Below are 60,769 nucleotides of genomic sequence, written 5' to 3' on the forward strand. Positions count from 1 at the left end.
GAATGGCCTTGGAACAGAATCGTATATCAAAATGGGATAGTTCAAATTGGGCGCTAAAGCAGTGTTGGAATCAACATAATCAGATATATGTGATGGATGCAATGGATGAGACATTAATAGAGACAAATGGAGGTCCTGAATCCATCGTTGGACATTTTCTAGAATCAAGAAAGGGTTAGGCTAAGCATTGCAGGCAACTATTTGATTTCTATGAGACCAAAGAAAATAAACAGTGATAACCATAACAGAAAAAAACCAGGAAGGGTTCACACACGGCAGATCCGAAAACCCAAATGAGAGGACAAAGTAATGATAAAAAAGAGTCAGAAAGACATTTAGTTCTCAAACCCAAAAAACTTGCAGCTCAAATTCTTTAAGAAAACTCACAGGAGATAAACGAATGCCAAATAGATTCAGTAATAAAAAGGAATTCTAAGTCTCCAAAAAAATCTAAAAAAATGTCATTCTATCAAACAAGTCACCAGGAGTTCAAATTTTTTTTTTTTTTCTAAATAATCTTTTCAGATAATTTAGTAAAGAAGGAATGGATCGTGATCCTCTGTTGCCGCCTGCCCGTGAGGCCGGCAAAATGATCGCCTTACCCCACCTGGGCAGGTTGCTCGGGCAGTGGATAGAGTGATCATTTCGCTCCTGCCTGTGTAAGGCTGTACGCTATCCGCGTGGGCAACGGCAGCAGAAGATCCAAATTGGAACAGGAACCATGATTAGATAACACAAGTCACCAACAATAATCATTAGGAGACACAGAAACTTCAAGAATCTGACAAATCACAGCAACAGGCAAACAAGATGAGAGTAATCCAACATTCCAATCATATGAAAAAGTAATGAATCCCACTGATTATGAATCGGTTGGATTGGCCGACATGATACCAATTCCTTAAACCATGGGTATGAGAGGATGAGTATCTAGGTAGGTCCAATTTTCTGTTGACTTTAAACTAATTCGTTATTTTAAAAAAGACAATTAAAGAATGGAGACAATTTTCCTTCAGCCACGATCAAGGGAGAATTCCTTAACGATATACCCTTGTAATGTAGGAAGCAGACATTTATAGTCATCTAAGTTTTCAAGAAATATGTCAATCACATAACAGTTCAGACACCTTTCCATTTCATCCATCTTATTTTAATTCTTTGTGAAACATCATTCTCTATATCACATTTTTATTTATTGATTGAGCTTAGATGCCTAAGATAATCATTTTGTGAAATCTCCCTCGCATCATTTTTCTCCACCTCATTAGTCGTCCTAGTGTAAGTAAAATTACACACTATATACTCCGTTTTCATTCTACTTATCTTAAAACCTTTTGATTTCAATGTTGAGCTCCATAACTCCAACTTTGTGTTAATCCTTGCTTTTTTCTAATCCATTAAAACAATATTATTAACAAAAAACATACACTAAGGAATCTCATCTTGAATGTCTCTAGTTAAATAAAGCATAAGACGAAGTATTTTACAGAACATACAAATATTTTTTCTTTCCTTTCTAATAAAAAATAGAAACTTACCCCTTTACCCCTTACTATAAGTAACTGAAATTATTTTTGAAAACTCTCTAAATCCCTGAACATAGTTAATAGTTTTTTTTTGTGGTAAAATGTAGATTTATTCAGAAGAACGTGTGGAGCTCATGGAAGCCAAACATTGATCTTGGATCCATGGATCGGATAAAAGCCAAACTGTCCTACATGTTACGGACAAGGCCCTCCTAGCCAAGGAGTCAGCTATGCTGTTAAGCTCCCTTGGAACAAACTGAAAATTACAATACTCAAAGTAAGACTGGATATGGAGAATATCTTCCAAAATAGGCGTGATTGGAAGCGGTGCACCCTTGATTGCTTGTTGCAGATAAGAGAACGTCCATATTATCTGTTTCAATTACTAGGTGTCTGAGATCCTCAGAGAGGGCTTCCAATAAAGCACTACGAATTGCCATGGCCTCTCCTATTGTGGGAGTAGTGAAGGTACTTGGAATCGAGACTGCAAAGTGGGGCATTCCTTGATGATCGCGACAAATAAATCCCAGACCCCCATTCCTCGAGTTTGAAGATTGACTGGCATCACAGTTGATCTTGAAGGAACCTGAAGGAGGGGGAACCCATAGATAATGAGCAAAGGCACCAACCCGGTTGTTATTTCAAGAAACCAGTTTGGGAAGAGGGTAGTTCACTTGATAAAATTCATGGAAATGTCTCTCAGCCGAAGTAATTACTTCAAGTGGTGATCATTGACGACGCCCAAATATAAAATCGTTGCGAGCCAGCCAAAGATACCAACATATAAAAGAGCAATGCGACATCAGTTCCTTACTCATAGTCTTACCACTTGAGTTGAAAAGACTTCAACCGTCGATCCAATCATGAAGGGTGACCTCCATACCTTTTGGGACTTTGTAGGAGAGACTACAACCCAGCCAAACTGATCGAGCAAAAGGGCAGGTTAGTAGTATGTGAGAAATGGATTCCTTGATGTTGCCATATCGGGTACAAGTAGAATCAATTGGAATATCTCTGCGACATAGATTCTCCCCTGTGGCTAATCCAGCTGCACACCCTCTCCATAATTTTTATTTTTTATTTTTGGAAGAGAGTTACAATTCCAAATTCGCCTCCAAACTCGGTCTGGAACTAGATCCCTTGGTTTTTGTGACGATGACGATGCTTGAGATGATTCCTTCTCGTGCTCAATATTGGATAACATGTGATATGCTGATTTGGCAGAAAAGATACCATTCTTTGAAGCGCCCCAAACTTGTTGGTCCCCTCTTGGAAATAAAGCTAGTTGGATTTTCATAATCTCCTCCACCTCAAAAGGTTGGAAAAGAGTATAGAGAAGCTCACAATCTCACATACTATTTTCATGGTCAATAAGCTGGGAGACTTTATGAATATCACAATTTGGCGGGGAGGGGGTAGACTGAATATGTTGACCTAGAAGGGTTGGAACCCATGAGTGATGCCATATATCAATACTATCACCAGTGCCAATTCGCCATATTAAGCCAGTTCTCAAGACCTCACGTCCTTCCAAAATGCTTCGCCAAGCCCAACTTGGATTATTCCCCAATGATACTGAGAGAAAATCACAATGAGGAAAATAGATTGATTTGAGAAACCGGGACCACATTGCATCTGGTTCAGTCCATAGACGCCAATGCATTCTAGATAAAAGTGCTTTGTTGTGAAGACTAGGATCCCGGAAGCCAAGGCCACCTTTCTCTTTGGAACGACACAATCATTTCCAAGATATCCAGTGGAGTTTTGGTTTGCCATTAGTGTCACCCCAATAGAAATTTGATGCCGCACGCCGAGGATGTTGGTGATGAGATGCTGGAAGTTTGAAATGGGAGCAAGCATAATTGGACAAAGAAAAAGCCACATACCTAAGCATCACCTCTTTGCCAACATGAGATAGCAACTTGGTCTTCCAACCCTCTAATTTCTTTGTAACCTTCTCTGAAATATCCTTGAAAATATCAGCTTTAGAAACACCAAAGCTGTCTTGAGCATGCGAAGAAAGCACTCATGGAAAACATATGCGAATTCTCTCTTTGGTCTCTTCTAAGCTCAACTTAGCCATTCGATATTACATTTATGCGGGGGTCAACCGATTCGATTCGAATTTTTTGAGCCTTCAAATGTCCTACCCGAGCTTACCGCTTGGGCTTCAGTGATATGGGAGAAACAAAGAATGATCGGAGAGAAAGGGGTAGGCAAACCCAGGTATTTTTTCGGTCCCACACCATAAGGGACTTTTAAAATACAGGAAAACCACCTCTTCAACTTTGAGGGTGTATTAGGGCTAAATGTCATGGTGGACTTTTTAAGATTGATGGCTTGGCCTGAAGCACGACAATAAATATCGAGGGTGTCTTTCAAATTAAAGATTTCTGCAACACGAACTTCAGAGAAAAGAAGTAAATCATCTGCAAATAGAAGAAGAGTTACCGGCTGGGATCAGTTGCGAACACAGACACCATGGATGGATCCACTCGATTCTGCTTGTGTCAAAATGCTACTTAGGGCTTGGGAACATATAATAAATAGGGCCGGAGATAGAGGGTCACCCTGGCGGATTCCTCTAGTAGGTTGGATTGCACCCCGAGTAGCACCATTGATTAGGAATTTGTAGTTCACTGAGCTAACACTTGCCATGATTAGATTGATCCATTTGTCCTTGAAACCCAATTTCAACATTAGCTTTTCAATAAAGTGCCACTCCACCCGGTCATAAGCCTTTTTCATATCAAGTTTGACTGCAACCAGCTTCTTTCGACCTTTCTTCCTTTTGCCAATATAGTTGAAAAGCTCATGAGCTATGAAGGAATTGTCTGAAATTGATCGATTCGGAATAAATGCCGATTGTGTAGGAGCAATAATGTCTTCAAGAACCAGCTTCAGACGATTCACTAAGATCTTAGTGATGACCTTTAACACCATTGTAAATAGTGCAATTGGCCTGTATTGGTCAGTAGACCCTGGTTGTTGAACCTTTGGCAATAAACATATTAGAGTAGCATTGAGGGAGGGAGAGAGATAACCAAAATGGAAGAAATTTAATACAAAGGAGAAGAGATCATCCTTTACAATTTCCCAATATTTTTGAAAAAAAGCTGGTGGAAAACCATCAGGATCTGGGGCCTTAAGGGGACTCATGGCGAAGAGAGCATCGTGAACCTCCTCCATTATTGGCATACGACATAATTGATCATTGGTTTCACTTGAAATTCTTGGAATAACTGTGTTGAGAACCTAGTTCAATGCAGCATCATCCACGCCTTCAGAGGTGAAGGCCGTATTAACGTGATCAAGAATTTCTTGATAAACTTCATGCTCAGATTCTGTCCAAACACCAGAGGCGCGCTTCAGCTTCAAGATACGGTTCATTTGGTGACGTTGGATGGTTGATGCATGGAAAAAATTGGTGTTTCTATCTCCACTTGTAAGCCATAGTTATCTTGACTTTTGGCGCCAGAGTTCCTCTTCATTTGCAAGTTCTACCTCTAGGTTTGCAGTAACCTCCACCACTTGGGCATGAACGGACTCCGGAAAGGAGAGGTTATTGAGATGCTCAAGCTCCTGCAAATAGAATCTGATTTTGGTTTGAACATGGCCAAAAACTTCTTTGTTCCATTTCCTATATGCCTTTTGACAAGCATTTAGCTTATGAAGCATGATTTTTGATGGCACACCATGGCTTGGAGAATTTCAGGCCGAAGATGCAATTGCTTTATAATCACTGTGGTTAAACCACATGGATTCGACGCGAAAGGGACATTGACCACGAAAAGCACCACCTTCAGTATCGATAACAAGAGCCAAGTGATCGGAGCCCACTGTTTGGTTGACAAAAACTGTAGGATTACAGTAAGTCGTCCTCCAATTATGATTTGAAAGAGCATGATCCAGCCTTATCCGGATCAGAGCTGAGCCTTTTCGATTGTTACTCCATGCGAAAGTAGGACCCTGAAATCCCAGGTCCATTAGATGACAAGAGTTAAGCATTTCCCGAAAAGGCCGTGTGTCTTTGTCGGTTGGAGAGTTTCCACTCTTTTTCTCATGCCAAGAGATATAAGAATTGAAATCACCGAAAACAATCCATTCAGAGGTGCGACCAACACTTAAATCAATAAGGCGGTTCCAAACCTGTTGTCGTTGACTTGCCGCTGGATCACCATAGCACAACTCATAAAGAAAGTGCCGGTATTGGTAGTAACCTTTGTATCAATGATTCTAGAATCCGCTGAGAGGACCTCCACCTGGATATTACACTTCCAAAGTAAAACCAATCCACCGGACAAACTGATAGGATCAACTGTGAAGAGTGAGTGCATTCAAAGAGAGCGACATAGGGTTTTCAATCTCTGCTTCTTTCCTTTGGTTTCCATCAAAAAAATTAGATCAGGGCAGTCCATCCGGGAGATTTGCTTTAAGAAACGAACTGTCAAGGGTCTCCCGATACCCTGACAGTTCCAACTGAGGCACTTCATTGGCGCCCGTGACGCTGCAAATCCCCAGGCGCCACGGGGTGTAACTCTAAAAAATGCTCATCTTTGCCACTTGACACAGATGATGATTCCACTGGTGCGGATTGTCTGGGTAACTTCATGCTTAAGTTGGTCGACTTCTTCACAAGGTTGATTCAGTGGTGTCCATCAACTCTGTTGTACCGGGTGGTTGTTTAAATTCGTGGTTGGTAAGGGTCGGGTCAGGTGTACTGGTAGTGTTAGGAGTTGGGGTTTGAAGGTTTGGATTTTGAAGATTAACGACATTGAGGTGTGTTTACACCCAGTTTGCGCTCACCCCATCATGGTCAAGGAGGGCCTTGGTCGAAGGGCAGCTCGGCCAGGAGAGGGACCGATCGTGTTCTGTTATCTTCGGTCAAGGAGCGTTTCATCGGCCAGGATGGAAGGCAGTTATCGTTACAGGTAGTTTCTTTGCAGTTTATGTTGGGAAGGAATGATGGCTTGAATGTGGCCGGACTTTGGCCGATAATCAAGGGAACCATCCCTGACGGTTACACTTACTATAAATAAGTAGGAAGCTTGGAGAGATGCATCAATCAAACCTACAACAAACCTGCAGTTTATCTATCTTTCCTTTTCTTGCATTTTTGCTTTCCTTTACTTTTAAGATGGTGTGAACCTAAGGTTTTTCGTTTTCTTTATGCTCCCTTTTGATTTGCACTTTAGATTGTTCACGTCAAGTAATCTACTCCCAGTATTTGGGTCACCTGTTTGTTCTGCTATCGCTGAGAAGTCCTCGGATTATCGGGGCACGAGTATAACCCTAGATAGCCACGCTCGGTCAGTGTCTCGATATAGATTCGACCATACTACACCGATTGCAAGAAATTCAGCTTAACATTTTTGGCACGCCTAGTGGGACACTCGATAAGCAATGGTAATGGAAACCAAAGCGAGTCTACGTAATAGGAATGGCAATTCAGATGAGTCTGACGGTGGAAATGCTGGTCAAGTGGTCGTGCAGGGCGAGCAACAGCTGGATGCTACTATGCCTCCTTACGTGGCCGCATTGTTGCAAAGGTAGGCCCGCACAGCTGCAAAGACACAAAGGTGCCTGCAATCAAGAATTGAGGACATGAAGGCTATTGTGGCGTCCATGGCCTAGGCTTATAACGGCACCCATGCCAGTTTTGAAGAATTAGTCACGATGTTCTTGGCCCAATAGCGGCCTCAGGTTGCCTAGCTTCGTATTAGCCAAACTCCGATCGGTCAATTTGGTAGCACGGTTGGGCCAGGAACCGGAATGCTGGCGGTCCAAGGATCTTATCCTGGGGTTTTTGGTCAAGCAAGAAGTTCGTCCAGCAAGCGGGAAGTTCGTCCAGCTAGTCGGCACGACCAAATAGTGCAGTTGTCAAGACTTCACTTCCCTAGAATGGAGCTTCGGCGGTGTAGGTTGGGAACCCAGCTGTGCTGGCCACCACGACCTGCCCAACGGCAGGACTTCAGATCAGAGGGGAGCGCGCTGGTCGCACGAGTACAAGATTTTATCAGAGGCCGGCGGTGCCCAAGATGAACCTACCAGAGCCAGAGTGGCCATACGCCGGTCATTTTCCTCCATCGCCCAACGAGGGCCAGGCAGAGGTCCAGCCGAGGATGAGGGTGGCAGAGCCGACCAATCAGGTACTTATTAACCAGGAGGATTTGACATGATTAATCCAAGAGCAGATCAATCCCTTGTTCCGACCTATTACCCGACCGGTGTACAAGAAGCCCTACCCAGAGTATTACGACCAATTAGACCTTGGGTACACCCAGAAAATCCCACAGTTTGCTAAGTTCTCGGGAGAAGCCAATACGTCTACTGTCGAGCACATAGCGAGGTTTGTCGCCCAGTGTGGGACCCTAGGAGCTAACGAGATCATGAAACTGAGGCTGTTCCCAAATTCTTTGACTGGTTCAGCATTTACATGGTACATTAATTTACCAGCTGACTCGATTCAGACTTGGCGTGAAATGGAGGATCAATTCCATGCCTAGTTCTATAGGATTGACCCCCTCGTCTCTATAGCAGACTTGGCACGTATGTGTCAGTTGCCTGACGAGTCAGCTGTGAAATTTGTTAATATATCCAAACTAGCACGATATAAGTGTCCAACTGTCTTGCAAGAGCCAGAGTATGCTAAGATGGCCTTGGGCGGAATATCTTTCGAGCCACGAAAGCGCTTTGTCAGTCAGCTTGTTGCCCAGGCGACCAGTTATGAGTTGGTTCGCAAGGAGGAGGTAGACCGAAAGGCTTCGTCCTCAGGGACTTATTATAAGCAAACAGCCTTGGCAATCATGGGGACCTCAACACCTAGTGCAAACCCTGTTAATTTCTCAGACTTCGAGGTTGATGAAGAGTGCGAAGTTAGCATCGCTGAGATAGTCTCAGGAAAGCCTTATGTGTGCAGGGCCCTATCTCCCATGGTCCAGCGCGCCGAGATAAGCCTGAAGCCAAAGCCGCCTCCGTTTAGGAACCTTAACAGTAGGGCTCAGTATTCCTATGATATATCCAAGGTTGAGTCAATTTTTGACCACCTTCTGAAGGACAAATAGATTAAGTTGTAGGAGGGGCATCAGATACCTTCAGCCGAGGAGATTAAAGGGAAAAGGTACTGTAAGTGGCACAACTCTTTTACTCATAATACTAATGGTTGTATTGTTTGCGTATGGCATTGCAGAAAGCTATTAATGATGGGCGCTTGAAGTTCCCTAATAAAGGAAAAGGCATTATGTTGGTCGACGAGAGTCCGTTCCCACCGGTCAATATGGTAGACGCTGACTTGTCAAAGCTGCGCTTGCTAAAGAGGAAAGAGCCACTAGTCACATTGAAGCATCTCCAGCATCTAACTGAGGAGAAGAAAAAAGGTGTCAACCTAGAGGCTATTGAGCCGCTGCCCGGCCAGCATTTTCAGTGGGGGTTTGTGTGCACTGCAAGAAATTGTATGAGAACAAGCCCCGAGGGGAATCGAGCTCCCCGCTATTGGATGACCAGCCTGGAGACAGGGAGGCGAAGCTTGCACGGCCCACGAGAGCCAGTGGAGAGGTCAGGTCGAGGCACCCGGCCACTACTTATGATCGTGGACGATCAAGTGACTCCCCACGGCAATTGGAGTCAACGACAGGAAGACGTTTCAAGAAGAATTTTGGCCGACAGATGGCCGGTAGATCGAAAAGAAGGCCACGGCAGAGACCATCGGCAAAAGATCGGCTTGCAAGGCCATCAGCACTGGTGCCTACTCGACTACGGTCAGTCATCTCCATACTAGAGCAGGGAGTACAGGACGAGCCATTGGGAAGTTACTCCGTGCCTTATCCACCTAGGATGGTGATTCCCCGGTCAAAGGCCGAGAGGGATTATCAGTGGAATGTGGCAAGGCATCCAAAATTCCCTTTCGACCAGGAGAGGAGGATGACCAGAACCCAGAAACATCGGCGGCAGAGGCAGCAAGCCGCAACACTTTGCTAGCTTGAGCCATCGTAGGGCTACGAGAATACGCCCCCGGCCAACAGAGAACGAAGGCTATAGGTACGTAGGCTCCCAAGGGAGAGGGGTGACCAAGGTGACATCTCCCTTTTCACAAGTCAGCCAGAGGTTAGCAGAGGAGGTAGCCAGCAGACGGTCAAGCCTCTATCAAAGGGGAAGGAGAAGGTGCTGACCGAGACAGAGCCTACAATCGGTAGTAAAGAATCTGAAGCGAGCTTCGAAGTGGATCAGCAGCCGGCCCTAGGGTATCTTGCCTCAATAGGAGAAGAAGAAGATTTGGTCGAGTCTGAGCCATCTTCCTCTGAGAAAGGAACCTCCAATTATTCAGAGCAGGAGTATACTGATGATTCTGAGCTCTAGTGGTATATCCAAACCATGATGGTTGGCACGGTCCCAGTACCGGTAAAGATGCCAGTTCCATTCAGGGCCCGACCAACATGGTATATGTGCTGGGACAAGTATACCAGTCGAACTGTGAGTTCATGGACGTGGTAGATGAAAAATTCGAGGAGGAAGACGATAACCCTATGATCATAAGTGATGACCCTGAATGCATGGCTAAGGACCTTGTCCCTCATGGCCTGTTGTCAATTGAAGTGACCAATGCTGGGGTAGCGTCCAGAGTGCAACAGCCTTCCCAGTCAAGCGTGAGTTTTGAGAAGCCCAGCAAGGAGATGACACAGCATCTAAAGCCTTTGTACATCAATGTGTAGTTGAACGAAAAATCTGTGCCACGAGTTTGGGTTGACAACGGAGCTACGGTCAACATTCTCCCCTCGAGAATGATGAAGCACCTGGGCTACGACGAGGCCGAGTTCCTATTAGTAGACGTCTCGATTACCAACTTTCTTGACGGGGCTTCTAAACCCAAGGGGATACTCCCGATCGATGTCAGGATTGGGGCAGGGAGTCAATGACCGCCTTCTTCATGATGGATGCCAACGCCAATTATAAAGCTTTGCTGGGACGAGACTGGATCTACGTCAACAGTTGTATCCCATTGTCTCTCTACTAGTTGTTGGTTTTTTGGAATGACAAAGGAAAGATCGAGTGGGTGGGTGCTAAAAACAGGCCTTTCCTGGTCAATGCAAATCATGCAGAGGCGAGGTTCTACGGTGGAGAAGTCACTCCTATCATGTTCGTTGGACAGGATGAAGATGGGAGGCCAACGGTGATGGCTACAGCCTCCACGATGGCCGAGGATGCTAAGCAGCTGAGTCTCGCTCTCTCTGGACTCTTTAGGCCGTCAGGTGTGGACCGGCCTACACTGAGCAAGGCTAGGATGGATGGATAGAAGGCCTGAGAAGGAAGGCATTGTAGCCAATATAATAAAGGGCTGGATCCATTGTACGTACATGAATCGACACCTGTCCCACCTATATCGTTAAGAGGGGAAACGAAGCATTTAAGGCAAGGGAAATGATAGGTGTTGAGCGTGTTGGCCGTGCAATGTGCAGGTACAAGGTGTCTCTATGCTATTGAAGAGGGAAACAGGTGCATTTAAGTAAGGAAAAGGATATATAGGTGTTGATTGCTGATCATACGTATACTATATATTATATAGACATCAAACGATGAAGATTGAAAGACCCATCGTCTTTTGTCAATTGAAATTCTTATAAAAGAGAAGGGTAGCGACCGTAGCATGGAGTTTCTTTCGCAGAGCATCTCCTAAAGCTTGAGATCTAACCACTAAAAGAATTGGACCCACCACCCATGTATGGCTGTCAATCTACTGTAATCCCTCTTGCTTGAATGGTTTGGGTATAGTATCAGACAGTATTGATCCGAATCAGTAGAAAATTCAAAAAACAGAACGCCCTTTTGGTAAAGATTAATGATATATGTACAAATTGACAGATCAATTCGATACCAATACCTAAAACCATGAACACCCATGCATCAATTGGTGCTTCTTAAAAAAGAGGCCCTATAGAATTCACCTCTTGAGTCTTGTAATAGAGATGGCCAAAATGACCAGTTTTTTTTTTTTGTATAAGAAGTTTTATTACCGGTGGAACAACGTTCCAGACCTATCAAGAAACAGTGGAAGAGAGATACAATCAGGGGGGGGGGGGGGAGAAAGCCAGAAAAACTCTTGCTGTGAAGAGGAGCCAATCTTAGCGAGACAATCTGCAACTGAGTTTGCTTCTCGAAGGGAATGTTGGAAGGTGATGTGCTGAAAATACTGTCTCAACGTTAAGCAGTCCTCCATGATCATCGCTATTCTCCAAGGTGCATTAGTTGTGGGATTGTTAAGCAAGTGAACCACTAACCAATTGTCACTTTCTATAATGAGCCTGTTGTATCCCTTGAAAATGGCCACTTGCAGCGCTCGACGAAGTGCCAAGGCCTCGGCTACTAAAGCATAGTTTCTCCCAATTCCAAGAGCAAAACTGCACTCAAAGTTTGAGTTGTGATCTCTCCATACTCCACCAACTCCTGCTGGTCCTGGGTTCCCAGTGCTGCTGGCACCATCCACATTGAATTTCCAGTAGTTTAGAAGGGGAGCAGTCCAACGTACCCACCTCACAGTCGCTGGAGCAGAGGGAGTGTCACACAAAAGCTGTTCTTTAGCGAACCTGAGAGCTTTCAGCCTAACCGAATTACTATTGAACTGCTCATGTCTAAATATCAGATCCCAATATGCTCTCCAGATGACCCATAAAGTACTGCAAATGAGTGCAGCCTTAAGCCGATTATCTCTGCTAGGGTAGCCTGCACATCTTATAGCAGCCATGATTCCTGTTCTAATTTCAGGTGATGTGAACACCTCATGTAAACCAAAGGAGGTCCAAATGCTTTGAATTATAGGGCATGTTAAGAAAAGATGATCTGCACTTTGATGGCCTTCATTGCAAAGAGAGCAAACCGTGTTGAGTTGGAATCCTCTTTGATTTAAAAGATCAGGTAAGGGAAGCGCGCTTTTGATGAAGGATCTTCCAAATGAGATGTTGCGTTTTAGGAGCAGCCAAGTAGAATTCTGACCTGAGTGAACTCCAGTGACTGCCAACTTGTAGGCCGAGGCTACAGAGAAAACGCCCTGCGAAGTTCCCAACCAAATAATTCGATCCAGCCTAGGAAAAGTAGGGATAGATATAGACAGTGTCCTTAGAGCTACCTCTGGAGGCCACCACAAGAATAAGAGCTCCCTATTCCAACTTCTAGAAGTAGGATCAATAAAAGCGTCAACCGAAAGAGGAGCTAGGGGATGAATAGGGAGGGGAGCAGCTGAAGGGGGGTAATCAGGAATCCAATAGTCCGTCCAGGGATTGATCGAGCAGCCAGTTCCTAAGAGATAGAATATGCCTTTCTTTAGAAGTTCACGAGCTGAACAAACGGATTTCCAGCCCCACGACGAAGAGGGTGGACATGGACCATTTAGAAAGGTGGTGGTGGGGAAGTATTTATTTTTCATGAGATTAGCCCACAGAGAGGAGAGAGGAAATAATAGTTCCCAGGCCTTTTTTGCTAACAAAGCCTCATTCATAGGAGCTGCTTGCTTGATATTGAGTCCACCATATCTCTTAGGTAAGCAAATTGTGGACCATGATATCGTTGGGACAGCTCTGTTACTACCATTGGACTAGTAGAAATTCCTGTTTGCTGAATCCAGTGCCTTATGAACTGAGGATGCCGGGATCTTAAAACAGGACATTGTGTACTGGGGCATGGTAGACAATGTGGATTGAATCAAGACAAATTTCCCTGCAGGACTCAAAAATTTAGTATATTCTTGGTGACATTCCCAAACAAGGTATATGTAGGTGGGAGCTATGATTGCATCATCAATAGTCCTGTAATCCCAGATGGTTAAAATGTCTTTTACAATTACTTTTTTGAGAAAAAAAAAAAAAAACTGCCAGACTACCATGGCACCTGCACCCAAAAGGGCGAAACAACCACCTCACCTTGTGAAAATGAAAAATCTCATATGTATTGGATGCCCCTGCATGTGCTTTCATTGATCCTCATGTTGGTTCAGTGGTCATGTAGCCTGACAGTGACCCCATCTTTTTTTTTTCTTTTTTTTTCTTTTTCTATTTTTAATGAATAGAAATAAAATAAACTTAAGTAACGAAATAACATTGTCCATCACATCCTAAGAAGCCATCCTACTCAGCTTCTCACACTTACTTAGTTTTTTCTGCCATATGTGAGAAAGCTTTCCTCCACCCATAAAGGACAGTTCAAGGTTCACAAACCACTATAGGATTTTAGTATTTTCTCAAAATACCCTCCCGATGCCCCTCCCCCATGATGAATGGGATCGTGGGTGGGTGAAAGAAAACTCCGTTCTATGTTTAATTATCCTTACAACATAATCCTCAGGCTTTTTTAAATACAAATTTGTCACATTTAGACACCAAACAAAAAATATTAAATAAAATATGGAAAAAGCCCGGTTTAGGGATTAAAGCAGCCAACAACAGATTCTGTCCATGCTTCTATGGGTTGGCATTCTAACCAACCTGATGCATTGAGTCCTCGTAGAATGCCCATGGCCTCTGCTTCGGTCTTACTCCCTGTCATTCTATAATCCAATTTAACAAAAATAAAATGATTTCTACACATAACACCGAAGGCCCAACCAATTTCATTAGTAAGGGGGATTTTAATCCAGCTAAAATCCACTAAGTAATAAAAAAATAATGTATCAAAAAATTACATAGACATTCATTGAATTTGAGTCTAAATCTGACACCTGATTAATCTAGATCATTTCATAGATATCTATTGTTAAAGTTGCTGCATCAACCTTCCACATGACGAAAATAGATGGACCACCTGGATAATCTCTCCAAATGAACCCACTGGCGAAACTTTTGCCCAAAATGAAAATAAACATATTAACTCTTTTTGTTCTTGTTGAGGGGTACCAAAGATATCCAAACCATTGGATGAATGGGATCCACGATTATACATGAATGAGTCCCATTGTTTTAGTGGTTGGGATCTAAAATGCAACAAGGGATGCTCCTTAAGAAAGAGAAAAAAAAAAAAGAAAAGAAGAAAGGATAGTTTGCTTTCATTCAGAGTAAAGAGAGAATCTCTTATTCCATTGTTTATGGTGGTTGGATCAGGGTTTTAGTAATTGGTATCAGTATCGATTTTTACCGATACCAATTCGTATCAGTCGATCTAGATTGGCTCTATTTTCATCAAAGTATTAAATTTTCCCCTATTTTATCCTTGTCCGTATCGATCCACCAATATAGGATCAGTCAAGGATTAGTATTGATCTTCACTGATACCGATATGAATCGATTAAATCGACCGATCCAATAATGATACCTCAAACCATGGGTTAGATGAGACTCTAAAAATAGTTCTAAGGGCATTTCAAGCTTTGTACAACAAGGGCTGAGAGAAAAATGACACCCAATTGATAGATTCTTTTCATTCACAAAGAAGAAAAAAATTTCAATAAAAATGATGAAAGAGGGAGGGTAACAAAAAAGGATTGATATCCAAACAGAAAGGGAGTTAGTCTCTCTTCTCCTACGGTAAAAAGAGAATCTCCTCACTATAAAGATCTGACCATTTGATTAGGATGTGGAGAAGATATTTTCAACCTTAGTATAATAAAGTATAAGGGTTACTCAGAAGTCCCCAATCACGATTATATCATCAAGGCTAGATCCATTGCCCGTGCATGAGTCGACACCTGTCCCACCTATATCGTTGAGGAGGAGAGATGAGCATTCAAGGCAAGGGAAATGATAGGTGTTAGCCGTGCAATGTGCAGGTACAAGCAGAGTCTGTTCTCCCCATGCTATTGAAGAGGGGAAGAGGGGAAGAGGGGAAGAGGTGCATTTAAGGTAAGGAAAAAGACAGGTGTTGATCGCTGATCATACGTGTATGTTAAAAAACCCATTGTGTTTTGTCGATTGGAATTCTTATAAAAGAAAATGATAACATGAAGTTCCTTTTGCGGAGCATCTCCTAAAGATTGAGATCCAACCACTATAACAATTGGACCCACCACCCATGTATGGTTGTCAATCCATTGTGATCCCTCTTGCTTGAAGGGTTTGGGATCCCATGCAAGAATTTAGTTTATGGTATAGATCACCCTTTTGGCAAAGATTAATGATACTAGTACAAATTGATAATTCGATACCAATACCTAAAACCATGAAACCATGCATCAATTGCTGCTTCTTAAAAGTGCTCCTAATAGAATTCACCTCTTGAGTCTTATAGATGGCCAAAATGACCAGGCATTCACCTTATTTAGTATATTCTTGGTGGCATTCCTTGACAAGGTGTATGTAGGTGGGATATATCATTGCATCATTAATAGTCTTGTAACAGAGATGGCTAAGTTATCAAAAAAAAAAAAAAACAGAGATGGCTAAAATCTAGGCTTATAAATGGATCAGATTTGGCTCAGATACGGATATAGATGTGATCGGATCCAGATATTTCCTGATTGAATACTGATACCTCTAAACGAATTCAGATGCTGATCGAACTCGGATTTTTGACCATCCATTTACATCTTTGCATTGTATAACTCGGACCTTCCTCCCTCTAGCTGATACAATTCACTCTCAATCCATATCTCTTAGATCATGATTCTCTTTTCCTCACATTTTTAAAACCTGTTGAATCTTCAAAAACTCTCAAGATCATTATTTACTTAATATTTTATTATTAAGTATTTAAAAAAAATTTCGGATGGATTTTTATCGGAGTATTTGGATTTTTTTTCTGAATATTTCTAAACGAAAGGATTGAATTCAGATTTTTCAGTTATCCATTTGCAGCCCTACTAACATCTCTCTTTTACAATTATTTTCTATATGTTACAATTATTTTTTTGGGAAAAAAGAGAGGCTACCAGGCTACCATGACACCTGCACCCAAAAGGGCAAAATAACCACCTCACCCCGTGAAAATGAAAAATCTCATGCTTATTGGATGCCCATGCATGTGCTTTCATTAGCCCTCATACGGGTGAAGGGGCCATGTAGCCTGACAATGATTCTCCCTTTTTTTTTTTTTTTTTTTTTATATTAAAAAGAAATAAAATAAACTTAAGTAATGCAATAACATTGTCCATCACATCCTAAGAAGCCATCCTACTCAGCTTCTCACACTTAGTTTTTCCTGCCATCCTACTCAGCTTCTCACACTTAGTTTTTCCTGCCATATGTTAGAAAGCTTTCCTCCACCCATAGAGGACAGTTCACCCACCATCCTAGGGTTTACAAACCCCTATAGGATTTTAGTATCTTCTCAGAATACCTTCCTAATGGCCCTCCCCCCTTGGTGAATGGGATCCTATGAACATATAGCTTACGAGTTGGCTATTCTACACAAACCGTTATTTCCTTCTCTTTTTCTCCATCGCTCTTTCATCTATTTTTCTTTTCTCTTCTTCATGTACAAGTATTGATCTAATTTGGTTTGGTGTTCTCACAGAAGTTTATATATGCCTAATGGGGTTTGGGATAGGTTAAAGGGATTGAATTAACACATTCCATCAACTCTGGAGTATTTGGTGTATCGATCAAGTACCTAACATTTAGTATCAGAGCCAGACACCACGTCATTGTTTGAGTCACAGAAAGAGCTACCTATGAGAGGACTAGCTGTAGTAAAACTAGTCGGTAGAGATAGCTCAATGGTAAATGAAACACATCCACGATTTCAGATAATCAACATGGAAATATATCTCTATAACTACCAACATCTCGACAAATTCAGCACAAGTACACAAGTATATTGAGAAGAAGAAAAGCACATAATTCAATTCCGAAAAGCATCGGAATACACTAAGTTATTATTAAACCATGCTCGGTTACAAAATTGCTAATTAGCCTGCCTTTCTTCTCTGAAGGGGTCTCGTCTTGTCCTAGAAAGAGCGTTGGGTTCTTCTCTCTCCATAGAGTCCATACAATTGTACAGCACTGTGGCTGGCAGCCAAGTTGAAGTTGGTACTAATTGGTGAAAATGAACCCTAGCTGTTCACCAGTGTTATTGAGTGGCTTGCAGCTTGATTGCAAAGCCAACAATTTGTACTGGTGCTCATTATGAAAACAATCCAAATACAGAATCATGAACCAAGCTCCAGATTGCAAGGGCCTCTCTAGCAAGTGAGAGGGTTCATGCAATCCTTTTACTCTATCTTCTCAAACCGTCGAGAATCAGATACAGAATCATATTTGTTGATGTAAATAGAAACTTTACAGTTACAACTCAACTTACACAGAATTAGCCACAGGATTTCCTACTCCTACTGAGCTATACCCATTTACAGAAGGAAGACAGACACAGCGCATGTCACATTATTTGTTGCAGTATCACCTCTAAGATTACACAGAACACTGAGCTTTACAGATAACTTCATGAAAGTATAAAAAGAGGTCTAGTATCACTCTCATGCAAAAGATAGGGTGTCACTAATTGGCACACAGAATTCTGGTAGAAGAAATTACACTGTTGAAAGTCAAAATAATACTTACCATAAGTATCTAAAGCTTCCAGTAAATGCCCAACCAATGCAAAATGCCTGCAACAATACCCCAGAATAGGATCTCTGCAAATACGACATAGAGGAGAATGCCTACCCTTCTTGAGTGCCACACTTTTATGAAGACGTGCTTTTGAATCCAGTAAACCTGTCCATCGCATTAGTGATTCACACCATCAATATAGACCCATTGGTCAACAAAACAATACATTTGAAGAATAAATAAATGGAATAATCACTGGCTTGTAATTTGAGCGGGATGATAACCATCCAATTGATGAGCATCAATTAAGGGACCTTCTAGCCTCTTTTTTACCCCTAAAGTTTTCCATCAATATTCAATACCTCTAAGCTCATCAATTAAATAGTATGACTATTGACTACCATCTACATAGATATTTTAACTGCCTAAGAGAATGCCATTTACACGTGCAGATTGAACCATTCAAGTAAATGACAACGACAATGACAATGACAATTAAACATGTGTTGCAGAGCCTTTAGTATTTATGTCAAACCATCCCAACATGAGAAGGGAAAAGATATACCAGTGTATTATTTGGGTCATCATAATACCATCCATTAATGAAACCTACAAAGATTCCTTCGGCTGCCATCACAAAAACAAACATAGCATTCATGCCAATCCATTCCAATGGCAAAAAAAGATACCGCAACCCCCAAATGTCAACCTGCAAAGTTATGCAAAAAGTTTTACATGATGGACCAAGATTGATAAAGAAATAGTTAAACGATTCATTTTCAGCTCAATAATGTGTGATCCTATTTCTACATATATTGCATCAGAAAACAGGAACAGAAACCCGTCATTTAAAGGTCCAAATGTTATGTGGAGAACTATAATCAACTTTTGTGCCTCTTTCACAGAAACATTTTCATCATAACAAAGATTCTGTCTTAGAAGATGTTCCCCTTCAGAATTTTACCCAGTTACCCTTCACAATGCCACAACAAAATGGGACCCCTGCCCCCACAGGTATAGCTCACACCATACGATGGGATCCCAGCTGTCAAAAGGCCAGCTTCCCACAACAAACTATGTCTGTTATGGCATCAATGACATACCAGAACATAAAAGACTGAGAACACCAATGCAGCTGCACCTGCTGTCAGACAAACATAGCTGAAGCTGTACAATTGTTTATTTAATGGAATTGCTGCAATGAAATAAAATACCATTAGCAGATGCAAAGACCAGAATCTACACCTGTTGTTTCACAATAAACTGCAGCCATCTTACCATTTGTATAGTGAAGAACAATTCCTAAAACGAGGAGAGCAAGGCCCATGGAAACCCAGTGTTTTAGCCTATCTGAGTGAGACTGGATAAGCAAATAAATCATAAATTGAGACTAGGAAACCTATTTGAGTACAGCACCATGTTGAATAATGGAACTGACCTTAAAGTGTACAAGCACATGCCCTAAATGCACTCCAATGATTGTTGTGAGAATAGATGATATTGAACTGGAAGTGGCCAAATAACAAAAATTAATTAGTTCGGAAATACTGCAATATTTTTTCATATATTGGAGTGTTAGAAGTCATGTAATAGGGGTAGTTTAGGAACTAGTCTATCACTAGTTGCCTTATTATGTAATTCTTCTATTTCTTCTTTATTTCCCTTATACCTCCCTAGGGAGGTGGGTGTAATTCCTATTAGTGATGATTAAATGAATATATGGTGAATGGAGAAGTCTCTCCATTCACAATCGTTACAGCCCAATACACTCTTCTCTCTTCTCTCTTCTCTCTTGCTATGTTCTTCCTCCAACCTCTTCCTTCTCTCTTCTTATTTCCTAAACCTATATTCTAACTTGGTATTAGAGACCTAGGGTTTGAGAGTCGAATCCAGCTTCCTGTTCTCATTTTTTGCTTCTCTTTGAAATCATTTATTTCAAGGAAAAGCCTCCTGTGTAAACAAATCTGTGAGAAAACTATGAAATAGGGTTGGAATAACCTATTCTGGTGATTCCTACTGCTATTCGAGCTTGGATGCAGCTCATTTGGTGATTTAAAGTTCAGATAGCTACTGTTTGGAGTTACCACCAGCCCTCCACTGGAGTTCCTATATCTCCTTCGATTGGCCTGGTTTTGTGGATTGGAATGGGTCATTAGAATCGTGGAAGGATGGTGTTCAAGGGCCATGTACTGCTTCTTGCTGATTGAAGACTACATCTGAGCACAACTCTTTTTCGTGGGAACCAGTTTCTGCCCAGATTTCTGATGTTGCAGACTTCATTCCCTTATGTCTTTCTCATTTCGGCATGGATTTGATGGTGGAGCAGCTTATTAGGATCGTAGAAGGATCCTTTTTCCTGTCTTTTGTGCTCCTTATGGCTGGATGAGTGCTTCTCTTTGATAAAACTCAATCTCATGGTTCCTCTGTTCTGCCCAGGTAACACCGAGAGTAATTTTCTTCCTTTTTTTCTTGCTTTGAGTTGAAGGTTGATGCTCTCTTAGTTGAGGATTGGATATGCATAGACTTTGAGCAGTTTTATCACTTGTTTGAAGCTTTTATTACTACTTGCAAGCCTTTGTGAGGCCTTTTTAGGGACTGACCTGCTGGGCTGCTATTATACTGCCTGTAAAGTGTTTGATTTAAGTCCTCTTAGACATTTGCTGCTAGGACTGCTTCGGCAGTGTGCTATCCTAGGCTGCTTATAGGACTTCTTGCTTGTTTAGGTTGAGTGTGTACTCCCCACTTGCCTTTGGTGACATTGTTTATTGTTGGTATCCATCATGGCTGGTTCGGATACATCTGTGCTTAGTACTGCTGATTCTCAGCCTCCCACTGTTGTCCCTCAGTTGGCTTATGAGAGTACTCATCAACAGATTTCTTTTGTGAAGGTTGATGGTACTAATTACCTGGATTGGTCACACTCTGTGAGACTTTCCCTCAGGAGTATGGGAAAGCTTGGATATATAACAGGTGCTATCAAGGCCCCCACGGCTGGTTCACCGGCCTTTGATAAATGGGAGACCGAAAATTCTACTGTTATGACCTGGTTGATCTTCTCCATGATGCCCGAATTGGGAGAAGATTTATAAGGAAGGAATCTGCCAAAGCTATTTGGGGCAGTGTCTCTGTGGCCTTTGACAGAGTAGGTGACACTGCCAAGGTCTATCAGCTCCATCAACGAATCCACTCATTGAAACAGGGTGACAACACTATTTCTGAGTACTACAGTGCGTTCCTTAGTCTTGTGGAAGAGTATGATCATTATAGAGACCTTCATTTGACCAACCCAGAGGATGAAGCCAAGGTGTATCTGACTCTTGACAAAGAGCGTGTCTTCTCTTTGCTTGGTGGTTTGAACTCTGACTATGAGCCAGTTAGACTCCAGCTGTTGGGCCGGTCTCCCCTTCCCTCTCTGAGTGAAGTCTGTAGTTACTTACAGAGTGAAGAGACCAGGCGACTTACTATGGCACCACCACCAGCACCATCTGAGAGGTCAGCCCTCAATTCTAGTTCTGTTCGAGACACCCGTGGAGGTGGTAGAGGCCCAGGGCCTAATCGTGAGGAAGCTAGTACTGTGGAGACAATTGGTGCCAGTGGAGTTGGGCGAGACAGGTTTAAATGTGATCATTGTGGTCGCATTGGACACACCAAGGATAGGTGTTGGTCTCTCCATGGTCGTCCTCCTGGTATGCGTGGTCGTGGTGGCCGTAGAGGGGGAGCTCGGGCTCATTCCGCAGCGGCGACTGATGCTGATGCCCCACAAGATGACTCTACCTTTATGGATGCAGTGGTTCGCAGAGTTGTGTCACAGTTGAGCACATCTAGTATGGCTGGATCCTCATCATCCTCAGCTTTGCAGGTCTCCACCTCAACTTCCACTACCGCCCAGTCTTGGGTCATTGACTCGGGTGCCACGGACCACATGACTGGTACGTCTCATTATTATGATTCCTATACCATTTACTCTGGTAAGGACAAGGTTAGGGTAGCTGACGGCTCCCTTTCCTCCATATCTGGTAAGGGTAATATCCCTATGACATCATCTATTTCACTTTCTTCTGTTCTTCATGTCCCTAACCTTACTCTGAATCTTCTATCTGTGAGTCATCTGACTAAATCTCTCAACTGCTGTGTCACATTTTTTCCTTCTCACTGTCTTTTTCAGGATTTGGTGACGAAGAGGATTATTGGTAGTGGACATGAGGAAAAAGGCCTTTACTTTTTTGATCCGTTTTTGCCCACAGCTCATTCCTATGTGTGTGGCCGAAACGATAGTAGTTCTGTGGATTCTGTTATGTTATGGCATCGCCGTCTTGGCCATCCATCTTTTGTTGTAATGAGGAAACAGTTGCCTCACTTATTTTCATCTATTGCCTCTTCTCATGTTTTTCAATGTGAAACCTGTATGTTTGCCAAACATTGTAGGTCTTCATATCCTTATCATGGTAATAGAACTGTTGCTCCTTTTCATATTGTGCATACTGATGTGCGGGGTCCTTCCCCTACTACTTCTTTATTTGGCTATCGTTACTTTGTGTCATTTGTAGATGATTTTCACGTGCCACATGGACTGTTATTCTGAAGCATAAGAGTGATGTTTGTGATGTCTTTCAGAATTTTTACCAAATGATTCTTACCCAATTTGAGACCCGCATCAAAATTGTGCGTTCTGATAAAGGGGGAGAGTATATGTTTGGTGGCCTTCAAGCCTTCTTTACTACTCATGGCATTATCCATCTGCTAGCGTGTGTTGACACGCCCCAACAAAATGGGATTGCTGAGAGGAAAAATCGCCATCTCCTAGAGGTTACCCGTAGTCTCTTGCTGGGCACGCATGTCCCCAAAACCTTCTAGTCTGCGGCTCTTCTAACCGCCTCCTTTCTCATCAATCGTATGCCTACCAAGCTTCTTAACTACAAATCTCCCTTGGACATCTTATCTCCCAAGGCCTCTGTCTTTTCTCTTCCTCCTAGAGTCTTTGGTTGTGTTTGTTATATGCATGTTAACAAATCTGCTCGCACTAAACTTGATCCCAAAGCTCTTAAGTGTCTCTTTCTTGGGTACTCTTCTACTACCAAGGGGTATGGGTGTTATCATCCTTCTTCCCGCGAAGTTTCATTTCCAAAGATGTTACCTTCCTTGAATCTGTCCCTTTCTTTGTTCCTTCTCAAGATCCTCTCTTGGGGGAGAATTGTGGGAGTGAACAAAGCATCGATGATTTCTTCCTTTCTCCTCTACCTACATCTCCTTTTCTGCTTGACATTGGAAAACACAGGACTGTAGATGTGGTTGAGATTAATGATCAACCAGGGGGGAATACAGATTTGGTTGTTGAAAGTGGTTCTGGTAAGGAGAAGGATTACCACCTTACATACAAAAAAGGTGAAAGCTTGCATAATACGAGAAAGATGATCTACCAAGAGTCCTCTTCAGATCCAGATCCACATCCTGAGATTCATCCTCCTCAATCAGGTGACATTTCTTCTCCTCCATCTGATTTAGACCTTCCTATTGCTATTAGGAAAGGGAAAAGAAATTGTACTAATCCTATATCCCAGTTTGTTTCCTATATGCAATTTCTCCTACAAGACTTGCCTTTATTTCTGCTCTTTCTACTGCTTCCATTCCCAAGAATGTCATTGATGCTATGTCTGACCCAAAGTGGAGACAAGCCATGTCTGAGGAGATGATGGCACTTGAGAAGAATGGTACTTGGCAACTTGTTGACCTTCCCAAGGGACATGTCCCAGTTGGATGCAAATGGGTCTACACAATCAAGTATAAATCTGATGGCAGTATTAAGAGATACAAAGCAAGGTTGGTGGCCAAGGGGTACAGTCAAGTCTATGGAATTGACTACCAGGAGACATTTGCCCCTGTGGCCAAGCATAATTCAATAAGAGTTCTTTTATCCTTAGCTGCCAACAAAGATTAGCCCTTATATCAGTTGGATGTGAAGAATGCGTTCCTTCATGGTGATTTGGAAGAGGAAGTGTACATGCAAACTCCACCAGGCTTCAAGATGCCCTCAGCTGAAGGGAAAGTGTGTCTCCTTAAGAAGGCTCTATATGGTCTCAAACAGTTACCAAAGGCATGGTTTGAGCGCTTCCGACAGGCCATTCTGAAGAATGGATATTCCCAGAGCCAAGCTGATCATACTCTCTTTACCAAGCGGAGTAATGGTACTATCACAGCTCTCATTGTCTATGTTGATGATATCGTGGTCACAGGAGATGATACAGCTGAGATAGGTAAATTGAAGAGATACCTGGCACAGCAATTTGAGATCAAAGATCTGGGTCCCTTGAAGTACTTCTTAGGAATAGAAGTATCAAGGACCAAGAAAGGGATCAACATATGTCAGAGGAGGTTTATTCTTGACCTATTGACAGAGACAGGGATGTTAGGCTACAAACCAGCTAGCTCTCCTATTGAGCAGAATCACAAACTAGGAGAGGATTGTGGTCCCTCTCTTGTTGATGCAGGGAAGTATCAAAGGCTAGTGGGGAAACTTATCTATCTCTCTATGACTCGGCCAAATATCTCTTATGCAGTGGGAGTTGTCAGTCAATTCATGCATGCTCCCAAGAGTGGCCATTTGGATGCTGTGTATCGCATTCTAAGATATTTGAAGTCCTCTCCAAGGAAAGGATTGTTGTATGCAAGGCACAACCACTTGAGAGTGGAAGGCTTCACAGATGCCGATTGGGCTGGTTCCATTACAGACAGGAGATCTACCTCCGGCTATTGTACCTTTGTGGGAGGTAACTTAGTCACATGGAGGAGCAAGAAACAGCATGTTGTGGCCAGATCTAGTGCCGAGGTAGAATTTAGAGCTATGGCACATGGAGTGTGTGAGCTCATCTGGCTGAAAAGACTTGTTCAAGAACTGGGATTTGACACTGAAGAGCCCATGAGACTGTACTGTGACAACAAGGTTGCCATCAGTATTGCCCACAACCCTGTGCAACATGACCGGACTAAGCACATTGAGGTTGATAGGCATTTCATCAAGGAGAAGATAGACTCTGGCTGCATTTGTACTCCTTTTGTGAAGACTGGGGATCAGTTGGCAGATATCTTCACCAAAGCTCTTGGCTCTCCTCAGTTTAGTTCTTTCCTAAGCAAGCTGGGAATGCATGATATATATTCTCCAGCTTGAGGGGGAGTGTTAGAAGTCATGTAATAGGGGTAGTTTAGGAACTAGTCTATCACTAGTTGCCTTATTATATAATTCTTCTATTTCTTCTTTATTTCCCTTATACCTCCCTAGGGAGGTGGATGTAATTCCTATTAGTGATGATTAAATGAATATATGGTGAATGGAGAAATCTCTCCATTCACAATCGTTACAGCCCAATACACTTTTCTCTCTTCTCTCTTCTCTCTTGCTATCTTCTTCTTCCTCCAACCTCTTCCTTCTCTCTTCTTATTTCCTAAACCTATATTCTAACTTGGAGTTCATTTAGGGAATAATATACAAGGCATGAAAATTTCCATACTGGGTGTGTTCTGTTCTACAATTTTTGAGCATACTCTTGTTAGGTTTTTATAATTCATGAAATTTGTATTGTCGAAAACAGTCATATCAGTCACTGCATTGACATACAATAAGAATAAATAAGAGTACCAATAATTTCTCAATTGCATTAAAAAAAGGGGATGTGAACCCTTGCAAGTTCTGGTTTTGCAAGGTCCCAGGAGAGGAAGATTGGAAACGGTCCTAAGCTTTGGCATTTTTTGCACAAAGCAGCAGCCCAATGGCATAGTTAAGGCAAGACTACAGAAGCCAAAGAGATACATTTCCAGCTTAGTACACAGCAGACCTTAGGATTCCTTCTGGTTCAAATGGTGCATAACACCATGATGGAGCATCTTTTCGAAAAGAGCCCTCATAAGGGGAATTCTCAGTACAAACCTGCACCAGTTCCAAAAGGAAAAAAAAGGTACAATATCCATTAATATTGGTTGGATGATCTTAAATATCAAATACTAAAGTTAATTTTCACAACTTTCCCCAGCCCCCCTCCCCAAAAAAAGAAGAAAAAGTTAGTTTTCATAACAAAGCACATACTGAAGATCTTGTCCATTCTGGATTTTCATACATGTGATTGATTCCTAGCACTTCTCTGTCCACATATCCAATAGCATTACATGGGGGATCCAATTTTCCTCTGGCATTGCAAGCTACCTAAAATTGAGAATGATCCAAGGATGAATAGGTACCTAAAATTGAGGAGAATGATCCAAAGATGAATGAATTTATAAACACGTATTGAATGTATGTGAGTTTCCAACTAACATTGAATATGTGTGGATTCCATTTAGAAATAGCAAGTGACTTGTGAGTCAGTCCAAATGCTCCGGATTTTTGGTAAGCAACTTTATAGCCATGAAATGGAACTACAAATAATGCACAAAAAATTGTATTTTATCCATGGAATAAAGAGTATTATAAAGCAATAATGAACTTCAATCATGCTCCATTCAAATGGGTCACTTAATATTGAGAACCAAATGCTTGGGATTAGTTCAGTTCTATGATAAATTAGTTGAACATTATCAGCTTCATCGGAATTGCATGCTTCCATCTTGCATATCCAATTATCATTTATAAGAGTTGAAAACTCCGACTAAATTTGTTTCAACTCCAAATTGAATTGCACAGAATATTTTTGGTGGTTGGAAAGATAACTGTCAACTGGAACTCATCTTAATTATTAAGCACCAACATCATGGAATTTGGATTAGCAAGATCCAAAGTCAGCCTTAATAGATGGGAATAAAATGTACACAAGGCAACTAGCTTTTATGACTTAATACCTCACAAGTAGTATTAAATATTAAAAAAATATATAAACAATAAAATGAGAAAAACAAAAGATCATGTTAACAATTAACTTGCTCAAGCTAAGTACAACATAAAAAAAATCCAGTTTGTATATCTTTTCTTGTCTTTCCCACTAACTTTGGATTCACTAACACCAAATTCAGATTTGATAGTGCTTCTGGTGTCAACTTAATTGACAATAGTCCAAAAGAGTGGAGGGAGGACAACTATCTTATGTAAGATATTAAGTGGCATAGAATCAAATCATATTGTTGTTGGCTTGATTATAACATGAAATCCACGCTGAAGTATTAGTACAAGTACATCTTTTGCCACTGCCATTGTTCTATAAACTGCAACAGAACTAAATCTCCAAAATAAACCTCAGATACCCAACCAAACACCATTAAATGCTCAATTTCATTCCTCAACAGTTTTACAAGATATGTTCTCACAAGTTCCAATAGCACACATCCTGCAAAAGGTGTTTGAGTTGTAGAACAGAAGCAACATTTTTAAAATATATGTAAAATATAACCTGATAGAGAGCTGAGTTTTCAAAGAGGGCTGCTGCACAGGTCAATAACACAGAACAAAAGAGAGGGATATTGGAGTTGGTTCACCTTATGCAACTCATGGGATCCACGGGACTCAATATATGTTACATGGATCTTCTTTATTGGATAGAGACAATCTTGGTTTAGTTAGGACTTCTTCTCTTTGCTTTCTCTTCTCTACATTCTATCACGTGACAAGGTTCTAAAGGGCTCTTGGGCTCACATCTTCAGTGTATTTTATTTTCTTCTCTTTATATGAATATAAATGCTTTTGCAGCCTGCCTCCACAATTTTGTACAGCTGTACTTTGAACGAGTGGTTTATACATCAACATACATCCCTATCTCTACGTATATATAGTATAATATGCAAAAGGACTCACAGTGAAAACCTTCCCATAGTTAGGACTATCTCTATTATGGATAGTGAAGTGCCAATCAGGGACGTATATCCCATATATTACTCCCAAATAAACAACAATGACACATCCACCAAGCAGCCTGCAAATTGAAAATAAGAATGGAACCACACTTTTAATAATTGCTTCCACCAATATAAAAGGAACAACATCGACCAATGTATCAAATATATATGCTTCAAATTCAAAGAGATTACCATTGCCAACAGTATAGCTTGAATAAAGAGCACCACCCAGGTGACAGATCCTTGGCTTGTGAACTCTTTGTTGAGATCTCAAGAAGTGCGACTACCAGATATGCAAGAGCAATTCTCTAGACATAAACATTATTATTTCAATGTTATTTTTATTACCACATACGTGAAGTCAATTCATATGAGAAGGGGTAAAGAAAATCACCCAACCACCTGAAGGATTCCACACCACCTTATCCTTTTCATATCAACTCCATAAGTTAGCTCATCCGGAGCATGCGAATATCCACCTTCATTGCATGAGAAACCCAGCATCAAGAAGTAGATGAGATTGCAAGTTAACATTTGTAAAGTATTGCAATCACAACGAACTCATGGTTCTAAATTTCGACCGAAATGTCAAAAATATGTCGGTTCCGACAAGGGTCTAAATGAATTGATCATTGAAATTTACATTCGAAATTTACTGAAATTTGTAGAATTTGGTAGGGGGTCGAAATCCTACCGAAATCTAAAATTTTTAATCTTGAAAATGGCAATTCAATCTGTCATGGGCAATGTGATAAAAAAGGCTGCAGACACTTCTATTTAGCTGATCAATTGCATGTGCGTTTCAGAATGCATGTCTCCAAATATTACACAACATTTAAATATCTAATCAATACAATTCTACCATTCTTGTAATGAACTCGCAATTTTGTGGGATTTTCTCCCCTTTTTTTCTCATAAGAAAAGAATCCTTAGAACCCAGAAATATGATCCATAACCTGTATGTATAACTGGTCACAAAAAGGATACTGAAAAGGATTAGTATGATTGGAACTACACAATGTGTTGTGGGGTTCTCCCTGTGCATTAGCGACATCAAATATATTATGATAGAATCCATCAAAACAGGAGGACCAAATAAAAATTTATTCATCATGCATTAGGTAAACTAACATTGAATGCACACTTGCTTCAAAGATTATTTGGTTCCTTTCCTTCAACACTACCATCCAATGTAAGGAAAAAGGCTGTGAATTCCATAGTATTTGGTCACCCACCCAAAACTCTCCACTGCCACCACTCTAAGCCTCTATGTACCATGAATGTTCTAGAGTGGGATCATTCTGGATCTTAAAATTTTCCTCACTTTGAGAATCATGGGCAATTTTTCGTTTCAATTTATTTTTCAAGCAAACCACACCTCATAACATACCCCTATCTCACTAGGTAACTATATTTTACTTCAAGTTAAACTAAAAACGGGACTACTTTAACAAAGTAGTCTACTAGTAAACTAGTCATTGGCTCATTGAAATCACGTTGAACCCCAAGAAGTTAAAGTTACAGAAGAGGGGCAGAAAGAAGATATAAAATGGGAAGAGTTAATGTTTCATAGTCTCAAGAAATAGGTGAAGGCACTATTTTTTTTTTGGAGTGGGGGTGTTAAAAGATGTGAAGGTACACACTCTCTCTATCTCACAAGATGGGTTGGTGCAGCAGGCTTTCCAAAGCCGCCAAACCCAACCAGCAGACTATGGGTGCTGAAACAAACCAGTGGAGGGAAAAAGGTTTTCTAAGTGGTACAGTAACAGTCAGGTAAGAGAACCTTCGGGTAAGCTACATGTCAAATTTGGTTGCCGAATTCAACCATATCATCCACCATGTATTGGACTCTTTTATTTACAGCCATAAAAGTGCAAAACAGTCTTCAAATATTGACTTCCAACCATTTTTTAAGCTTGGCCTACCATTGGGCAAAATCCATTTGGCTAAACTTACCATATGTAGAGAGCGAAACGGTCTTCAAATAAGAACTCCCTGTGATAGATTCCCTAATCCCTACTCACATATGTAAGCTTCTCTAAGTGAGCTATTGAGTACTGAACCTCACCAATATAAACATGAAGCCAGACTATTGTTATTTGAGAAACAATTTGATTTGTCCTCTCTTTTATGATGTATACTGTAAAGAATCCCAGAACCTGTAACCAGTGCCTGGCAAAGAGAAGACAGAAGATAGAAAGAGATTAAGGGAGAAGAAGAGAGAACAATGGGAAAAAGGGTTGTGTGATAGATTATCACATCTACCATACCAGCCAACATGTATTTATATTAAGCCAAAAACAGAATTACAAAAGGAATATAACTCTTACCCAATTAAGCTTAAAGCCTAAAACAAGAAACTTACTTAGACTAGGAAACTAACAATTGAAGACAAACTAATAAAGGAAACCACGATAGGGGAAGTTACATATCTCTTAACACTCCCCCTCAAACTGGAGTATACACATATCAGAAGAAAGCTCCAGCTTGGACCAACAAGAACAAATATGAAAGGCAGCATCAGTCTTGAACACATGTAGTCCTAGACACCAGTGAGCTCAAAGCAGTACTCCAATCAATAAATCCATCAACAATAGTAGCCCAAACAAATCCAATGAGCAACACGTCAACACCATAAGCTCTTCCCAAGGAAGTCAACAAAATGCAACACCTAAAGGCTAAATCAAACGTCCATCCCAATGAAGACAGATAAAGTGCAACTCCAATGGCTACACAAAAGCCCATAAAAGTGCAACTCCAATGGCTACACAAAATCCCACAAAAGTGCAGCTCCAGTGACTACACAAAAGTCCATAAAAATGCAGCTCCAGTGGCTACACAAAAGTCCATAGAAGTGCAGCTTCAATGGCTACACAAAAATCCATCTCGAGGAAGGCACTCCAACAAACAATCAAACTCACTCCTAAGCTCCAAATCTCAGATAAAATTGCTTACAGTAGACATCTTCAATCTCCCTCTCACATGTAGCATAACACGTGAACAAATAACGAACAATAATCAACATCTTAAAGGACGAACATATCAACAGATCTTATAAGCAAGAGCACCAACAAATAAGATCCCAATAAATTAATCTTCAATCACCCCCATATGGTAACAACAATAATAATTTCCAACCTCCCCCTCACGGAAAAGCCCAATGGCAATTCTAGAATTAATCCACAAAATCTCGGGTTGAGTCCAAGCAAACATACCAAAGAATATAATCTAGGATTTTAAAACCCGGTTCGGATCATTTGTGGATCCACCCAATCAACAAAACGGGACGTATTAAAAGGTAGTGGTAGTTTCGTAAATAACCAGAATTTTTCAAGGGGCCCTTGGTAAATAAGAAAGTAATGGGTCATGTAGGGAGTTAGATTTATAGATGGGGGACATGTACACTTGGAAGGAGCAACCTTTGAATGCCAAGATGTAAATAACATGAGAAGGATGGGTGATAATTAAAGGTAGGGTAATAGCATTAAATACCTTCCAAAAAGAAGGGCATTCGTAAAAGAATACTTCACTGAAACAAATAGAGAGGGTGGGGGCAAACTTGGAAAATAGGCAATAAAACAAGGTAGAACCTGAAAAATAGGCCTTAACCGAGAAGGTGTTGGAGACCTTCACGGTACTAACTAGGGGAAATATGGGGAAAGAATATGATGAGACTCATAAAAGCAAAGAATTGATCTCAAAAGTTAAGAGTCCCGACTGCCTTCTACCTCTTGACAGTCACAGCTCTGAACCAGCAGAAACAAAGGGGAAACCAAGGGGTAAACCTTCTTCAATCCTTCGATCAAGAGGAGAAAATCCGGCGGAAATCAAGGCGGGTAACCTTCGAATAGGAATCGTGTCTGTCTTCCTCACAGTCACGCAACCAGCAACTGAGAATGAAACCAGAATAGGAATTGTGTCTTCAATCCATCGACTTTCAAGGATCCCGACTCCAACCTGTTGTTGGAGTATTTGCAACCTTCGACCACGAAAGCTATAATCCGGCAGAAATTGAATCATGAACCAGAGGCGGAAAGTATGGAACCAAAACCAGCAGTATATAAATCTTCTTCATCTTCTTCGGTCGATCGATCGAAATACCAATCACCAAGAAATTTATTAACAGCAAACACAAATACCAAAAGGGGACATTACCATCTTCAGTAACCTACCAAGAACAGCAACTTTCTTGGACCAGGAAATCACCAGAATCGATTGCATCAAATAGCAGCAAAGGTAACCTAAGTAGCACGCCAAGAAGAATCGATTCAGGTATAATCAAGGGGAAGCAGCGGCCACTCATCAATCAAATCAACACGGCAGGTTTTCTATTAACACCATCAATAAACTTTGATCAACATAGATTGATCAGCAACATCAGAGATAGATAAGGGAAACACTTTGCAGCATCAAAATCTTAATACTTCAGTCTTCAGTATACGAAACCCTAGTTTTTTCTTCTTCTATGTACTAGGGTTTCCCTTCTTCAAACTGGAAACTCTAGAAAACTCTCAAAACGGCAATCACGGAGAGAACCCAGGTATGGGTTATTGCTCTGATACCATGTAAAGAATCCCAGAACCTGTAACCAGTGCCTAGCAAATAGAAGATAGAAGATAGAAAGAGATTAAGGGAGAAGAAGAGAGAACAATGGAAAAAACAGGTTGTGTGATAGATTATCACATCTACCGTACCAGCCAACATATATTTATAAGCCAAAACAGAATTACAAAAGGAATATAACTCTTACCTAATTAAGCCTAAAGCCTGAAACCATAGTTGTCACGGCGTCACAGCGATCCAAGTCGGTGGAGGGGTGTCACGTCGATATATCGACATATCGCCCGCCATGGCGTTGCCATGGCGAGCATGTCGACCATGTTTTATTTTTTATTTTCTCTATTTTTAATGTTTTAATAGATGTATACTCAAGCCATGTTTTATTTTTTCTCTATTGTTTCTCAAGTTTTAAGAAGAAAATTCAGAAATCGAAGAAGAAATCGAAGAGGGAAAGAAGACAGGAAGAAGAAATCGAAGAAGAAATCGAAGAGGGAAAGAAGAAATCGAAGAGGGAAGAAGAAATCGAAGACAGGAAGAAGAAATCGAAGAGGGAAAGAGAGACAGGAAGAAGAAATCAAAGAGGGACGCCATGGCGTAGGTCGCCATGCAACCCGCCAGGACGCCATGGCGACGCCATGACAACTATGCCTGAAACAAGAAACTTACTTAGACTAGTAAACTAACAATTAAAGACATAAACTAATAAAGGAAACCACGATAGGGGGATGATAGGGGGACTCCCCCTATCGTGTTACATATCTCTTAACATATACATTGTTGGGAATAATCCCACGTCGGCTAACTCTGGGACCTCGGATGACTTCTGACTTCATATACTAGGTGGACCTCTCCACCTAATAGCTTAAGCTTTTGGGTTGGATACTTCAATATGTTATCAGAGCACCGTGCCCATTACGTTAATTAAACATCCGTGTACAATCACCCACAAGAGGGACCACACATGCCACATGTACTGCCATCAAAAGAGGGGCAGTGTTGGGAATAATCCCACATCGACTAACTCTGGGGACGTTGGATAACTAAGCCAGCTGGGCCTCTCCACCTAATAGCTTAAGCTTCTGGGTTGTTCAACATACATAAAATCTGTTGTCATTTTCTATTTGGTTTGTAACTCTTACTTTGATATCTCATAGGTAGATTTTTTCTTCCCTCTTTTAGTGAGAGATAAATTTCATAGAGAGATGGTTTTGGATGCATCTCACCCTTTTTAGTGGCATCTGGTTGGTTTTTTGATAGAGTTCTTCCCTGCCCTCGGTCCCTTGTGTTTCTCATCCTTGCTCGTGCACATAATCCTTAATTTGTCACGTACCTTTGGGTTGATTATTTAATTTATTTCATGGTTCTTTAATGAATAGGATCATCTGATCTCACAGAAAATCTCCGTGCTTTTCAAGTATATCAATAGACAATCGTTATGTTCAATGTGAAGAAATTTTCAGTTCAGACAACTAAGCATCCAAGGGAGGGATGCACTTGTGAAGAGAGTGCCTTAAATTTTTCTAATTAGATCCATAATTGGAGATATACATGTGAATGAAGTCGTTATATTGGTATATACCGTTGATTTCTTCAGCATGAAAATAAGGATATCTCTTAAATGCAACTATTTGATTGATGCATATACTGAAACCCAGTTGCCTTTTTGTATATATAGTTGATGCCACCTGTTTTTACATAATTGAGGATTATCTAGAACATTCAAAAGGAAGCCCAATTTTTTAGGTAAAGACCACAAATCAAGACAAAATCAAGGTGAGTAAAGCCAACAAATTCTATGGACAAGATGGATCGAGATCAGACAGCGAAGCATATACTAATTCATAAAACAGAATGGCATAGCGCTCAGGTAGAATACTACATTGAGTGAGCATCCTGCCATAATCATGAGCCATGTAAATGTCAGTCCAATGAGATACATTGCGGCTGTTCAGGAGTGACTGTGCAACGACAGAAACAGAAAGCTGTTCCAAAATCGGTATCTTAACTTGCATTGTAAGGCTTCGTAGTTTGATCTTTTCTTTACTGGGCATTGATGGACACAGATTCACCTTTTCTCTTCCATTGTTCTGTTATCTTACCTTTTTCTTTTTCTGGTTGTGGGGGGGAGAGGGAGGGGGGGGGGGCACATGTAGATTGTTTAGCAATCATTGAACAAGGGGACAATTCAACCAACAGTTTTGGTATTATTCTATTCTCTTTTTTATTTAGATTGACACAGAAAACGGTATGTCCATGTGTAGATTTAAACCCACTCACCACACACCCCCCCCCCCCAAAAAAAAAAAAAAAAATGAATGCGGAATAGCTTGGAATTTAAAAGGATGATCAACACCAACCTTGTAAGATGAGACCCCAAAAGATGAGTTTAAGCGTCCTAATAATCGCCTTCTTGACCGCCATGCCCCGGCTTGGAATTCTCTACACATGGAGAAACAAGAATAAAATTAATCTGTGGTGTTGGGAATTGCTTAATTTTTGACAGAGAAAGTACTTAGCTATCATAGATTCATAGATGCTCATCTAACTAGCGCTTTCATTCCATAATTTTCAAAGCCATCTGCTGCTTGTTAACCTGCCTCTTACCCGGTTCTTTAAATTTTATAAACCCTAGTGTAATCAAACGAAGTGGCGACCAGCTAGAGCAATCGCATTAAAATGTTCAACTGGAGAGAGAGAGAGAGAGAGAGAGAGGTAAACCTTAAATGCAAGGGCAATTGCCATCCCAACGATGAATAGGAAAAATGGCATGACGAAATCAGCGAGGTTGCACCCATTCCAAGGCGCATGCGTTATCATCGGCCATTCACCTCCCGCATCATCCACCAATATCATTACCTACAACAACATATACATTTTTTGTTCATCACTTCACAGTTCACACAAGGCTTTGATAGAAATAAAAGAAGCAACTTTGCATCCAACATGAAAACAAACAGTCCAACCCGATCCCTTTCATAGTGGTTATCGAAAATGCTACCCTCACAAGTCACAATTGCGAGATACACAATTTGCCAATCAGCAATTAGCTCAGATTGACTGATCTGATCAATGATTTAGTAAACCCTGTGATCAGTTTTCTAAAAATTGCCAAAAAAAAATCTGAGAACACCTATTAACACACACCTGTAACTCGTCTTCTTCATCTTCACATCAGTTCTACTCTTCAGCAAATGCCAATTCCTAACTCCACCTCCTTCTTCGTATTCTTGCTTCTGTGTTCGTCCGTAGTTCATCATCTTCAACTTGACGACAACGGACAAACCGCTTGAGCTATTAACATCCATTATGGAGAAGCTTAATGGAAGCACCTCTATGCTCTCTAATTCTCCTCCAGAACACATTTTTTTTCCCCTGATTTGCAGAGATTGGGCATTTACAGAGGCAGAGGAAGAGGAGGCCTTAGACGGTCAGGATCCATGGTTGTAATGCGTGCAACTCTATTGAGCTAAATGATCGGATAAGATCCTAACTGTTTGTATTGTTAGAGATTCACGGATAAGGGTGAAGAAAAAACACGGGCCACCATAAATAAATAAATGGATAAATTACACGTATCCCCTATAATGCACCTAATATTCCTCGTATCTCTCTAAGCGGTTCAATATTCCACATACCACCTTTCAATATTCCCCAGGCCACTTCTACTTTACATCCCAAATGTCAAATAGGTCTAATCAATTAAATATCATCATTAGATGTTAAAATTTTGACCATTTTACCTTTTGTTTCATTTTCTTAAATCTGAAAAGGCTTAATTACCCTTATTTATTTGTTGCTCTAAATTAATTGAAAATGACCATTTTACCTTTTGCTTTATTTTTATAAATGAAAAGACCTAATTATCCTCATTTATGTATTACCCTAACTTAATTTGAAAAGACTATTTTACCCCTAAATACTTGTTCCTAAAAATCCCAAAATACCCTCATCTTCCCCAAATCATCATCTTCTTTTACATACCCACCACCACTGCCACCCAACTCGACAATCGATAATTGCATCTGCTTACGCCGCCGCTGCCGCCATGAACTGAAGGGAACCCTTTTTTGAATAAAATCTGGAACCCTGCAAGCCTGCTTCTCCTCGATCCGACACTTGCAACAACCGATCACTGAGACGAAGAACACCTTTGCTGAGAAGATGAATGGAGACCCAGGTTCGATTGCAGAAATTTCAAGTAACAGCGACTGAGGATTATTACAAACATATTAATACTTAAAATAAAAAAGGGGTGAAGAATATAAGAGAAGGGAGAAGATGGGACGATGGAGTTCTGGTTATGGGATTGGGGTAATCAAAGAGAAAATAAAAAAGGTTTCCGGTGTTGGATTTGGTTTTGATTGAGTGGAAAGAGAAAAGAACTGGGTGGGGTTTGATATGGAATAAAAACTAGAAAATAGGAATTGAAGATAAAGAAGTGGGTTCGGTGGAGATTAGAAGAGGGATTTCATCTCTCGGAGATGGGTTTTTAGATGGAGAAGGGAGAATAGGGTATTGGAGATTAGGGTTTAAAGATGGGAAAACAAAAAACAAATGGATTTGGTAGGTCTCAGAAATGCGATGGAGATGGTAAGAAAAGAAATCAAAATAAAAGAAGGAGAAGTGGAGAAGAAGACGACGATGTCGGACGAGAGTCTTCTACCCCGGCTCAGGGAAGCTTCGAGCTTTCTCGTCTCAGTGCTCCTTTTTTCTTTTACTCCCTCACTCTGCTGCTCTCTATTTCTCTCATTTGTCTTAGAACCCAAAGCCAATGGTGGGTGGCAATGGTGGTGGTGGCGGTGGCGGTGGCGGTGGTGGTGGTGGGTATGTAAAAGAAGATGATGATTTGGGGAAGATGAGGGCATTTTGGGGTTTTTAGGAACAAGTATCTAGGGGTAAAATAGTCTTTTCAAATTAGGTTAAGGTAATACATAAATGAGGGCAATTAGGTCTTTTCATTTATAAAAATAAAACAAAGGGTAAAATGGTCATTTTCAATTAGTTTAGGGCAACAAATAAGTGAGGGTAATTAAGTCTTTTCAAATTTAAGAAAATGGAGCAAAGGGTAAAATGATCAAAATTTTGGCATCCAACAGTGGTATTTAATGGATTGGACCTATCTGGCATTTGGGGTGTAAAGCAGGGGTGATACGTGAAATATTGAGCCACTTAGGGGGTACAAGGAATATTGGGTGCATTATAAGGGGGTACGTGTACTTTACCCTAAATAAATCAGAACCGGTATGACGTGTACGGTGTTAGAAGATCCGAATCGACCCGGCAGGATGGGCAACTGCGCCGTAGAGGATCCAAATCCCCAAATCGATCATTGATCGTCTACGGCCTGCCTGATCGTAGCAGCCATAGCAACGGCCTGCAATGATCACCTTACCCCTGCCTGAGCGGGGGTAAGGCGGTCATTGCACCACGCCTCATTAGTGGGCTGCTATGACTGCTACGGGCAGCAGGCCATAGACGATCCTGATCCTCATTGATCAGGCGGCATCAGAGAGATTCCTTGTCCGAACACACTGCCGGATCTGGATCCACCTCCCTCTATCAGATGAACTTGACGTCAAGTACAGGCAGAGGATAAAAATTCCACCAAACATCAGCGAAAAGTTCAGAATTTCAGATGGATCGTTGTAGTTCATAACTAACTAATGAATCATGTATCATATTAGCTATATAGTTCAGAACTCCAGATTGGAACTCAAGTAGAGTAAGATCTTCATCTCCCTACTCGTATTACTGTATTAGCTAGTTCTTAGATCTATTCAGTTTCAGGAAGACATGTATTTTTCACTCAGACCTTCACTGACAAAGAGTTCGGATTTGTAGAAGGCACAGATCATCTTGCCAATAGAGGGGAGATGGAGTATGCGCGCGCGCGAGCGAGCGAGAGAGAGAGAGAGACTTACAGCAACGGTGAGACCTCTGAAGATGTCCACTGACGCTACGCGCTTCGTCTTCTCCTTGGGCGTTGGTTTTTCACTATGGATTTCGGTTTCCTCTACGACGTTCAGCGAGTGCTGGCGATTCGTCTCATTGTTCATCTCCGCCATGCTTCGATTGCCACAACTGTAGAAGAAACAGAGTAATCAATCGAGTGAAGTGTCTCTCTTTCTCTTCTATATTATCTTCAACTTCGAAGTTGAAACCAAACAATGGTGGTCACTGATTCTTCCTTTGTCTTATTTAAGACGAAAAACTCACAATCATTTGGATAATGGATCCCTTTTTATCATTTAGGGAAGTAATTTTCGATTAAAAAAAAAGTCATTAAGGATGTAAAGCTTTATTAAATAGTGTAATCAATTCCCAAGTGAAGTGGAGGAAAGATTAACCAAAAAAGAAACAAAAAAAAAAAAAAGAGTGGAGGAATGAAAAATTGAAAAAGGCACAGCGGTCACTCCTACAAAATGAGAACGCAGATCTTTTTTACCATAATCGAAACGTTGGATTACAATTATTCATTGATTATTCATTAGAGCTAGACATGAAATAGAAATAAAAAATTAGGTTAGGTCCAAAGAAAATACATCTATTACATATTGACCTTGACTCTTTGTTTATGAGATCCGAACAAACACAGCTATTTGAATTGATACTTTCAATTAATTACTGATGAATTTTAGAGACAATCCCTAAAGGACCCAACCAATTTCTAATTGAAATTAGGGGATCCCTTTTAATTGATTCTTTTGTCACATTGTGATATTTCAAACCATTGAAGGGACCCATTTGAAAACAATTGGATGATGACAAAATTATCAAAGATTGGCACTCCTTTTTTTGCTCCCCTCTTTAGACAGAAGGGAATTTTAGTCCACAATAAGGAATCAATTGTAGTCCATACAGTTGTTGATAATGGAGCTGAAGCCAACCTCATCTCAGCCAACCTAGTACATGAACTTAATCTTCCGCGGAAGAAGGTCATTGATATGTTTGCTTGCGGTAATTGTGGCCTCTCGGGAGAGTCGATGATTGCATCTTTGATGCACTGCTAATACCAGTACATCAGAGAATTCTTAATTGGCTAGTTGTAAATAGCCCCAGGGCTATGGAACAAAGGATTATCCCGTCCACCCTTTCCGTTGTAGTATTTTCGGTACCACAACCACAGCAATTCGGAATAGAAAATCTATATGAAAGAAAGACCTAACTGCTGGAATAAAGGTATCCATTGTTATTTGATTTGATACATTGCGTGGACGGTGAGTTAAATCAAGATTTTTCTGGTACCCTATCTCAAATCACAAAAATCAAATAGAGGCCAAAGATACCAGAGCAATGCCGTATCAGACTACTTGTCTCCTTGTAGTTGGATCTCCAAGTTGTTGGAATGCTCCAAATTCTACTTGAGCATCCAAATCTGGATCAATCCCAGCAAAAACGTCTCTGAACAAGGTTCTGGCATGGTCACTCCTACAAAATGAGCGATGGGAAGTAGAAGAGAGATTGTGAGAGGACTATTTTGAGGTTGGGAAACAACTTTCTCTTTAGCACTTACGAATTCGATAAGGGTGTCAAAAATAACCTAGCCAGCCCAAACTCGTCCTGAGACTGAAAAGGGCTGGGTGGCTGGGTGGGGCCTGGATTGAGGCCTCAACCTTGGCAGGGCCAGCCCAACCCTATATTATGTAATATATATTTATAAAATATATAGAGAGCGGGCCTTGGTGTAGCGGTCAAGGTTGCTTCATTTTGACCTAGTGATCATAAGCTATGATTGGGCTTTGTTAGTTCCACAACTCAATGGGCCAAGATAATCAGGGCTGGGTTGAGGGTTAGGTTGAGGGTATGCTTGGCATTGGTAGGACTGGGCTTGGGTTTAGGTCAAGGCTCATAGGATTTTCCTTTTTTTTTGGTAGAAGGCTCCTAGGGTTGGGCTAAGGTTTAGGGTAAGCCCGGCCCTTTGACACCCCTAGAATTCGATATGTGTAAAATTAATGAGAACAAAAAGGAAAAAAGTACACAAGAGACAAGATATTTATATGGTTCGACAATACCGTCTACACCTATGGAGTGATTCGATCTTCTTGTTGGGGAAGATCTCACTTTCTCTCTCCTTGAAGAATGAAGAAACCCACTACACACTTCTTCCAATTCGTCTCTTGGAAGACTCTACCTTGCTTAATGTCTCCAACCACCAATCGCTTCTACTTACTTAGAAGACCCAACTTTGTTGAAAACTCCACTCTTCCACTTGAAGATTCATCATCTTCCATTCGAATGGCCAACCCAAACTATACCATTGAACCAACCCATCATCCGGTCTAGATGAAAGTCACCAAACCCAACAGGATATACAACCTGATAACATGTACACCCTTTTCCTGGAAGAAAAATGAGGCTATAGTCTAAAACAAAAAACGCCAAAATGAAAAACCACACCAATGAGATGACGAGAAACAAATTTGTTTTGTACGGGACTCACATTTTATCTGAAGAGAGAGTGTCAAAGTCAATCCCACAACTATGTGAGAGGGTGTGGGAAGGAATCCCCACCCCTGGCGTCATAGAAATCTTCTTCCCAACAAAATATATACATGCCCTCACCACATTTTTTTTGTTTTTGGGCCTAGAAAACCCCACGATGGGAAAATATATATAATCCTCTGTGGACACCCTAATCTAGACCCCAATCACTTGTTTGTAACATGCCCTACTGCAGGAGCAGTGTAGAGCCATTTCTCCCTCCAGATAATGGGTTCGAGAATGAATGTTCAAGCTAGACTCAGAGATTTGATTCTTGCATCATCAAAATCTAATCGGTGTTGAACAACTCTTTCTATGGTCTCTGGCATCTGTGGAACAATTATTTATCGACTACATTTAGGCAATCGACTCACCAGACTCGAGACCTGGTGTTCAAAACTCAGAGCCAAGACAAGCCTCAATCCCATGTAGCTTGGAACCCACCAATACATAATAGAATAAAGATTAATGTTGATGGCACCAATCATGGCAACCCTGGGACCAATGGCTATGGGGCTGTGGGTAGAGATTCAAGTGGCAAGTTTCTTTTTGGGTTTGTTGAAGGTTGTGCCATCAACTATGTCTGTGTTGCGGATGGATTAGCTATCCTTCGTGCTCTTTATGTTGCAAAGGACCTAGGCATCAGAGAATTGACAATTGAGAATGATAGTTTGTTACTTATCTCAATTCATAGAGGATTGCCTGATTTGCTTTGGGAATCTTTTGAGTCGGTGGACTTCACACATACTCTAGATCCGGCTCCTCTCCAAGGAGCTCAGTAGGAGTGCCCAGGGGGCATCCAAGGGTTGGGCTGTGCCACACCCATCTCGGCGCACGCCTAGGGATGTGTACAGCATAGCCCAACGACTAGATGCCCCCTGGGTGTGCTGGGCTCCCTGGAGAGGAGCTCAATCCCTCATACTCTATGTGAAGTTAATTTTGTCGTAGACTGCCTTGTTTCAAATGGTACTGATGCCCAACAAGACGTTTGCTTTCTTTCCTCTCCTCCGGACTTTATTTGTAATGTTTTATATTTTGATAGTTGTTTAACTATTTTTCCTCATGGCTTTCATTAATAAAGTAGTTTACCCAAAAAAAAAAGAGGGGGAGGGGGGAATTTATATAAAAGCTCCACTGGGCAAAATTTTAAATACAATCTTCAAAAGACCCTCTGGGAAAGAGTTCTTCCAAAGACCCATAAGTAGCTAAAGCTTCCAGTAAATGCCCAACCAGTGCAAAATGCCCGCAACTGTACCCCAGAATAGGATCTCTGCAAATACAACATAGAGGAGAATGCCTACCCTTCTTGAGTGCCACACTTTTATGAAGATGTGCTTTTGAATCCAGTAAACCTGTCCATTGCATTAGTGACTCACACCATCAATATAGACCCAGTGGTCAACAAAACAATACATTTGAAGAATAAATAGATGGAATAATCACTGGTTTGCAATTTGAGCGGGATGATAACCATCCAGTTGATGAGAATCAATTAAGGCACCTTCTAGCCTCTCTTTATTGCTTAAAGTTTTTCAATCAAATAGTATGACTATTAACTACCATCTACTTAGATCCCTAATTTTAACTGCCTAAGAGAATGCCATTGACACGTGCAGATTGGACCATTCAGGTAAATGACAATGACAATGACAATGACAATTAAACATGTGTTACAGAGCCTTTAGCATTTATGTTAACCCATCCCAACATGAGAAGGGATAAAACATACCAGTGTATTATGCGGGTCATCATAATACCATCCATTAATGAATCCTGCAAAGATTCCTTCGGCTGCCATCACATAAACAAACATAGCATTCATGCCAATCCATTCCAATGGCAAAAAAAGATACCGCAACCCCCAAATGTCAACCTGCAAAGTTATGCAAAAAGTTATAGATGATGGACCAAGATTGATAAAGAAGTAGTTCAAAGTTTCATTTTCAGCTCAATGATGTGTGATCCTATTTCTACATATATTGCATCAGAAAACAGGAACAGAAACCCATCATTTAAAGGTCCAAATGTTATGTGGAGGACTATAACCAATTTCTGTGCCTCTTTCACAGAAACATTTTCATCATAACAAACATGTTGTCTAATAAGATGTTCCCCTTCAGAATTTTACACAAAATTACCCTTCACAATGCCACAACAAAATGGGACCCCTGCCTCCACCGGTGTAGCTCACACCGTATGTTGGGATCCTAGCTGTCAAAAGGCCAGCTTCCCACAACAAACTATTTCTGTTGTTAATGATGATATGGCATGAATGGCATACCAGAACATAAAAGACTGAGAACACCAATGCAGCTGCACCGGCTGTCAGACAAACATAACTGAAGCTGTACAATTGTTTATTTAACGGAATTGCTGCAATGGAATAAAAAACCCATTAGCAGATACAAATACCAGAATCTAACACCTGTTGTTTCACAATAAACTACAGCCCATCTTACCATTTGTGTAGTGAAGAACAAATCCTAAAACGAGAAGAGCAAGGCCCATGGAAACCCAGTGCTTTAGCCTATTTGAGTGAGACTGAATAAGCAAATAAATCATAAAGTGAGACTACAAAACCTATTTGAGTACAGCATCATGTTGAATTATGGAACTGACCTTTAAGTGTACAAGCACATGTCCTAAATGCACTCCAATGATTGTTGTGAGAATAGATGAGATTGAGCTAAAAGTGGCCAAATAACAAAAATTAATTAGTTCAGAAATACTGAAATAAATTTTCATATATTGGTGTCCATTTATAGAATAATATACAAGGCATGAAAATTTCCACAATTGGGTGTGTTCTGTTCTGCATTTTTTGAGCATACTCTTGTTAGACTTTCTTGTTAGACTTTCATGATTCATGAAATCCATATTGAAAACAGTCATATTAATCACTCCATTGACGTATTACAACAATTAATAAAAGTATCAATAATTTCACAATTGCATTAAAAAAAGGGGCTGTGACCCCTTGCAAGCTTTAGTTTCACAAGGTCCCAAGAGGGGAGGATTGGAAACAGTCCTAAGCTTTGGCAATTTTTGCACAAAGCAGCAGCTCAATGGCATAGTAAAGGCAAGACTACGAAGCCAAAGAGATACATTTCCAGCTTAGTACACAGCAGACCTTAGGACTCCTTCTGGTTCAAATGGTGCGTAACACCATGATGGAGCATCTTTTCGAAAAGGGCCCTCGTAAGGGGAATTCTCAGTACAAACCTGCACCAGTTCCAAAAAGAAAAAAAGGTACAATATCTATTATATTGGTTGGATGATCTCAGATATCAAATACCAATGTTAGTTTTCATAACCCCCCCCCCCCACCAAAAAAAGGGTCACTTTTCATAACAAAGCACATACTGTAGATCTCCTCCAAGCTGGATGTCCATACATGTGATTGATTCCTAGCACTTCTCTGTCCACATATCCAACAGCATTACATGGGGGATCCAATTTTCCTCTGGCATTGCAAGCTACCTAAAATTGAGAATGATGCAAGGATAAATGAATTTATCTATCTAAAAGTTCGAATGATTCCAGGATGAATGAATTTATAAAAACGTATTGAATGTGTGTGAGTTTCCAACTAACATTGAATATGAATGGGTTCCATTTAGAAATAGCTAGTGACTTGTGAGTCAGTCACCAAATGCACCTATGTTTGGTAAGCAACTTTATAGCCATGAAACGGAACTACAAATAATGCACAAAAATATTGTATTTTATCCATGGAATAAAGTGTATTATATAGCAATAATGAACTGCAATCATGCTCCATACAAATGGGTCACTTGATATTGAGAACAAATGCTTGGAATTAGTTCAGTTCTATGATAAATTAGTTGAACATTATCAGCGTCATCGGAATTGCATGCTTCCATCTTGCAGATCCAATTATCATTTATAAGAGTTGAAAACTCCACCTAAATTTGTTTCAACTCCAAATTGAATTTCGCAGAATAATTTTGGTGGTTGGAAATATAACTTCCAATTGGAGATTATCTTAATTATTAAGCACCAACATCATGGAATTTGGATTAGCAAGATCCAAAGTCAGCCTTAATGGATGGGAATAAAATGTACACAAGGCAACTAGCTTTTATGACTTAATACCTCACAAGTAGCGTTAAAAATTAAAAGAATATATAAACAATAAAATGAGAAAAACAAAACATCATGTCAACGGTTAACTTGTTCAAGCTACGATACAACATTAAAAAAAAAAAAGGTTCCAGTTTGTATATCTTTTCTTGTCTTTCCCAGTAACTTTGTATTCACTAACACCCAATTCAGGTTTGATAGTGCTTCTGGGGGTTAACTTTACTGGCAATTGTCCAAATTCATACTTCTGAATTGTCTTCTGTAAGAACACCACCCACCTCCCCAACTCCAAAAGGGTGGAGGGAGGATGTAGAATCAAATCATACTGTTGTTGGCTTGATGATAACATGTAATCCAAACTGAAGTATTAGTCAAAGTACAGCTTTTGCCACTGCCATTGTTCTATAAACTGCAACAGAACTAAATCTCCAGAACAAAGGTGAAATGTTCAACCAAACACCATTAAATGCTCAATTTCATTGCTCAACAATTTTACAAGATGAAATGTTCTCACAAGTTCCAATAGCACACATCCTGCAAAAGGTGTTTGAATTGTAGAACAGAAGCAACATTTTTAGAAGATGCCCAATAACAGAGAATTGAGTTTTCAAAGAGTACTGCTATGCAGGTCAATAACACAATACAAGAAAGGGACATTAGAGTTGGGTCACCTTATGCTACTCATGGGATCCATGGGACTCAATATGTGTTACAGGGGTCTTCTTCATTGGAGAGAGACAATCCTTGGTTTCGTTATGATTTCTTCGCTACATTCTATTACGTGACAAGGTTCTGAAGGGCTCTTGGATTTCATATTTTCAGTGTATTTTATTTTCTTCTCTTTACATAAATATATTTTCTTTTACAGCCTGCCTCCACAATTTCGTACAGCTGTACTGCTGAACCAGTGGCTTATACATCAACATCCATCCATCCATCCCTATCTCTATGTATATATAGTATAACATGCAAAAGGACTTACAGTGAAAACCTTCCCATAGTTAGGACTATCTCTATTATGGATAGTGAAGTGCCAATCAGGGACGTATATCCCATATATTACTCCCAAATAAACAACAATGACACATCCACCAAGCAGCCTGCAAATTGAAAAATAAAAGAACGGAACCACACTTTTAATAATTGCTTCCACCAATATAAATAGATCAACATTGACCAATGTATCAAATTATATGCTTCAAATTCAAAGAGGTTACCATTGCCAACAGTATAGCTTGAATAAAGAGCACCACCCAGCTGACAGATCCTTGGTTTGTGAGCTCTTTGTTGAGATCTCAAGAAGTGCAACTACCAGATATGCAAGAGCAATTCTCTAGACATAATCATTGTTATTCAATGTTATTTTTATTACCATATACGTGCAGTTAATTCATATCAGAACGAAATAAAAAATCACCCAACCACCTGAAGGATTCCACACCACCTTATTCTTTTCATATCAACTCCATAAGTTAGTTCATCCGGAGCATGCGAATACCCACCTTCATTACATGAGAAACCCAGCATCAAGAAGTAGATGAAATTGCAAGTTAACATTTGTAAGGTATTGCAATCACAACAAACTCATGGTTCAAAATTTCAACCGAAATGTTGAAAATATGTCGGTTCCGACAAGGGTCTAAATGAATTGATATTGAAATTTACATTCGAAATTTACTGAAATTTCATGGAATTCGGTAGGGGGTCGAAATCCCACTGAAATCCAAAATTTTTAATCTTGAATGAACTATGACAATGCTATCTATTAAGGGTAATGTGATAAAAAAAAGACTGCAGGCACTTCTATTCAGCTGATCAATTGCATGTGCTTTTCAGAATGCATGTCTCCAAATATTAGACCACATTTAAATGTATAATCAATACAATTCTACCACTCTTGTAATGAACTCTGCAATTTTCTGGGATTTTCTCCCTTTTTTTTCTCATAAGAAAAGAATCCTTAAAACCCAGAAGTATGATCCATAACCTGTATGTATAACTGGTCAGCAAAAGGATACAGAAAAGGATAGTATGTTGGGAACTGACACAACGTGTTGTGGGGTTCTCCCAGTGCATTAGCAACACCAAATATAGTAAGATAGAATCCATAAAAAAACGAGGACTAAATAAAAAATTATTCGTCTCGCATGAGGTAAACTAACATTGAATGCACACTTGCTTCAAAGATTATTTGGTTCCTTTCCTTTGATATCCAATGTAAGGAAAAAAAAGCTATAAATTCTGTAGTATTTGGTCACTGGTACCCAAACTCTCCTCCACTGTGTCAGAGTTGAGATAATTTCTTCATTGAATTGATCCTCAACAATAAGAGGATTTATACAAGAGTGTACAAGATGCCCTACATACATTGCCACCACTCTAAGTCTCTATGTACCGTGGATGTTTTAGAGTGGGATCATTCTGGAGCTTAGAATTTTCCTCACTTTGAGAATCATGGGCAATTATTCGTTTCAATTTATTTTTCAAGTAATCCACACCTTATAACATACCTCTATCTCATATCACTAGGTAACTATAGTTTATTTCAAGTTAAACTAAAAACAGAACTAGTTTTAACAAAGTCTACTAGTAAACTAGTCATTGTCTCACTGAAATTAAGTTGAAACTCAAGAAGTTAAAGTTACAGAAGAGAGGCAGAAAGAAGAAAATAAAATGGGAAGACTTAATGTTTCATAGTCTCAAGAACCAGAGGAAGAAAGAGGTGTACTATCTTTTGCTTTTATTTATTTAATATTTTTTTCATGGAGTGCAAGGGGGGAGTTGGTGTCAAAATGAAGGTTTACTCTCTCTCTCTCTTATCTCACAAGATGAGTTGGCTGCAGTTGGCTTTTCAAAACCGCCAAACCCAAACAGCAGCCTATGGGTGCTGAAAAAAACTAGAGGGAAAAAGGTTTTCTAAGTGGTTTAGTAACAGTCAGGCAAGAGAACCTTTGGGTAAGCTACATGTCAAATTTGGTTGCTGAACTCAACCATATCACCCACCATATATTGGACTCTTTCCCTTGTATTTACAGTCATAAAAGTGCAAAACAGTCTTCAATATTGACTTTCAACCATTTTTTAAGGCTGGTCTGCCATTGGGCAAAATCAATTTATCTAAACTTATCATATGTAGAGGGTGATACGGCGTCAACAACTAAGCTATCATGTGATAGATTCCCTACTCACATATGTAAGCTTCTCTAAGTGAGCTATTGAGTATTGATCCTCACCAATATAAACATGAAGCCAGACTATTGTTATTTGAGAAACAATTTGATTTGCCCTCTCTTTTATGATGTATACATTGTTGGGACCTTGGATAACTTCATGTACAAGTTGGACCTCTCCACCTAATAGCTTAAGCTTTTAGGTTGGATACTTCCACATGTTATCAGAGCACCATGCCCATTACGTTAATTAAACATCTATGTACAATCACCCAAAAGAGGGGCCACACATGCCACATGTACTGCCATCAAAAGAGGGGCAGTATTGGGAATAATCCCACATCGACTAACTCTGGGGACGTTGGATGACTAAGCCAGTTGGGCCTCCACCTAATGGCTTAAGCTTATGGGTTGTTTAACATGCATAAAATCTATTGAAATTTATTATTTGGTTTGTAACTATTACTTTGATATCTCATTGGTAGATTTTTTCTTCCCTCTTTTTGTGAGGGATAAATTTCATAGAGAGATGGTTTTGGATGCATCTCACCCTTTTTAGTAGCATTTGGTTGGTTTTTTTATAGAGTTCTTCCCTGCCCTTGGCACCTTGTGTTTCTCATCCTTGCTCATGCACATATGCCTTCATTTGTCATGTAACTCTGGGATGATTATTTATCTGATCTCACAGAAAATCTTTGTTCATTTCAAGGATATGATTATAGAAACATAGGAGTGGAGTCATATTCAATATCAACAAACAATCGTTATGTTCAAAGTGAAGAAATTTTCGGTTCAGAGTCTTCAGACAACTAATTTAACACGTAGTTGGAGATAGACATGTGAATGAAGTCACTATATCAATATATACAGTTGATTTCTTCAGCATGAAAATAAGGATATCTCTTAAACGCAATTATTTAATTGACACATATACTGAAACCCAGTTGCCTTTTCAGATATATAGTTGATGCCATCTGTTTTTACATAATTGGGGGTTCAAATTGTTATGGAAAAGGTTACAAATCAAGACAAACTCAAGGTGAGTAAAGCCAACAAATTATATAGACAAGAAGGCTCCAGATAGACAGCGAAGTGTATATTAATTCACAAACAGAATGGCATAGAGCTCAGCTAGAACACTACATTGAGGGAGCATCCTGCCATAATCATGAGCCATGTAAATGTCAATCCGATGATATACATAGCGGTTGTTCAGGAGTGACTGTGCAATGACAGAAACAGAAAGTTGTTCCAAAATCAGCATCTTTACTTGCATTGTATGGTTTCCTAGTTTGATCTTTTCTTTACTGAGCATTGATGGACACAGATTCACCTCTTCTCTTCTATTGTTCTGTTATCTTACCTTTTTCTTTATTATTATTATTATTATTTTTTTTTTTTTTTGCCGGGGGGGGGGGAAGCACATGTAGATTGTTAGCGGTCAGTGAGCAAGGAGACGATTCAACCCGCAAGTTTTGGTATTATTATATTCTCTTTTTTATTTAGTTTGACACAGAAAACGGTATGCCCATGTGTAGATAAAATTTAAATTAAAAAAAAAAAGAACAGAACATGGAATAGCTTGGAATTTAAAAGGACGATCACCACCAACCTTGTAAGATGAGACCCCAAAAGATCAGTTTAATCGTCCTAATAATCACTTTTTTGACCGCCATGCCCCGACTTGGAATTCTCTATAAATGGAGAAACAAGAATAACATTAATCTATGGTGTTGGGAATTGCTTAACTTTTGACAGAGAAAGCACTTAGCTATCATAGATGCTCATCTAACTAGCCCTTTCATTTCATAAATTTCAAAGCCAACTATTACTTGTTAACCTGCATCTTACCCGGTTTTTTAAATTTTATAAACCCTTATGTAATCAAACGAAGTGGCGACAGGCTAGAACAATCGCATTAAAATGTTAAACTGGAAAGTAGAGAGAGAGGTTAACCTTAAATGCAAGGGCAATTGCCATCCCAACGATGAATAGAAAAAATGGCATGACGAAATCAGCGAGGTTACACCCATTCCAAGGGGCATGCGTTATCATCGGCCATTCACCTCCCGCATCATCCACCAATATCATTACCTACAACAACATTTACATTTTTTGTTCATCACTTCACAGTTCACACAAGGCTTCAAGCTGTGATGATAGAAATAAAAGAAGCAACTTTGCATCCAACATGAAAATAAACAGTCCAACCCGATCCCTTTGGTAGTGGTTATCGAAAATGCAACCCTCACAAATCACAATTGCGAGTAACACAGGCCAATGAGCTATTTGCTCAGATTGACTGATCTGATCGATGATTTATTAGTAAACCCTGTGATCGGTTTTATAAAAATTGCCCCCAAAAAAAATCTGAAAACACCTATTAACAGTTTAACACACACCTGTAGCTCGTCTTCTTCATCTTCACACCAGTACTACTCTTCACCAAATGCCAATTCCTAACTCCACCTCCTTCTTCGTCTTCATGCTTCTGTGTTCGTCTGTAGTTCATCCTCTTCAACTTGACGACAATAGAAAACAGGCTCGAGCTATTAATATGTATTATGGAGAAGCTTAATGGGAGCACCTCTATGCACTCTCCTCCCGAACACATTTCTTTTCCCCTGATTTTTTGCAGGGATTGGACATTTACAGAGGCAAAGGAGAAGAGGAAGGGATTGGACATTTACACAGCTGAGAGTGAAGAAGAAACACGGGGCCACCATAATAAATCAGAGGGGGCAATTACTATCACTGCTCTACACTTGGCCCATATTTACTAAAATTACCCTACCTTAAACTTTGTTTTAATAGGGTAATTTACACATACCATTCCTGAGGTTTGACGGAAGGATAATTTTACCCCCTAGTTTTGGAAAATTCTACGTACCCCCCTGAAGTTTGTAAATGGTAACAAATAAGTCCATTCCGTCAGTTCATGACTAACGGTGTTAAAAACATGGGGTGAAATGACAAAATTGCCCTTGCAAAGAAAAACAAAAAAAAAAACTCTGCAACTCAGATGAGTTGCAGGTATCATCTCAATCTATCTTTGAATAGAAAAAAAACCTGCAACTCTCTTTCAACCTGCACCAACACAGCCATGGCTGATGCATTGAGAGCTCTCAATCATGCTTTTTCATGTTCACCAATCTCAACGTCTCTGTTTCTTAAACACTGCTTGAGTTTTTTTTTTTTTCTAGACATGGGTGTTGAAAGTATCGATCTACTGTGAACGCTGCAAGAGAAAGGTGAAGAAGGTGCTTCAGGGTATCGACAGTACGAACGACGAAACCCTTTTTTCAATCTATAGTTTGTTTCGTATTGCAGTCCAATTTCAACTCAAAATTTCACTTTTTTAACTTTGTCCATCTGGGTTTTCTATATTCTCTCCTAAATTAAGCATAACTCGGATTTTTTTGCTGTTACACTGTGGTTATACTACTTTTTTAGGGGTTTATATAACGACGATCGATTCCCCTCAACAGAAAGTTATAGTGACCGGAAACGTCGACATTGAGACCCTTATTACCCTTGCTGGAAAAGTCTCTGCACAGTGACATTTCAAAATTTAGATTCCACTCATGCTCTTTCATCTTTCCTTTTTTGGTTCCTAAAGAAATTGAAATCGTTATGAGAAGGAAAAGTAGGAAGAAGAAAGCCTCAATTCTCAACCACCCACCAAAGAAAAAAGAGGAATCTCTATTCTCTGGGCAGGGTATAGATGTAATTGGATTCAGTAAGATAGTAAGACTTCTTTTAGATTTATGATAAAGAGTTGATAAGAATCCTAGAAAACCCACAGATATGAAATATATATATACATATTTTGCTCTCATCAAGTCACCGTTCACCGAATGAACCCATCTTTGTTGTCTTCAGACATAAATGCAGAGACCGCATAAACCAACCGCTTCTTCTGGAAACTCCCCACTATGATTCATGACGATGACGGTGACGGTGATATCTTCTTTTCTCTTCTCTTCTTTCATTGTTTGGATTGTTGCTTTTGATACAGGACCACAGAAATTCCCTTCCCTTCCCTTGATCGAAAACAATTGCATCTCATCAGGTTTAAAACCCAGGAATCGGATCCGAATTGGAATCTGCCTTGAATCATTGGAAATATGCTAAAAACCAAGAAAACCCTAGTTTTGTTAATCCAAATTAACACCGGAAGCTCATCGGAGATGTTCCATTAGAAACCATGGATGGAGCAATCGATGGGGATACCTATAACTCATCTTCCCCAAATCTTCCCCAATCGATTTGGGGAAGATGAGTTGCAGGTTTTTTTTTTTTTTTTTTCTCTTGAAGGGGCATTTTTGTTGCTTTACCTTTTGATTTTAACAGTGTTAGTCATAAACTAACGGAATGGGTTTATTTGTTATTGTTTGTAAACCTCAGGGGGGTACGTAGAATTTTCCAAAACTGGGGGTAAAATGGGTTTATTTGTTATTGTTTGTAAACCTCAGGGGGGTACGTAGAATTTTCCAAAACTGGGGGATAAAATCATCATTTTGTCAAACCTCAGGGGTGGTATGTGTAAATTACCCTTTCTAATATTATCCTACTTTTAAACTCTTGCATCTCTGACTCTCTGTCTACCTTCATGTTTTTAAATACCCAGATTCCCCTTCATTTTCACCTAGTAACCTATTAGTCTATTTAACCTACCATTCTTCTTCTATTTTTTATTATCTTTATCATTAAAATAGTAAAAAATGAAAGCATCCACCCGCTTCTTCTCTCTCCCATTTTTTACTTCATTTGGTTTTGTTTTTTTTTTTTTTGTTATTTCTTCAATTTTTTTATTTAATTAATTTTTTATTCAACATTTCATCTTCATCGTTCTTGTTTGAACAGATCATGGTTCTAAGTATTGGTATCATATCGGGCGATACGTATTGGTTTGAAGAGAGTTGATCTATTCCATGGTTTTAGTGCACGGTATTGGAACTGGTATCAGTAACCTGCAAAACCGATACGATATCGGCCTGGATTGGATAAAATTACCCCTAAATCTCCTTAAAAAATGAGTTTACTGACTAATTTACCCATTGTCTGTAACATGATACCGATACGGTATCAACACGGTATTGGTATAGGTGACTAGCAAAATTGATACACCGATTCTTAGAACCATGATCTGCTTGAAGAAGAACGATGAGGATGAAATGTTGAATAAAAAATTAATTAAATAGAAAAACTGAAGAAATAACAAAAAAAAACCGAATGAAATAAAAAATGGGAGAGAGAAGAAGCGGGTGGATGCTTTCATTTTTTACTATTTTAATGACAAAAATAGTAAAAAATAGAAAAGAAGAACGGTAGGTCAAATAGATTAACAGATTACTAGGTGAAAATGAAGGACAATCTGGGTATTTAAAAACATGAGGGTAGACAGAGATGTAAGAATTTAAAAGCAAGGTAGTATTAGAAAAGAAGTTTAAGATAAAATAGGTTTAATAAATATAGGCTAAGTGAAAGGTAGTGATAGTAATTGCTTCTAAATCAGAACTGGCATGACGTGTACGATGTCAGAGGATCTGAAACGATCATTGATCAGGCCCCATCAGAGAGATTCCCACTGGCATCCCAGACCAAACATCGGCGAAGTTCAGAACCTCAGATGGATCGTTGTAGTTCATAACTAACTAATCAATCCTGTAGCATATTAGCTATAGTTCAGAACTCCAGATTCAAGCTCAAGTACAGCAAGATCTTCATCTCCCTACTCGTATTACTGTATTAGCTAGTTCGTAGATCTATCCAGTTTCAGGAAGACATGTATTTTTGCTCAGACCTTCATTGACAAAGATTTCGGATTTGTAGAAGGCACAGAGCATCTAGCCAATACAGGGGAGAGAGAGAGAGAGAGACTTACAGCAACGGTGAGACCTCTGAAGATGTCCACTGACGCTACGCGCTTCGTCTTCTCCTTCGGCGTTGGTTTTTCACTGTGGATTTCGGTTTCCTCAACGACGTTCAGGCGGTGCTGGCGATTCGTCTCCTCGTTCATCTCTGCCATGCTTCGATTGCCTCGATTGTAAAAGAAACAGAGTAATCAATCGAATGAAGTGTCTCTCTTTCTCTTCTGTATCTCTAAGAGATTCTTCGGCTGCTGATGAGTATTGTGGGAGACTGACTCTGGTCTTTGATCTCCAGTCTTGATTGATTTATCTTCAACCTCGAAGTTGAAACCAAACAATGGTGGCGGTCACTGATTCTTCCATTGTCTTATTTAAGACGAAACTCACAATGATTTGGATAATGGACCCCTTTTCATCATTTTGGAAGTTAATATGTCGTTTTATGTATACACACATACGTGTCAATTTAGGGATGTATTAATATTCGATCCAAAAAACAAAAAAGGTCATTAGGGATGTAATGCTTTATTAAACAGTTTAATCAATCATCTTTACCAAAAAAAAAATTAAGAATCAATCATGGTTTGAGGTATTGGTATCGGTATCGTATCGCCAGTATTGGGGCATACGTATCAGTTTTGCAAGTGATCGATTTCGATACCATGCCGTTACTGTTGGTGACACCGTACATACAAGCGGTAAAATGGTCAAAAAACCATTTGTAAAGGAGAATCAGGGGCATATTTGACTAATATGGCCGATCCATGCCAATACCAATCTAATACCATATCGATTTTCGGGTTGACTGATATCCATTCCAATACCGTGCACTAAAACCATGGTAACTATTTCCCTCTTATTGGAAGTGAAGTGGTGGACAGAAAAAGGCAGAGGGATCGCTCTTTGGTTTGTCAAATATGGATGAGGAGAAGGAAAAGAGAGACTGTGAGAAGACTAGGTTGGGGTTAGGAAACAACTTTCTCTTTGCTATGGTAGCACCTTACGAATTCGATATGTGTAAAATTATTGAGAATAAAAAAGGAATAGAAAAGCAATAATTAAACAAGAGACAAAATATTTACATGGTTCAGCAATATCGTCTATATCCACGAAGTGATTCGATCTTCCACTAAGAACATGGAAAAAAAAAATAAAAATAGCACAAATTTGCAATTTCTCCCAAACCCAAGCCTTTTATACATCCTTTCTCTCTTCCCTTTTCTCACTTAGTCATTTACTTACCTCCTCTTTCTCTCTTGGTGCCTCTCTTCTTCTTGCTTCTCACTCCTTTTTTTTAGCTCTTTACTATTTTCTTATTTTCTCTCTTCTTAGAAAAAACTCAATAACTCTCTCTATCTCTCTCTTCTACCTTGTTGGGTAAGAGTTCACTTTCCCTCCCCTTAGAGAAAACTCACTACACACTTCTTGCAAGGTGTTTCTTGAAACACTCCACCTTGTTAATTAATGTCTTCAATTACCAACCACTTCCACTTACTTGAAAGACCCAACAATTTTGAAGACTCTTTCACCTACCATTCAGAAGGACAACCAAAACTAGACCATTGAATCAACCAATCAACCGGTCTAGATACCTTAACAACGTGTATACCCTTTTCCTAGAAGAGGCTATTGTCTAAAACAAAAATGGATAGATGTTTCTCACAACATTAAAGTAAAAAACCACACCGATGAGAGGATGGGAAACAAATTTGTTCTATATGGGACTCACATTTTATGTAAAGAGGGAGTGTCAATGTCAATCCCACAATTATGTGAGAGGGTGTGGGAAGCAATCCCACCCTTGGCATCATAGAGATCTATTTCCCAACAAAATATATACCCTCACCACTTTTTTTTCTTTTTGGCAGAAAATTTATACAAAAGCTTCACTGGGCAAAATGTTTTTATACAATCTTCTAGGGCTGCATTAGGGTTGGGTTGGGCCAGGCTTTTTAAAATCCCTGTCCAACCTTGAGTCCACCTAGCTGAGCCCAGTGTCACGGCCCTAGATCTTACTAAGCAACCGCGCTGGCACTTAGCACTCACTCTAGCACTAAGTCAGCCTTTCACCAACTCTAGCAAGGGACTTGGGAAGAGAACTTAGAGAACACTAGAGAGACTTTGAAAGAATGCACTTGAATTGCTTGAAAGCTTTTAGTACAAGACTTGATAGCTTGCTTGCTTGATTGCCTTGGCCAAATGAGGTCACCTCTATTTATAGGCAACCAAGCCTATAATGAATGGCTATGATATTTACATGTGTCCTCCATCCAACGGTGGAGAACCTTCTAGAATTGAGTCTAGAATAATCCTAGATATTTACAAGAATGCTCTAGAAGCTTGCTAGATCTTTCCTAGCTTCTAGAGGTTCTTCAATACTTCTAGAATGAGTCTAGCCTCTTCCAGTATGGAGAGTTCTAGACCTTGGTTCTTCCTTGGCCCAAGGTCCATGTTAATAGGCCTTACAAGTCTTAGCCTTGGGCCATAATTAGGCGGGCTATGACATTCTCCCCCACCTAAGTTGGCGACGTCCTCGTCACGTCCTCCTCGTGGAACCTTCGTATTTGCTCCTGAAACTGCCATAGAGAGTCCGCATGTTCCCAACTTGCTTCGCTCTCCGGTAGCTCTTTCCACTTGACTAAGTACTCCCTACTAGGAGGTACTCCTCGCTTCCGCATAACTCGGTCTGCGATCATATACTCAGCCTCCTTATCGTAGGAAGTTGTGACACTCATTGGTGCCCTCGTTGACGTTCCACGACTTGGGTCTTCCATGTCTCCATGATAAGGCTTTAGCATGCTTGCATGAAAGACTGGATGGATCTTGAGCTTAGGAGGTAGGCTCACCTCATAAGACACCTTGCCTACCTTCTTTGTGATTTCAAATGGGCCCTCGTACCGACGAACCAACCCCTTGTGTACCTTTCGTAGGGACTTGAATTGTTGAGGTAGAAGCTTCACAAGTACCATGTCCCCAACTTCAAACCTTGCTGGCCGCCTGTCCTTGTCTGCCCACTTCTTCATCTTCTTAGTGGCTTTGTCTAAGTATGACTTAGCCACATCCACCTTCTCTTGCCACTCCTTGGCAAATTTGAACGCCGATGGGCTCTTCCCTATGTAGCCTGTCATCACCGTATGTGGAGTTAAGGGTTGCTGTCCTGTGGCAATCTCAAATGGACTTTGATTGGTTGCCTCGCTCCTTTGGAGATTGTAGGAGAATTGGGCTACATCAAGCAACTTAGCCCAATCTCGTTGGTTAGCACTCACGAAATGCCTCAAGTAAAGCTCCAACAAACTGTTGATGCGCTCCGTCTGTCCATCGGTTTGTGGATGGAAGCTTGTAGAGAAGTGTAGTGCCGCAACTTGAATAGCTCCGTCCAAAACCTCCCTGTGAAGCGAGGGTCTCGATCGCTGATGATCGACCGTGGCACACCCCAATACTTGACGACGTGCTTCAAGAATAGTCTTGCTGCCTCTTCCACCGTGCAGTCTCTTGGTGCCGCCACAAACGTGTCATACTTAGAAAATCTATCCACAACCACCATGATTGACCCACACCCCTCTGACTTGGGTAGGGCACTGATGAAGTCCATGGAGACACTCTCCCATGCTCTCTCGGGTATTGGGAGTGGCTCCAACAATCCCCTAGGTGGTTGCTGCTCCACCTTATCTTGTTGGCACACGAGACAAGTCTTCACATAGGCCTCTATGTCATCACGCATCTGAGGCCAATAGTACGCCGCTTCCAACAATGCTCGTGTGCGCCGTTGCCCTGGGTGACCAGCCCATTTGGTGTCGTGGCATTCCCGCACCAAATTTCTCCTCAAGTTGTTCCATTTAGGAACATATAGTCTTCTCTTCTTGGCGTAGAGCAAACCATCTTGCTCCCAAAACCTCCGTGTCTTGCCTTCTTTGGCAAGTGCAAGTAAGCTTTTAGCCACCGGGTCATGTTGTAGACCTTCCTTGATCAAGCCCATGAGCTCTCCTTCCAGTTGGCTAAGGGAAGCTAACTCCGCCTTTCTACTTAGCGCATCAGCCACCTCGTTGGCCTTGCCCGGCTTGTACTCGAAGACAAAGTCGAATTCCGCCAAGAAGTCTTGCCATCTAGCCTGCTTGGGACTTAGTTTCTTCTGGGTCTGAAAGTAGCTAGTGGCAACATTGTCCGTCTTCACCACGAACCTCGACCCCAACAAGTAGTGTCGCCATGTTCTTAGGCAATGCACCACCGCGGTCATTTCCTTCTCGTGGACGGTGTATCGCCGCTCCGTGTCATTGAGCTTGCGGCTCTCATATGCAATGGGGTGTCTTTCTTGCATCAGTACCCCTCCAATTGCAAAGTCGGATGCATCCGTATGTACCTCGAATGGCTTGCCATAGTCTGGCAAGGCAAGCACGGGTTTCTCCATGATGGCCTTCTTCAGATCATCAAAGGCATCCTGGCATGAGTCTGACCATTCCCATGCCTTGTTCTTCTTTAGAAGATCGGTGAGTGGAGCTGCCCTCTTTGAATACCTTTGAATGAACCGCCTATAGTAGTTCACCAGGCCAAGAAAAGACCTTAGCTCGGTAACCTTTGTAGGTGCCTCCCACTCCTGTATAGCCCACACCTTACTCTCGTCCATCCTTAGTGTTCCACCCCCAATCTTATGCCCTAGGAACATCACCTCCTCTTGGGCAAAAGAACATTTCTCCTTCTTAACATATAACTGATTGTCTTTCAGCACCTTGAAGACAACCCTTAGATGTTGCACATGTTCCTCTAGGGTGTTAATATAGACCACGATGTCGTCTAAGTACACCACCACGAACTTGTCGAGGTAGGGATGGAAGACCTTGTTCATCAATGTGCAAAATGTGGCTGGTGCATTGGTGAGGCCAAAGGGCATAACCAAGAACTCATATGAGCCGTACCGTGTCACACATGTGGTCTTGGCTTCATCTCCCTCAGCGATGCGGACTTGATAGTAGCCCAACCGCAAGTCTAGCTTCGTAAAGTACCTTGCCCCAACAAGTCTATCAAATAGATCAGCTATCAAAGGAATGGGGTATTTGTTCTTGATGGTTACCTTGTTTAGCGCCCGATAGTCGATGCATAGTCGAAGTGACCCATCATGCTTCCGTTGAAAGAGAACTGGGGCGCCATATGGAGCTTTGGACGGGCGGACGAACCCAGCATCAAGTAAGTCCTTCAGCTGCTTCCTTAGTTCCTCTAACTCTGGCGGCGACATTCGATAAGGTGCAATGGCTGGTGGCTTGGCACCGGGCTCCAACTCGATCGCATGATCCACCTCCCTCCTAGGTGGAAGTCTCTTTGGCAGCTCTGGTGGCATGACATCCTTGAACTCCTCAAGGACCTTCTCCACTGGCTTGGGTAACACCTCCGTAGGACTATTCTCCTGCTCCTCAAGCAATGCCGCAAGGTAGGTGTCTTCCCCCTTCTTGACCCCTTTCTCCAACTGCATGGCTGAGAGCAGCTTGGGGCCTTCTTTGGTCCCCTGCACCGTTGGGACCATGCATGGTGCACCTTCTTCCATGATGCACACGGTGCTGATGAATGGCATGGGTATAGCCTTAACCCTTCTTAAGAACTCCACACCCAACACCACTTGAAAATCATCCATAGGCACCACCGACAAGTCCACGGTGCCTTTCCACGTCCCGATGCTCATCTCGACCCCTCGAGCGACACCTTCAATGGGACGAGCTTGGGAGTTAACCGCCTTGAGCCATCCTCCCTCCTTAGACACCTTTAGTCCAAGCTTCTTTGCCTCCTCCATTGAGGCAAAGTTGTGTGTGGCGCCTGTGTCGATCATAGCTCGCGAGGGCTTCCCGTTGATGTGCACCTTCACATACATAAGCCCCTTCTGAGAGGTAGTGGCCTTGACCTCCGTCGCCTTGGCCTTGATAGCACCCAGCTGTTGTAGAGACCCCATGTGTGCTTCCTCTTTACCCTTCTCCAATAGGGCATTGAGAGCTTTCCTCTTGGGGCAATCCCTAGCCCAGTGTGGCCCGTCACACAAGAAGCACTTGTCCCTTGGAGTGAACTTATCCTTCTTGTCAAACTTGGCCTTACCCTCCTTGCTTGTGGTAGCCTTACTACTTCCTTCCTTGGGAGGGTATTTCTTGGGACCTTTCTCTCCCCCACCATTTCCTCCATTGCTCTTCTTGGCCTTAGCAGTATCTTCTCTCCTGAACTCCACCAATGACTCCGCTGCTGCTATGGCCGAAGCAAGATCTTGCACGCCTCGGCGTTGTAGTTCTTGCGCGGCCCAACCTTGGAGACCATCCATGAAGTTGAAGAGAAGTTCTTCATCGGTCATACTAGGGACCTCAAGCATAAGTGTTGAGAATTCCTTGACATAATCCCTAATAGACCCAGTGTGTTTCAGCCTTTTAAGGCTCTTTCTAGCCAAGTAAGCAGCATTTTCTGGGTAGAACTGCTTCTTTAATTCCTTCTTGAACTCATCCCAGGAGTCTATTGTGCACGTACCTCTTTCTATGTCGGCATGTCTCCTTCGCCACCATAGAGTTGCTGTGTCGGTGAGGTAAAGTGTTGCGGTCCGCACCTTAGTCGGCTCGTCCTCGAGTGCCATCGCCTCGAAGTACCTCTCCATGTGCCACACAAAGTTGTCGACTTCCCGCGCATCTCTCTTCCCATCGAATGGCTTGGGCTTTGGTACCTCCACCCTAGGTACCTCACGCGAGGTAGTGGCTCCCCCAGCCGCTGCCCTCCTACACATTGCCCAATCCGCTTGTACCTCATCGATGCGAGCGTCCATCTTGGCC

General features: G+C 40.9%; 2 protein-coding genes across 4 annotated transcripts; both read right to left on the bottom strand.

The window, feature by feature from the left end:
* Positions 1-17,673: 17,673 nt before the first annotated feature.
* On the bottom strand, positions 17,674-38,448 carry LOC122669716 (heparan-alpha-glucosaminide N-acetyltransferase-like). 2 transcript variants are annotated; one of them, XM_043866555.1, is made up of 13 exons: positions 38,278-38,448; positions 35,075-35,212; positions 34,714-34,795; positions 28,199-28,275; positions 27,989-28,104; positions 27,756-27,873; positions 26,061-26,177; positions 25,813-25,904; positions 19,425-19,491; positions 19,265-19,346; positions 19,090-19,181; positions 18,552-18,695; positions 17,674-18,151 (listed from the first exon to the last, which is right to left on the bottom strand). In XM_043866555.1, exons 1-13 carry the CDS (start codon positions 38,419-38,421, stop codon positions 18,005-18,007), a joined length of 1,416 nt encoding a protein of 471 aa, XP_043722490.1. In that variant the 5' UTR covers positions 38,422-38,448; the 3' UTR covers positions 17,674-18,004. The 2 variants fall into 2 exon arrangements, with proteins under 2 accessions (XP_043722490.1, XP_043722491.1); XM_043866556.1 differs by lacking the exon at positions 38,278-38,448 and adding an exon at positions 35,501-35,657.
* A 3,590-nt stretch (positions 38,449-42,038) lies between these two features.
* Positions 42,039-54,203, bottom strand: LOC122669715 (heparan-alpha-glucosaminide N-acetyltransferase-like). Of its 2 annotated transcripts, none has more exons than XM_043866553.1 (13): positions 53,999-54,203; positions 50,068-50,205; positions 49,724-49,805; positions 46,367-46,443; positions 46,159-46,274; positions 45,924-46,041; positions 44,201-44,317; positions 43,968-44,059; positions 43,457-43,523; positions 43,297-43,378; positions 43,119-43,210; positions 42,567-42,710; positions 42,039-42,189 (listed from the first exon to the last, which is right to left on the bottom strand). In XM_043866553.1, exons 1-13 carry the CDS (start codon positions 54,140-54,142, stop codon positions 42,043-42,045), a joined length of 1,416 nt encoding a protein of 471 aa, XP_043722488.1. In that variant the 5' UTR covers positions 54,143-54,203; the 3' UTR covers positions 42,039-42,042. The 2 variants fall into 2 exon arrangements, with proteins under 2 accessions (XP_043722488.1, XP_043722489.1); XM_043866554.1 differs by lacking the exon at positions 53,999-54,203 and adding an exon at positions 50,542-50,682.
* Between the last annotated feature and the right edge of the window lie 6,566 nt (positions 54,204-60,769).

The sequence above is a fragment of the Telopea speciosissima genome, chromosome 7 (assembly GCF_018873765.1).
Source record: "Telopea speciosissima isolate NSW1024214 ecotype Mountain lineage chromosome 7, Tspe_v1, whole genome shotgun sequence".
NCBI lineage: Eukaryota > Viridiplantae > Streptophyta > Magnoliopsida > Proteales > Proteaceae > Telopea > Telopea speciosissima.

Excerpts from the sequence above, each read along its gene's own strand:
- LOC122669716 (XM_043866555.1), bottom strand. The coding sequence starts at position 38,421 with ATGGCGGAGATGAACAATGAGACGAATCGCCAGCACTCGCTGAACGTC. Across the intron at positions 26,178-27,755 it reads ACTATGGGAAGGTTTTCACT|GTAGCTTGCAATGCCAGAGG; the intron begins GTGAGTCCTTTT and ends TCTCAATTTTAG. Across the intron at positions 25,905-26,060 it reads CAGAATGGACAAGATCTTCA|GTTTGTACTGAGAATTCCCC; the intron begins GTATGTGCTTTG and ends GAACTGGTGCAG.
- LOC122669715 (XM_043866553.1), bottom strand. The coding sequence starts at position 54,142 with ATGGCAGAGATGAACGAGGAGACGAATCGCCAGCACCGCCTGAACGTC. Across the intron at positions 46,444-49,723 it reads TTGGGGTCTCATCTTACAAG|GTGGGTATTCGCATGCTCCG; the intron begins GTTGGTGGTGAT and ends CATGTAATGAAG. Across the intron at positions 43,524-43,967 it reads GAACCAGAAGGAGTCCTAAG|CTCAATCTCATCTATTCTCA; the intron begins GTCTGCTGTGTA and ends GGCCACTTTTAG.